At 46.4% G+C, this 72,089-nt stretch overlaps 2 long non-coding RNA genes across 2 annotated transcripts; both read left to right on the top strand.

The window, feature by feature from the left end:
- Nucleotides 1–21,836: 21,836 nt before the first annotated feature.
- On the top strand, nucleotides 21,837–24,726 carry LOC122931028. Its single transcript, XR_006388202.1, has 3 exons — nucleotides 21,837–21,905; nucleotides 22,023–22,208; nucleotides 24,667–24,726. It is a non-coding gene; the product is annotated as an uncharacterized LOC122931028 (long non-coding RNA).
- A 2,093-nt stretch (nucleotides 24,727–26,819) lies between these two features.
- LOC122931029 lies at nucleotides 26,820–66,401 on the top strand. The gene is made up of 3 exons (XR_006388203.1): nucleotides 26,820–26,954; nucleotides 39,721–39,893; nucleotides 65,981–66,401. It is a non-coding gene; the product is annotated as an uncharacterized LOC122931029 (long non-coding RNA).
- The last annotated feature ends 5,688 nt before the right edge of the window (nucleotides 66,402–72,089 follow it).

Genomic DNA, 72,089 nt, shown 5'->3' with positions numbered 1-72,089 from the left:
TGAATGAGATAAAGTACAGAGGTATTCTTAATGAAAACCGGATCCAGAGAGCCCTGGACCTCAGGCTGAAGGTTCACCTTCCAACAACACAATGACCCTAAGCACACAGCCAAGACAGGTTTAAAGGAGCTTTTTTACTTCAGTAAATGGCATTTATCATGCAGAGAAAGTTAATACAAGGCACTAATGTATTGTGATTGTCCATATTGCTTCCTTTGCTGGCTGGATTCATTTTTCCATCACATGATACACTTCTAGTTTCCATGGTTATAACCACACTGCAATCCAACCTTAGTGGTTTTGGTTGCACACTATAGACAAAAACACTGGCCTTTCTGGTGGCTGGGACCATAGGAGCACACATAGGCCACCGATACTGGATTGCAGGGTGGTTGTAGTCACCCAGTGTATAATGTGATGGAAAACGGAGTCTACCCAGCAAAGGAAGCAACATAGAGAATCACAATACATTAGTAAGGGCCTTGTATTAACTTTCTCTACATGATAAATGCCATTTGCTGAAGTGAGACAACAGCTTTAGGCTACATGTACACGACCGTATGTGTTTTGCGGATCCATTGTAACAATGCCTAAAACGGACAAGAATAGGACATGGTATATTTTTTTTGCGGGGCTACGAAATGGACATATGGATGCGGACAGCATACGGTGTGCTGTCCGCATTTTTTGCGGACCCATTGAAATAAATGAGGCTGCATCCTATCCGGAAAAAAAAGGAACGGACACGGAAACCAAATACGTTCGTGTGCATGAGGCCTTAAAGGGATTATCCCATGATTATTGTATAAAATTAAACTCAGACATCATATAGGACATGACAATCTCTTTCTAGCAAAGCTAGAACCAGCCCTGTACCTTACATGGATCCAGAGATCTCCTATTGATCTGGTAGATTTATATCAAGCTGACCGCTCAAGGGGAGTGTCTTTTCTGCTGCAGCTCAGGGGGCGTGTCTCAGCTCTTCCTATCACAGCTCAGGAGGCAGTTAAAGGATGAAACTGAGCATGTGCGGCCTTCTCAGTAAGCCGGACAAAGAAATAAGAAAAAAAAAAAACAGCAGGTGGCGCTCTACAGATACATTTTATTAAATAGCTTGCTGGCTATAATAAATACATTTTTATTACATGTAATTACAAAAGTATTCAGATCCAGATGCTGGTTTGAAAGCTGTAGAATATTTTTTGTGGGACAACCCCTTTAAGGATAATTCTGTAAATGAGTTGGAGCCCTGACTTGAACCCAATCGAACATCTCTGGAGAGACCTGAAAATGACTGTTCACCCATGGTCCCCATCCAACCTGACAGAGATTGCAAGGGTCTGCAGAGAAGAATGGCAGAAATTCCCCAAATCCAGGTGTGCAAACCTTGTGGTATCATACCCAAGAAAACTGGAGGCTGTAATCCCTGCCAAAAGGGCTGTTCATTTTTAGCTAATGTTCAGATTTTTTTTTACTGTAGTAAATTTTTATACTACAGATTTACATGCACACACAATATATCTGCTTGCGTGCGTCCTGCAACTGTTGAGCGCCTATTAGTACTGTACATAACTGATCTTATCTGTGCTTCATTTTTTTTTACTGTAGAAAAAACTACTTTCTAATTTCTCTAACAAAATGTATATCTTATTTTTTTTTTCTCTCTCCTAAATTTTATTCGCAAAACCGCCATATACATTCCCCTGTGAATAAATACAATGAATACACACTTTACACATGTTGACTCACACTTTACTCATCCCAATATAAATAAAAATGTCCCATTCATCCCAAAGATGATGTTCAGCTAAGGAAGCATACGCTATCATTACTGATATGGCCACTGAGAGAAAAGAGGATTCCACATTCCTCTCCTCTTCTTCCTTCTCATCATCATCCAGTGATGAGGGACCCTCAAGAAGACGTCCTAGGACAACAGCTGAGGAAGCCCTCAGAGGGATCCCATATGGATCCCACCCTCTGAGGATTATCAGCCTCGATTCCTCAAGTTCCTGAGTTTGTGGGCAGCTCAGGAATCCAGCTTGACACTGCGGGCTTCGCAGAAATTGTGTTTTTTTTTTCAAAAACTTTTCCCCTGAGGATTTTGTAACTAATTTATATGCCCATCAGTTTATTGCTCTGAATCCTACATCAACATTTGCTCAACCCCTTAAGTGGACCCTAGTAAATGCAGCAGAAATGAAGACATTTTGGAGGCTCGTACTGCATTTGAGTCTTGTAAAAAAGCCAGAAAATTAGACAGTATTGGAGCCTAGATTTTGTGTACCACACTCCAATCTACCGTATGTCTATGATTTGGACACGATTCGAAGCAGTTCTTAAATTGTTGCATTACAATGATAATGTACAATGGCTGCCATGCGCCGCTGTTCCCCTGCTTACCGCCGCAGTCCACAAGCGTCGTGTTCAGCGGTGATCTGCTGCTATTGCTTCCCCATTCACCACTGCAGTCCTGAGCTCTGTCTTTGTGGGTGCTGTTTGTTCTGGGATCCGCTCCACAGTTTCCTTTCAGCCCTGGCCAATGCATGCTTGCTGCTTGTTCCCTGCAGCACTTCCTTAAGGGCCGGCGCTCGTCACTTCCTGTGCTTCATGGGTTAGATCATGTGACCTCGCTGACCAATCCTAGCCCTCCTCCACATATATAAGTGTAACTCCCCAGAGTGGCATTACCACTTCTGCACCCTGCTATTATCTTTAATGGGCTTACAAAGTGTCATCTTATGTATTTTGTTCAGGTTCTATACACTGTGCATTTCTAATCTTTGTAAGTGTTATGTTCAAATGTAATGTGCCTGGTTCACCAGCAGGTGGCAGCAAACACGGCAGAGCTGCAGTTAGGTAGAATGGAGCTTCCCATTCAATTCTAACCCCCCTCTGTGGAGAAGTGGTCGAGTCCTACTTCCTGCAGTAAGGGTGAGGACCTGTGAGAGATAGTCTAGCTTACCCCCTGCTAGGGGAAGAAGTGCAGGGCATGTCTCTGCTGGACGTGTCCAAGCCAGCCAGAGCACCCTCAGCTCTGCTGACCATGGAGGCCAAAGCTTAGAGCCTCAGGAGTCAGGAGGAAAGTTCCCTGGCCTAATCTAGGGACAGACTATACAGAGAGAAGTGCAGCATACAGGAAGAAGCCAAGTTACCTAGTCAGCCTGTCAGTACAGCAGAGCCAGAGAGAAACAGATGTAGCAGAGTCGAGTTTGCCTGCCAGTTTCAATGCTAAAGCCTGCTGGGAGCAACACAAAGCTTGAAGATTGTTTCCGATGAACGTTTACCAAAGTAAAGCTGCTGTTCAACTACATACAAGGTCTGGACTCAATCTTTCTTTCAAACCCCTCAATTATTCCCCCTATTTATTGCTTCGGAGCCAAAGCCTGGGGTCCAGCCGTATTCAGGTAGGACCACTGTGACACACATAAAGGGGCATTTTCGGCCGCACTATACCACTCAGCATTCCTATACCTGGGTCGCATTACATAGAGGGCCCTAGGTGGTGGCTCAGCCCCATTCCCAGATGCCTCAGCGTCAAGGTCTTTGTGTCCTGCAAAGGTTGCTGATTTCTCTGCTTGTGTACCTGACTCGTGCTTGTGTTTCTGGACTCTGCTACCAGCTTGATCCCTGCCTGCTTGCCTTTTGTTGCCGACCCGGATTGCCTTACCTGTGCCGCCTGCCCTGACCTACTGCTTGTTTAACTTTGCCTATGCCTCATCCTTCAGTCCTGAACTGTTGCTCCTGGCTGTAACTCTGCCTGCTGACTACGTCTGTACCTCTGGTATCTTGTTAAGGTACCTCCTGGACCAGCTGCCTCGTGTGCCAATCCTCCTCAAGAGGTAGCGACCTGGTGTTCCCCTCGGGAAAGTCTATTCCCACCATCAGGGGTACTGTGAAGAATGAGGGGTTCACTTAGACAACGCCCTTAGAGGAGGTAGGCCACGTGGCACAGTGGGTTCACCCCCGCTGGTTTGTGACAGCCTGCCTCTAAAATGACTTGAGATTTGGGGGTTTCCACTGTAGGGGTACATCAGGGTCTCTTCAAATGTGACATAGCGCCCAAAAAGCATTTCATCTTCCCTGCAAAAACCATCTTGTGCTTCTCCCCTTCTGGAGCCCTGCCATGTGCCCATACAGCAGTTTATGACTACATATGGGGTGTTTCTGTAAACTGCAGAATAAGAGTAATCAACATTCAGGTTTGTTTTGCTGTTAACTCTTGCTGTGCTACAGGAAAAAATGGATTTAAATTGAAAAATCTCCACAAGAAATTAAGGTTTTAAATTTCACCTCCATTTTGTTTTAATTCCTGTGGAACATCTAAATGGTTAACAAAGTTTCTAAATTCAGTTTTGACTAAATAAGTTGAGGGATGTACTTTCTAAAATAGGGTGATGTATGGTTTATATTATGTAAGCTCCTCAAAGTCACTTCAAAATTGCTTCTAAGCCTTCTAACATCCTAAAGAAATAAAATGACATTTACAAAATGAAGGCAACATAAAGTAGACATATGGTGAATGTTATTAATAAAAAATAATAATAGAAATGTAAATTAAAAAAATTGCAGATTTTTCCAGATTTTCTGTACATTTTGGATTTTTTTTTTTATAAATAAAGTTAAAACATATCAACTCAAATTTACCACTAACATGAAGTACAATGTGTCACAAGAAAAAAAAAATCTCATAATTGCTTGGATAGGTAAAAGCATTCCAAAGTTATTGCCACATAAAGTGACATAATATGACATTTATTAGATCTGCAAAAATAGGCCGGGTCAGGAAGATGAAAAACGACTGTGTCTGGAAGGGGTTAATTTTGCAAACAATAGTATACAGGCACACGAGTAAGCCAAACAGATGGAAACTGAAATAGGCTTATGAATGGATTCTTCCAGAACATCAGCCCTCTTGCAGGACTCTTCGGGTTATAGTATCTTAGGACTCTTGTAAATATCATGAATGTCTGAAAATAATTCACTCCACCCAGGATAATTTTGAAATTTATATCTGGAGTACATGACTAATATGAAAAGAGCTATGATATGCTACAGTTTCTCAGCCTACTCCCTTGTTGATGTATAAGCACTTTAGGGTGACTCTTCTGCTACCGCCACCATCATACCATTTTCTGAGGGTTGCTCTCTTTGACAGCCTTTGATTGCATGAAAAATGGAAGCTCTTCCACCGCCCTGAACATTGTAGGCTTAAAGTGGTATTACCATCACAGTCAATGGTGGCATAGCGCTAGGATATGCCCCCCCCCATTGTCTGATAGGTGCGGGTCCCACCTCTGAGACCCGAACCTACAGCGGGAACGGAGCAGGGAAAGTGGTGGAGGGCGCACTGGGCATGCACAGCCATTCTCCTTTCATTTCTATGGTGCCGCTGAAAAAAACCGAACACTGGCTCAGCTATTTCCGTCGGCCCCATAGAGATGAATGGGAGCTGTGGCCACGCAAGCATGGTCCGCTCCTATTCCCTTGTATGGGGAATAGGAGCCACTCTCCCCGTTCCATTCTCGGCGTAGCTGTGGGTCCCAGAGGTGTCCTAGCAATATGCCCCTATTGTCTGTGATGGGAATACCCCTTTAAGTTAGGACCAGGAGAGGCAGTTTTATTAATGTTAGGTACCCATCTGCAGAAGCCACCTTGACGTTGGTAGATGGGCCCGACACACAATTATCAAAGATCAAAAATGTGTGTGCAAAGAGCTTTCATTTTTCATGTATAGTAGGTATAGTACCACTGTAATCCAGAATAATCTCTAATCCCTAGTTCTACTGTTTGCATATACAACAGTGTGCTGCCATACGTATTTTGTTTGCTGTCTGCCTTTTAGCTTCATGGATGTGCACCTGTGACTTTGGATGTGCTGGTCTAAATTTCTTTGCAGCGACAACTGTTCAAAGCAGATTTTTGGCTAACATTTTAATAGGGTTTTTCAAGATTTTACTACTCATGACCTTTCCTCAGGATATGTCATCTGTATCTGATCAGTGGGGGTCTGACACCCGGGACCCTCGCTGTTTGAGAAGACACCGGCCCTCCTCTGAGTGCTGCAATCTTCTCCATGCTCACCAAGCACAGCGCCGTCCATTGTATAGCGGCTGCGCACTTCACTTCAATGGGGTTGAGCTGCACCTAGGCCACGTGACTGATGAACATGTTGTCACTTGGCCTAGGAAAAGTTGTGAGAAGGCTGCAGCGCTTCTGTGAGCGCCGCTGCCGTCTCAAACAAACAAATCATCGGGGGTCCCGGGTGTCGGACCCCTGCCGATCAGATACTGATGACTTATCCAGAGGATAGATACTGTGTTATATAGAGCAGCACAACAGTACCTTAATGTGGAAATGCAGGAATGCATCAGCCAATCCAAAGCCCCAGATCCATGGGGGTCAATACGATACTAACCAAAAAGAAAGCAATGGCAGCATCTCCAATCCAACAAGGTTTATTCACACATGGTGCATGAGACAGTGCAAACGGTCCAGGTACAGCAACGTTTCGGCAACATAGTACTCTAGTTCAGTGGCGTAGCGTGGGTTGCCAGCACCCGGGGCAAGCCAAAAATTGCGCCCCCCCCCGCCTACCCCAGGCACGCCACTTTTAACAGATACTGTAGTAGATCACTAGCAGTCCTATGTAACACCTCAGATAACACAGAGATAACTCTCTGAGTACAGATAATGTAGTAGATGGGTGTGAGGCCCCAGAATTCAGAACACAGTGTGACCTGAAGTCTGGGGCCAGAATGCGGCAGTATGGGCCAAATTCTCAATCTTCTCCCCCAACCCTACCATGAAACAGATATGTGGATGGACATTATTATTACAGTAGAATACCGCACCATACCTGTTACATCCAGTGACGTCTCCTGTGATGTAGACTCTCCTCGACGTCTTCATTCAGAGATAAGACCACCATGATAACTTCTTTCAGCCGCTTCTCGTCTCTGCAGAGTTTCACCGATTTTTTTTTAGGTTCCTCACTTTACTATCATCCTCTCCTTCCTGGTGTCTCAACACTGTCATCCTGCTGCCCCCCAATACTGTGCTAGAGCCAGACAGATAGCTTTCATTCCCCATAATATTATTCCCCCTGTATATTATAGTGGCCCCCTCTTTATTATTAATGTACTGGCCCCCTCTTTAATAACAAAGAGGGGGCCATTATATTAGCAAAGAGGGGGCCAGTACATTAATAATAAAGAGGGGCCATTACATTAATAATAAAGAGGGGGCCATTATATTAATAATAAAGAGGGGGTCATTACATTAATAATAAAGAGGGGCCATTACATTAATAATAAAGAGGGGGCCATTATATTAGCAAAGAGGGGGCCATTACATTAATAATAAAGAGGGGGTCATTATATTAATAATAAAGAGGGGGTCATTACATTAATAATAAAGAGGGGGCCATTACATTAATAATAAAGAGGGGCCATTACATTAATAACAAAGAGGGGGCCATTATATTAATAACAAAGAGGGGGACATTATATTAATAATAAAGAGGGGGTTATTACATTAATAATGAAGAGGGGGTCATTACATTAATAATAATAATGTACTGGCCCCCTCTTTATTATTAATATAATGACCCCCTTTTTATTAATAATGTACTGGCCCCCTCTTTGCTAATATAATGTCCCCCTCTTTGTTATTAATGTACTGGCCCCCTCTTTGCTAATATAATGTCCCCCTCTTTGTTATTAATGTACTGGCCCCCTCTTTGCTAATATAATCGCCCCCTCTTATTACTGTGCCAATGCCATTGAATAGGATAGCCTTTCTGCTCCAGTCCTCTCCTCTCCCACCCCCCATACTGCCCCCAGAGCCTCTGCAATTAGGTAAGGTAACATAAAAAAAAAATACTTACCTATCTCCATCCCCGCTTGTTCCCGCCGCAGGCGGTCACGAACGCCTCACTGTGCCTTCCTGCGCCGCGTCATCGCGTCATCTCGCGAGACTCGACGCAGGAGGTCACAGTGAGGTTATCGTGACCAAGTCCTGCATCGCTCTACTGCCTTATAGGCTTCAGGCCACTAGGCCTGAAGTCTATGGGGCATAACGGAGGGGACGGGAGCCATAGGCTCCCGTAGCCCTCATTGAAATTTCGGCTGCCTGGCGCCCCCTGCAATTTGGCACCCGGGGCAATGGCCCCTCCGGCCCCCCCCCCCGCTACGCCCCTGCTCTAGTTCGAAAAAGGCTACTATGTAGCCGAAACGTTGCTGTACCTGGACCGTTTGCACTGTCTCATGCACCATGTGTGAATAAACCTTGTTGGATTGGAGATGCTGCCATCGCTTACAGTCTCTCAAAACCCCTTTAAATCTATTTAGCTGCTGACAGGGGCGTAACTAGAAAAGGTTGGGCCCCATAGCAAATTTTTGAACAGGCTCCCCCAAAACTCACAATCAACTTTGCGGCAGACCCCTTCCTCCCGTGGCTAGTAAACAGGGGCTGACTGGCAACTTTTGGCCTAGGGGGCAAGTAACACCCAGAGGCCCACTGAGCCCCCCTCCTGCTTACCCATTTCCCCTGCCTCCTCCTGACCCCCCCCCCCCCCCCTTGACACTTTCGTCAGCCATGTAAATTACAACACAGGAAAACAAAATAAACTAAGGATGCTCCGATATATCAGCAGCCGAAACATATCAGCCGAAAATGGCATTTTTGGTATAATGCCGAAAGTGTCATTTTCTGGCTGATACAGTGTTGCATCCGTGTATTCTCTCCTCCCTGCTGGGCGCTGCTCTGTGTCGTCGTCCCCCAATGACACCTGATGACTTTTGCAGAAGAAACTGTATATTGTGGGGCACGGTATATGCTATGTGTGTATAACATAAACATATTTCATATGAAAACTTACAGTTACTTGGCCTGGCCCTTGGGGATCTCGGACACTTCCACACTTTGGCCGGGGGCTCGGCGGAGCTGATGTGTTTTATCCTAATGAGAAAAATATCATAATAAGGATTTGGAGAAGGGGCAGAGGGATAGCAGAGCAGGGAGAGGCTGGTGCTGCTACTAGGGGGTCATACCATGGGGGAGTAATAAAGCCCACCATAATGCCCCTTCCCAGTAGTAATAATTCTCCTTATAATAGACAGTGCCAAAAATACACCCTTGTAATGTCCCCAGTTGAGCTAATGTCCCCATAGTGCCCCCTATAATGTGCCAGTAGCCATAGGCTCCCCCTATAATGTGCCAGTAGCTATAGGCCCCCCTATAATGTGCCAGTAGCCATAGGCCCCCCTATAATATGCCAGTGGCCATAGGCCCCCCCTATAATGTGCCAGTGGCCATAGGCCCCCCTATAATGTGCCAGTGGCCATAGGCCCCCCCTATAATGTGCCAGTGGCCATAGGCCCCCCCTATAATGTGCCAGTGGCCATAGGCCCCCCCTATAATGTGCCAGTGGCCATAGGCCCCCCTATAATGTGCCAGTGGCCATAGGCCCCCCTATAATGTGCCAGTGGCCATAGGCCCCCCCTATAATGTGCCAGTGGCCATAGGCCCCCCCTATAATGTGCCAGTGGCCATAGGCCCCCCTATAATGTGCCAGTGGCCGTAGGCCCCCCCTATAATGTGCCAGTGGCCATAGGCCCCCCTATAATGTGCCAGTGGCCATAGGCCCCCCTATAATGTGCCAGTAGCCATAGCCCCCCCCCATATAATGTGCCAGTAGCCATAGCCCCCCCATATAATGTGCCAGTAGCCATAGCCACCCATATAATGTGCCAGTAGCCATAGCCCCCCATATAATGTGCCAGTAGCCATAGCCCCCCATATAATGTGCCAGTAGCCATAGCCCCCCATATAATGTGCCAGTAGCCATAGCCCCCCCCATATAATGTGCCAGTAGCCATAGCCCCCCCATATAATGTGCCAGTAGCCATAGCCCCCCATATAATGTGCCAGTACCCATAGCCCCCCTCATATAATGTGCCAGTATCCATAGTCCCCCTATATAATGTGCCAGTAGCCATACCCCCCCCCCATAAAGTGCCAGTAGCCAGATAGGCCCCCCCCTATAATGTGCCAGTAGCCAGATAGGAGCCCCCCCTATAATGTGCCAGTAGCCAGATAGGAGCCCCCCCCCCCTATAATGTGCCAGTAGCCAGATAGGGGCCCCCTATAATGTGCCAGTAGCCAGATAGGGGGCCCCCCTATAATGTGCCAGTAGCCAGATAGGGGCCCCCCATAATGTGCCAGTAGCCAGATAGGGCCCCCCCTATAATGTGCCAGTAGCCAGATAGGGCCCCCCCCCTATAATGTGCCAGTAGCCAGATAGGGGGCCCCCCCCTATAATGTGCCAGTAGCCAGATAGGGGCCCCCCCTATAATGTGCCAGTAGCCAGATAGGGGCCCCCCCTATAATGTGCCAGTAGCCAGATAGGGCCCCCCCTATAATGTGCCAGTAGCCAGATAGGGCCCCACCCCTATAATGTGCCAGTAGCCAGATAGGGCCCCCTATCAGTGACAGAAATGAGAAGAAGAAGAAAAAGCCAGTCAGACTTATACTTACCTCCTACCGGTCCGGTGGCCTCTCTGATAGGCTGCCGGCCGCACGCCTCCCCCGCTCCCCGTCTCCCTCCGCAGGCTGCAGAGACTCAGTCACATATCATTCCGGCCCAGCCGGCCGGGACAATGAGCTAACAGAGAGGCCCGGGGGGCAATTGCCCCCCTGCCCCCCGGCCCAGTCCGCCCCTGCTAGTAAACCACTCACCCTTGCCATAACCTGCACAAGATACCACTGCAAAACAGAATCTTAATCTGAAGGGGTTATCCAAGATTTTGATATTGATGGCCTATCCTCAGGATAGGTCATCAATATCAAGATCGGCGGAGGTCCGACTCCAACACCACTGCTGATCCACTCTATAAAGAGGCTACTGCTACGACAGCCAGAACTTCTTGGATTTAGTATGTGCATGTATTAGGGTACTTTTACACTTGCGGCAGAGGAATCTGGCAGGCAGTTCAGTCGCCGGAACTGCCTGCCGGATCCGTCAAAACGTTTGCCAACTGATGGCATTTGTAAGACTGATCAGGATCCTGATCTGTCCTACAAATGCATTGAAATGCTGGATCTGTCTCTCCGGTGTCATCCAGAAAAACTGATCTGACATTCGCATTCGCAGACCAGAAGGACGGATCCGGCACTGCGGTATTTTAAATGCCGGATCCGGCACTAATACACTCCTATGGAAAAAAATGCCGGAACCGGCATTTCGCCAAGTGTTCCGGATTTTTGTCCGGAGATAAAACCGTAGCATGCTGCGGTATTATCTCCGTCCTGAACCGAAGACATCCTGATGCATCCTGATCGGATTTCTCTCCATTCAGAATGCATTCAGTTCTTTTCCGGTATTGAGGCCCTAGGATGGAACTCTATGCCGGAAAAGAAAAATGCTAGTGTGAAAGTACCCATAGGCCGGCGGTCCATACCCACTGCTGCCTCTCTTCTCCAGGTGAGCAACCTCCCTCCTATGATCTTCCTCTGGTGGTTCAGGACCATCGGTATCCTCTTGCTTCATCCTGGCAAGCTGGGCTGATGGAGCAGTGCAGCTCCGTCCACTCAACGCACTGGAGCCTGCTGTTCATGTGTGTATTGCCGTGGAGAAACTGTACTTTGAATTATGGACGTTTGTGGACATTCGCTCCTATTTTGTCTATGCAAAGCCATCAATTCCCTACATTATTGCACTTGATTTATGTAATTGTTTATACTATTTTATACTGTTAAACTGCATTTTATATGTTTATTGTAATATATCCTGTTAGTTTGCACTATTGCACTGTATTTGAACTGCACTGCGGAAAGGGTTCTGCATCCTGGTATTGCCGGAAACTAAAGCGTCGATGTCTGTCCCTATTAACTATAATGGGGACCTGCGGAGATCTGGCTGCAACTCGGCAAATATGGCGAGAATTGTCCGGATGCAAACTGCAGTGTGCATCGGTTTTTGTCCAGCCCATTCTCAGCATATTTGCTGAGTTGAAACCGTATCTCCACTGATCCCCATTATAGTTAATAGGGCCAGGGGTATCAGGTAGCATCCAGCAATGCTGGATCCAGACATCTGCAGCAGGCTGCTCTCTGCCGGAACAGCCTGCTGGAGATGTCTAATGCTAGTATGAAACTAGCTTAATACTGAGAGACTTTGGGACTTTCCAGCCTGGGCACTGAGAAGCTAGTAATTTTCAACAGCTACCATGAGGGACTATGCAGAGCAACTTTTTGGAAGAAAAAAAACAGAGACAGATAACTTTTGACAATCTGGTTTAGCTCAGATGGTTATTTAAGTCTGTGAATTTAGTCATTCCTATTGACTTGTATTGAAGCACAATACAAGTCTATGGCAGCCAACTTCAACATTGTTTCTGCTACATGAAGCGAAGAGAAAGATCAGCTCACCTCCACCTCAATATGGTGCTCGAACGCAGGGAGGATTCCCCAGAATAGAAGGCAAAGACTTTAATATATAAATTCTTCTCAGGACATCATTTTTTTTTAAAGAAATCTGCTTAAATCTGCTTGCAGATTTCTGGTGAAAAAAAAACACACTATGACTAAGTCAAGGCAAATGGGTCTGCATACGTTCCGCAATATCAGGAACAGGTGCGGACCCATTCATTCTCTGTGGGGCCCGAAGACATGTGGAGAGCACACTATGTTCTCTCCGCATCCGCATTTCCAGAGCTCAGCCCCGAACTTCCGGGCCGTGGCGCCGCAAAAAAATAGAACATGTCCTATTCATGCAATTGCGGACAAGAATAGGCAGTTCTATGGGGAGTGCCGGCCGGGTGTATTGCGGATCCGCAATACAGTACGGACGTGTGAATGGATCATTAGGGTGTTTTATCACCAGAAACGCATAAGCAACTATGTTTTTAATTTTTTTCTATATTTCCTGAGATGACATAAAGACATTTTATATTTTTATATTTCCTGCTGATCATTTCCACGTCATTGTTTCTGTTAGGCAGTGCTTCTCCAGCTTCACGCCTCCCACTAGAAGGTTCTGTATATAGGGAGAACAGTTAGAGCCCCTACGTGTCTGCAGATAAGGACCAGTGTTCAGTAGGAGAAACTCTGCCAGACTGCACAAGTGATCAGAAGAAGACGCTGAGACAGGGATACCCTGTCCAACAACTGAGCTGCACACCTTGGTCCACCAGCCCTTTGGCCAGGGCATCAGCCTTCTGAGAGAGAGAGGGACAGCTGGCTCAGACCTTTCCTCAGTACTGAACTTTCTTCTGCCAGGGAGGAGACTTTAGAAGCCAGCTTAGTGTCTTGCCTGTATTATTTTGCACTTAAAAGTGTATTCCCATCTGAGACAATGGGGGCATATCGCTAGGCTATGTCCCCATTGTCTGATAGGTGCCCCACCTCTGGGACCCGCACCTACACCGAGAACGGAGTTGAGAAGGTGGTCGCCGGACTCCCCATAGTACTGAAGAGGAGTGCACTGCACTTGCGCTGCCATCGCTCCCATTCATTTCTATGGGGCCAACGGAAACAGCCGAACCAGCTGGCTCAGCTATTTTCGGCAACCCTATAGAAATGAATGGAGTGCGTCTGCGCATGCGCAGTCTGCCTTCCGCAACTTTTGGGGCTCCATTCTCGGTGTAGGTGCGGGTCCTAGCAATATGCCCCCATTGTCTGAGATGAGAAAATCCCTTTAAGTTTCCCCAGTAAAGAAGCACACTGGTTTACTGCAGACTGAGTCCCTGGAGTTGTTTCCTATTGCGGTACACCACGCCTTACCGCCCCCTCCAGAGAGCAGCAACATGGTGGTGTGGTGACACCTTGATGGTATTCAGGGGATCCAGTGTAGTGTTGGGGCTACCTCAAACCCGGTCAATGCACATGCTATGCTTCCATCCACCTCTAGGCACGTGTGCCTCCTCTGTCTCTTAAAGGAAAGGCCTGTCCCTGCAACTGGGTCACCCCAGCCAAAATCTGGTTACTTAATTGTATATCAGGCACCTACCCCTAGAGGAAAGTGCCTGAGCAATAGGTTCTAGTAGTATAGTCTCCTGCTAAGGTGTGCCATTACTGTTTTGCAACAGTCTGTGTAACACACTCTGCCTGTCTCTGGATGACCCAACTTCTGCCTGTTTCTCGTACTGACCCTGATCTGCCTACCCTGACCCTAGGGCTGACTTTCCTGATCTCGGCTTGTCCCTGATTACTGTTTTGCCTGACCCCTCGGTGCCTCTCACCGGTGTCTCCAGCAGTCATTCAACAGAAACCACTCCAGGCGGTAGTAGCCTGGTGGTTCCCCTGCAGCGGAGTCCAGATCCCTGTATAGGGGCTAAAGGGTGAAGACCAAGGGGGGAGACTAGAGCGCTACTTAGATAACTCCCTTAAGACTAGCCCCAAGCCAAATCTGTTCAATGGCACAGCGGATCCGCATCTGCCTCATAACAGTATGTATGTGTGTATTGTGTATGTATAATTACGATAGACTAATAAGCTTAGAGGGCTGAGAACAACTATTTGCCCCTTTTTGTGTGACAGTTTTGTTAGCCCTAAAGCAGTGTGCTGGGTGTGCACGAGAGTTGGCTCCGACTCCGGAGAGCCACGGGTTGCAGACGACTGATCTCTGCTGCAACAACTTGGTGTCATTTGCTGAAAACATTGTTTCGTGCTCTTTTTTTTTTTTTTTTTTCCCCAACAAGTTTAGCAATAAACTGCTGAGATCTGAAGTCCACCCAGCAACAGGGTGTCGTCAGCAGCCAGGGAACGGCAGCCAATGACTGCACGCAGACCATCGCATGAGCTGAGGTTGTATCCTAGCAAAACAAGTACGCTGAAGCCTGACAGTTATTTGCATTTCCTTTGCACTTGCCGTAGAGCAGACAATAAGTCTCCACTATTTCAAAGAAAAAGGACATCGACTGCATGTTGCAAAAAAAGAAAAAAAGAAAGCTAAGAACTTCCCCGTCGAGGAGGACGTGAAGCTCTGTTTCCTGTAGGTTGTATTATAAGCACAAAATGTACAAAAAAATAAATCCCTATACTATCTATTGCTAGTAATAGTAACAACACTGTTGCAGATGTAGCAGAGCTAAGTTTGTCATTTGGCAAAACTTTTGTGGTTTCATATAGGACTGTAGCATTGTGCAAAATGACAAACTCAGTTCTGCTACATGTGTAATTTCAAAAAGGAAAAAAAAGCTGAATAACCCCTTTAAGGAAAAGTTTAGGTGAAACCAATACATTGTGGAGATGGTGGAGATGGTGGAATACCAAACTAAATCTACCATAATTCTGCTTTGTATTATTATTATTTATTATTAAAGCGCCATTTATTCCATGGCGCTGTACATATGATAAGCGTTATACATACATAATACAGACAACTGGACTAAGCATGAACAAGACGAGTTACAAACTGGAACAGGAGGAGAGAGAACCCTGTCGAAGAGGGCTTACAATCTTCGAGGTCGCTTTAGTGTGTGTTTAGACACTTTTTGACCCTTGACAGCGGGCAGTAATGGGGGCATGTCTTAAGACGTGCCAACATGATCCAAAATATAAAAATTTTAGTATAAAGTAAGCCAAGCAATATGTTGTAGCCAGGGGCAGATTGGCCGTAGACCCTACTGGGAAGATTCCCGGTGGGCCCCCTGAGTCCTCATCATGGCCGCAGGTGCCCTGCTGGATTCCACTGTATCACTGATCTCAGTTGAATGCTGCAGTGGGGCACAGGAGATGAAATTTAACTTAAGTTTAGGAATGTAATATAAGCGAAGTGACATTGTAAGGCTCAGCTATTTTGTGAGCAGAACTAATATTATAAGTGGCCGAAGCACAACAGGGTCAATAGGGAGAGCCAAATGGGCAAATACCCTTGAGCCTCCGTCATCTAAGAGCTGCTACCGCTTCAAGAGAATTTCCAGCTGAGGGTATCTACAAGTCTCTGATACTTAAAGGGGTTTTTCTATTGATGACCTATATCAATATCAGATCAGCGGGGGTGCGGGGTCTTAGACTCCCGCCGATCAGCTGTATGTGGAGATGGCAAGCGTAGTGCTCATGTGCCGTCTCCCTTCTCTCTTCCTGTCTGCTGCTGTCCCATAGACATACAGCGGGGAGCAGGAAGGGAGGCGGCACGTACGCACTGCGCGCGCCGCCTCCTCAAACAGATGATCGGCAGGGGTACCGGACCTGCCGATCTGAAATTGATAACCTATTATGAGGAAAGGTCATTAATAGAAAAAGCCCGGACAATCCCTTTAACGGTCCATTCACACATCCGCGTTTTGCTGTGCGCAAATTAAGGATTTGCGAAACACGGACACCGGCCATGTGCGTTACGCATTTTGCGGACCACACATGGCTGGCACTATGATAGAAATGCCTAATCTTGTCCGTGGCTGAGGACAAGAATAGGACATGCTCTGTCTTTTTTGCGGGAACGCGGAACGGAAGTGCGGAGGCGGACAGTACACGGTGCGCTGTCCGCATCTGTTGCAGCCTCATTGAAATAAATGGATGCAGACGCATTCATATGGATGTGTGAATGGACCCTAAAGGGGTTGTCCAGTGGCATACTGTACAGTCTTTTAGAAAAGGGGCTGAATGGCTTAAAAAAAAAACAAAAAAAACAAGAAGCCATACTCCCCCTCACCCATCCACCACCGCTGCCGGTCCAATGATTACTGGGTCCCGCCGGTTATGGTTGGGCACACCTCTCAGCAAGTCACTATATCCTTGCGGACTAATCACTGTGCATGGCATCACTATTAATGGAGTTGTCTTATCAGAGACCTCTTTCAGATTGGCGCTGACATCAGTCTCGCTCCCGTGTACCATGGCGCCATTCAGATGCACGGGAGCCGCCCCTCATTCTAGCTCATAAAGGAGGGTGATGAGTGATGATCTCCATTATGACATTCAAACACCCTAATACAGCATATGGATAGGTGTTATTTTCACCAGACATCGCCTATTAGGTACTGTGCAGTTATTTGGGCATAGCGGTGGCATTCTATGGGCACTGTATGGCAGTATTATTTCAACACTGGTAGTTATAGGTCTCTATTCAATGTCTGGAAACATCTATAAAGGTTTAGCTGAAATCCTCACCCACCAGCACTCCTTTGCAGTGCCACATACAACTGATGGCACGATTACTAGCATCGGACTGCCTGGTATGTGCAGACTCCCCCAGGGTGGGCACTGATTTCAGCGGGCTTCTTATATGACTGTGACAGCTGAAGGGCAGCTGGAAATTAATGAAGGTCCAGCCATGTGAATGCCTGTGTGCTGACTGGGTCGGGTTATAGAACATGTACCCTTTATATCCTAGAATGCGGCAATGGCTTGAGTATAACCCCGAGGTCTAGGCTGTTATAGATTAACGCCCCAACAGAAGGGTTTGGCCTGGACTTCAAATAATGCAGTGGGCGGCGGAAATGAGACACAAGTAGCAGCCCTTTTATTAAAGGGTATTCCAGCTTTTTTTTTTTTTTTTTTTTTATTTGTTTATATCATAGGAAATCATAAAATTTTCTAATATATATGTATTTAAAATTCTGCATACGTACCTTTCTTGTATCAGGCGGGTAACCCCTATATGCAGTAGAATGGTATAGCCCATGTATCAGACCTGTGTAATGTATCCATAGCATCAGTCATGTGACACTCTTCACATCATATAATCTCATTCAGCAAGCATCAGTGCTACATGACATACATGTGCTGGGTCAGCACTCAGGACACATTTATTTGATAAGTTAATAGGACTAGTGGTGGAATAATGAGGTTTTTCTTACAGTAACTATACTACCATGTGTATTTGTAATGCCCCAGAGTGGCATTACCATTCTGCACCTGACTACTATCTCCTATGGTTAACCTAGTGTCATCCTGTGTATTTATTTCCAAGTCCTTCACAATGTGCATTTCCTATTTTGCAACTGTTTATGTTCAAGTGTAATATGCCTGGTTCACCAGTAGGTGGCAGCATAAATGGCAGAGCTACAGGTACAGAGAATGGAGCTTTCCTTGCATTCTAACACCCACTCTGTGGTGTGGTGGGCGTGTCCCACTAGCTGCAGGAAGGGTGGGGACCAGTGGGAGTTAGTTCAACTTACCCCCTGCTAGGTGAAGGGTCTGGTTTACACTCTGCCAAGGGAGGGTGTTCAACAGGTGTACGTCCCTGTTGGAAGTGCTTTGCCCAGGCCAGCTGGAGCACCTTCAGCTTAGCTGGATATGGAGGCAGAAGCTTAGAGCCTCAGGAGCCAGGAGAGAGAGACTCCCTGGTATAGCAGAATTCAGACTACAAGAGAGAAGTTGCAGCACCCAGAGAAAACTAAATTATACAGCTAGCCTGTCAGCACAGCAGAGCCAGAGAGCAACAGACGTAGCAGAGAAGAGTTTGCCTGCCACAGTTAATGCCAAAGCCTGCTGGGAACCAAGACAAAATCTGAGACTGTTTGGAGAAACGTTTAAGGAAAGTAAAGCTGTCATCAACTTCATCACAAGGTCTGGACTGGAATATATTTCTTCATCCCCTTCATCAACAACCCCCCTTTTTATTGCTTCAGAGCCAACGCCTAGTGTCCAGCATATCCAGGTAGGAGCACTGTGACACGTGCACCAACATTAAGGGACATTTTGGCCACCCTACACCACTCTGACATTCCTACACCTGGGTGCCATCTACTACATAACGAAAAGGGGCCCTGTGCCCTTGTTGCTTCACCTCAACTGAGGTCACGAAAACAAGTACTTTTTTCCTCTTAAAGGGCCCTAGGGGGAGGCGCCCGTTGCAATTTTGGCATTACGAACAGGATCCAAACAGGATAAATCTGTGTGCCCTTGGATTATAATGTCTACAGAATCCACAAAATACCTTTAAAAACGACTTTATTGAATTTACTGCGGAGTGACAGGTGAAAAACTGTGTGCGCTGGCCTCCGAAAGGTTAATCCGCCATTTTTATCAGTAATGGCGAAACATCTTCCTGTACAGTCAGAGCGGGAAAGTAAAGGAACGCCCCTAGCTACAACAGGAAAATTCAGCCCTGCCCACAGAGAGCGATATTACAGTGCAAGGAGAGGAAGTGGAAGCTTCAACCCTAGAGCTCCTCCATCATCACCAGTTGACATGGCCAGTGAGACGAAGAACTAAATGGTGCTTCCAAAGCCTGACCTGCCCTGTACGATGACATGAAGGAGATCCAGGTGTTGCAGCTCGTAAGTGGATCGGGGAAGGAGTCACCCTCGTTCCCCGTGACGGCTGGCGCGGCGGAGGCGGCAGGAGTTACCACTCAGCCGCCCAGAAAGAGCGAGGCCTACGACCCACCTAACCCGATAGTCCCCCTAAAAGTGACGGCCTACGCTACCATTGAGCATTGGGTGGTCTTATTGTTAGATCGGCCACTGCCCCACGACCCAGTACTGGATAGTCGTCTGGTTCAATGTGGAACGAGGCACAGGATTTATACAAGACGATGAGTCTGGGACAGAGTTGTTTGTTAACCGGCGCTCTGTTAAATGGCCTTACCTGCTCCAGGCCTGACATAGTTTGTACAAAGGGGAGCAAGCCAAATATACTCCGATGCGGTCCTCTAAAGGCCCCTTTGCTGCGGGGGTGAGTCTTCTTGAGAGGCCCCTGGTGCCAGTGTCAGCACTGGACTGCTGGCAGGAGGACCCAGCAGCTGCTGGACACGTCGTTGCCTGCAGGAGACCGCAGGGGGATTGCTGCACTTCAGAGACAAACCCCAACCGGAGCCAGAGCCTCTCATACCGGGACTGCCTGCACCCCCAACAATTAGTCAGCAGTTGGGAAGTATGTCCAGCGCCTCCATTGTGTTTAGCCCCACGGTGGTGACATAGCAGCTGCCGTGGAAGCAGTGGCGTACACACATTCCATGGGGCCCCGATGCAAAACTTATCTATGGGGCTCCCCCGCCGCCACCCCCCCCCCCCCCCACAACCTGCCTCCACCCCCCTCCCCCACTACCTCCCCTACCATTCACCCAACATGCCTCCCAACAGTATAGATTTGTGCGGGACAGGCCAATTTTGGATGGCAATCCTTCTGTACTGCGATCTGTGGATGACGCACTGTTATGGGGGGATCTGTGGATGACGCACTATTATGGGGGATCTGTGGATGACGCACTGTTATGGGGATCTGTGGATGACGCACTGTTATTGGGGGATCTGTGGATGACGCACTGTTATGGGGGGATCTGTGGATGACGCACTGTTATGGGGGATCTGTGGATGACGCACTTATGGGGGATATCTGTGGATGACGCACTTATGGGGGATATCTGTGGATGACACACTTATGGGGGATATCTGTGGATGATGCACTTATGGGGGATATCTGTGGATGACGCACTTATGGGGGATATCTGTGGATGATGCACTTATGGGGGATATCTGTGGAGGGCACTTTTGGGGGATATCTGTGGAGGACACATATATAGCATCTTATGCTATATATGTGCCCTCCACAGATATCCCCCATAAGTGCCCTCCACAGATATCCCCCATAAGTGCCCTCCACAGATATCCCCCATAAGTGCCCTACACAGATATCCCCCATAAGTGCCCTACACAGATATCCCCCATAAGTGCCCTCCACAGATATATCCCCCATAAGTACCTTCTAGTAAAGTAATGTATTAGTGGGGGGAAGGGAGGAGGCAGGGACACTTGCGGCAGGGCCGGTGCAGTGCCCGGCGCTGTGCACACACCGGGGGCAGCTCCTACCTTCTGGAAGTTAATTCTGCTGCAGGACATTTTGCTCCACAAGTCTCCTGAGCGGTGGCTGCTTCACCACTCCACCACTCCTCACATGGCCGGCACTGGGCAGCCGAACTAGAGCGCTGCTGCCCGCCCTTCTGCTGCTGTGCTGCCTGTGCGCAGCGTGACATCTCTCCCTCCGTCATGCGCCTCCTGCCCCGCCTGCCTGCTTCATTCATAAAGTGGAAGGAGCAGAAAGACGGGGCAGGAGGTGCATGACGGACATTTTGCAAGCAGCTTGAGCGGCGCGATATGGCTGCGCGGCCCCTGGCGTGCCGGACCCGGTCGCAACTGCGACCCCTGTATGTACACCACTGCGTGGAAGTCAGAGCCACTGTTGAGGAGAGTCATGCCAGAACTACCCCTAAGACCGCCCAGAGAAGAAAACTGTCTACCAGCTCCTATGCAGCCGGAGATCCTGGACCCCTTCGTGATGGCAGGAGTCACCCCCCTGTGAAGCAGAATGTCACAGCGGCGATGAGAAGCGTAACCACCAGAACCATACCAAGAGTCGACAGCAGGTGTCGTCAGAACGGTTGCTGCAAGGATGGGCTATCAGAGGCAGGACAGACCTCTCATTCAACTCAGCAGCAGTAGTAGCAGCGAGGAGGATTTGAGGTCCTTCCTTTGAAGAGCTACTCTTCTCTATTGTTCATTTAAAAGAACCAATTACTTCTGGGAGCCACGGTGTAGACTACTCCTGAAGGGTGAGGAAATGTTGGCATTGTTTTATGTTTCAGCTTGCCCCCGTTGTGTCCACACCAGGATGGTCATGTTTAGTCAGGACTCCCCCCCAACTGTCAGTTACCCCATTCTTTGGAACTACCTCCAAGTTGTGCTCAACAGCGAACACTCCCTTTTTTCTCCCTTTTCAGGTTAATTGGGAGTCCCCTTTGTCAAAAAGGTTCTCATGACCTGTTCTGCTATTTTACATCCTACCTACGTGGATTACAAATACCATTATTACCTTATGTGGATTACGAATGACTTTCACTACCTCATTTGGATTACAAATAATGACATTATTTCCCGTGGATTACAAAGGAACTGTTTGCACTATTTGATTCCCATTTGGTGCATTTCATCCGCCAACATGGAAGGAGAGACTCTAATGTGATTTTGTTGCACTATTTAATTGCAGTATATATTTGCCTTCTATATTTGCACTAACCCTTTTTACAGGTTCAGCAACGTTTAAGTATTGTACCCATTGTGTGTATTCTTTTGCAGGTGCTGCAATGTGATATTATGCACTCTTAAAGGGACTCTTCACGTAATACCGTTAGCCAGATAGTCAGCACCTTACTTATCTAGCTTTTGTGGACTGCCTCTGAGGACGTCTGGTACGTCACAAGCAAGTTTTACATCACTATTGCTCATTATGGACTGCCTCTGAGGACGTCTGGTACGTCACAAGTAAGTTTTACATCACTATTGCTCATTATGGACTGCCTCTGACTATGTTAAATACTAATGGTTCGTGTGTGACCTTGTGTTAGCTAGATAGCCTAGATATCCATGGTATTGTATTGATACATATTTGTTCTAGGGAGGGGTGCACCGACAGTGAGGCATCCTCAGGGGCATGAAAGTAAGAACCCCATTGTATTGATAAGCTTGATGTATTGTGTTTTATTATTTTTTTGTGTATGGTTGGTTTCTCTGGTCTCTGGGAGAAAGGAGAGGCATAGACTGACAGAACAATAGAAGTCTCCTAAAGTGCCTACATTGAGGGGTAACCCTGGTGTGTAACCCCAAGAAATAGTAGAAGGGAAGGAGACGGCTTGCTGATAACCCAGTGGTGTGTTAATCTCAAGCTCAAGGTGTTTGTTTGTCAGTGTCTGTGCTAATCCAACTATCAGAGACAGAAAGTGTTGAAGGCTCCAGAAAGTGTTGAAGGCTCCAGAACGTGTTGTTTTGAAAAGATGGGTAACCGAAATAGTGTCCCGAAGGGCTATTGTTCACCTGAACAGTACGTGGCGGACCGGAGAGGAAAAGGTTATGTCAAAGGACTAAGCAAGTTAGAAAAGAATTATGGTATTGCAAAAGGAGGTGTGTTGTGTTCTGCTATGTGGCAGACATTGTTGACTGAGAAAAGAGGCAAATTGAATGATGATAAGTTGATAGATACAGTCAGGGTATGGCTGGACTGTAGCAAAGAATTTGAACAGACAAAAGGAGAAGCAATGTTTGATGAAAAATCAGGACTCCATTACTATCGGCCTGGCCCAGTCTTAGTACAGGAACAGCCACCGCCCTATAACAGTGGCGCAGCTGAAAGAAAAAGGGGAAGTTGGACTTGTACACATTGTGGTCAGCAGAACCCTGCCCCCCGTGATACGTGCTTAGCCTGTGGTGCTCCACGCCCACATAATCATGCTCTTTTAGCCCCCCAGCACGTCTCACCAGTCCCAGCAGTGACGCCATCTTGTCCTCAGCCAACGCCCAAGGCTGGACTTGTAATCTCCCCAAACCCTGCTCTTTCTGTCATGCCACAAGTCACTGCTATATACCCACTTGTAAATCCTGACGGCACCTACATGCTACCCAGTCAGCCCATAGCTCCAGCTCATATAATGGTAGGAGGTAGTGGTGCTGTAGATCAGGAAGATGAGGATGGGGAGAAACAAAAGGAAGATGCAGGGGAAGACTCACAGCAGACAGTGGACTATGCACCTGGTACTGCAGTACACTCCCCCCTCCCACGCCTCCAGAGAGTACTGCAAACCTTTCTGGGACTCATTTCATACTGTAGACCATGGATCCCTGATGCATCCGTTCTAATGCAGCCACTATTTGATTGCATACCCCGTATTGCTACTGTTCCTTTCCAAATGACTGCAGAAGCCATAAAAGCATTCCAATCTCTCAAACAAATCATTGTCACTGCCCCAGCTCTTGGCATCCCTAACTATCAGCTTCCCTTTCGCCTTTATGTCATGGAACGTCAGGGTCATGCCACTGGAGTTCTCACCCAGAGCCATGGGGGTCGTAGTAGACCTCTAGGCTACTTCTCAAAACGTCTAGACCCTGTAGCCAGAGCCACCCCTTCCTGTGTCAGGGCCGTTCATGCTGCTAGTTCTCTCCTGAACGCTACAGCTGACATCGTCCTGGGACACCCACTCATCAATCTAAGACGATAATGAAAGAGCTCATCGATAAAATATGGGTAGCCCCAGGAATCACTCCTGTACTAGTGAAATATGTCCAGTCATGTTTAATCTGTGCCCAATGCAATCCAGGTAGGACTGAGCCCACGCCCAAAAAATGTCTCCCAAAAGCCTTATACCCCTTCCAGAGGATCCAGATTGATCATATCCAGATGCCAATGTGCCAAGGGTTTCAATACGTGTTAGTAGTGGTAGACATGTTCTCTGGGTGGCCAGAAGCCTACCCCGTCAGGAATCAGACAGCAACAACTACTGCTAAAAAATTGATACAGGAAACTGTCTGTAGGTACGGGGTACCTGAGGTCATTGAGAGTGATCAGGGCCCAGCATTCACTGCTAACCTAACCCAAGAGGTCTGGAAGATGGTAGGGTCACACCTGGCATTCCACACCCCTTACAGACCCCAAAGTAGCGGCAAAGTCGAGAGACTGAATGGGGTATTAAAGTCAAAAATGCTGAAAATGACTAGGGAAACAGGGCTCAATTGGGTTCAGTGTTTACCAATAGCACTCTTTGCAGTCAGACACACTCCCAAACCTCCCCATAAGCTGACTCCACATGAGATATTGTTTAGATCGGGACCCCGGATGGGGCTGTACTTCCCTCAACAGTTGCAAATGCATTATGAATCTGTTGCAAAGTATTGATAGCTTTGAGCAAACAGTTGTCTAACATCCATGTACAAGTCTTTTCTTCCATTCCAGATCCTGACTCCCTAGAAGGCAGCCACACTCTGAAACCAGGAGAGTGGGTAGTGGTCAAGAAACACGTCAGAAGTACCCTAGAACCACGCTTCGAGGGGCCTTACCAAGTACTACTGACCACTCCAACTTCTGTAAAGCTCGAAGGGAGATCCACCTGGATCCACGCCTCTCACTGCAAAAGGATAAGGAACCCGCCAGATTCAGAAATAACAAAATGATTTTCTTTTATCTGCTAGCACCAGTGCATACATTCCTCCCCCGGCGGAAATGGATGATGACGGGTGGGACAATAAGTTTGTCAAACATCATCAAGTGTTGTATAAAAAGCTTCCCTAATAGTAGTAGCATGGGATGGGTCCCCATGGCTAATGATAAACAGAACAGGACCCTCAGCTCAGAATAGCAATATGCCCTGGAATGACTATATGTGGAGCAATGTATCCTGCTTCCCAAATTGGACCCACTGTTACTGCCTACAGGTACAAACCCATGGTATGGTTTTCAGTTCCCATAACAGATCAGGCTGTAATGATTCCAACCCAGACAGTCCAGTACAGTGCATTGGTATATATGCTGAAGCAAGTGGTGATCTGGCCTGCGCCCGGCGCAGTGTAAAGGACTTGACAATAGGGATGACTAGTGAAACCACAGAGGGTCAAGAAAAGGGTCAAAAACTGGCAGAAGGTATCAAACTAGCCCACTTAATCACTCGTTTGTTCAATAGCACAGTGGTTTCGGTCCCAAAAAATATATACCTAGTATGTGGACACAGGGCATATAAATGGCTCCCTTCGGATTTCAAAGGTTTATGTACAATTGCTAGGCTCACACCAGCCACTTTTACACTGCCTCATGGAAAATTAAATGTCAATGCTATCCCCAAACACACCTTATATAAAAGAGCCGCAGATAACATTCCTAGACCAAATGGAAAACCCCATCTTGTGGAAATGAGTGGTGCCAACAAGTTCTTTAGTACTCTATTAATCTATCCTATGCTTACACAAACATATGACAAGCTAGTAATGGCTACCGACTACTTGGATGATCAGATTTGGGAAATTATGAAACTGATGAATACATCTAATGTTGTCCAGAATCAGCTCATCATAGTCACTAATCAACACACTTTAGTATTAGACTACTTCACTGCAAAGGATGGGATGGAGGTATGTGTCAGGTAGTAGGTACTGCATGCTGCCATTATATCGATCCACAAGGTAATCTACAAGTAAAAGCTGGTTTGGAAAAGATGAGTGAGATACGTGATGAATGGCTAGAGTCTCACAGTGCAGATAAGTCAACATGGTGGTCTGACACTTTCTCATTCCTTAATCCCAGTAACTGGTTCAAGGGAATTAGTGGATGGACGATGGGAATAATTCAGGGAATATTACAGATAGCCCTAATATTGATGGTAATCTACATATTTATCAAATTTGTTGTTTCCTGCATTAACCGTATCACCAACAGAAAGAAGCCTGCTGAAGAAGCCATACTACTTCTCTATGAACAAATGGCTAGCACCGCAATAGATGTGGATGTCGTCCCTGCATTCCCGACACCCCCTACATTCCCGACACCCCCGCCTTCTCCAACTCCCGCGGATGAAGCTCCTCCACCCAAGCCTGAAGATCCAAGAGATGATGAAAATTAGGGACAAATGAATCCCAGGGTATTACCAGAAGTCCGCTCAATCGGGAACTTATTCACAAGGGATAAGTTGTCGCCACTGTGGGTGAAGAGGATACGAATGGTATGCCAGGGGATTCGCTAGGTTTAGGGAAAGTCTACAATCAAGTCTACAATCAAGTCTACAAGGGGGGACTGTTGTGGAATCATATATCTATATATCTAGTATCAAATGTATACTTGCTTGTATTATATCTAACAGTTTGCTTAACAAACAAGATGGCCCCTGAAGTAGCAGCCAGCTCCCTTAATAATCCCTTACTAAACACTTTATGATATTGAAATTGCTGACATAGTGCTGACATTGCTAAAGTATGGAGTGATAATGTGATACCTTGTCATGGGACTTAGTAATGTGACAATTAGATCATCAAATTAGCCGAGTCATAAAGTTCCTCTTTTTTGCTATAAAATATCATGTAATCTCAATAAACGCAGCATCTTGCATTGACTGACTTCTCTGTGACAGTCTGTGTGTGATCTCTTTCAAGGCGTACGTATGCCAATTATTTTATATCATTCGGAGCAATACATCAACAATACATCACTGACTATTGGAGTCAGATCCAGAACCATATCACAAGGGGAACCAAGTGGTAAGTCACAAGCAGATCTAACACCGTCAAGGGTAACCCACTGCTAATATGTGTCTGAAGAGATTGGAGAGCACTGCCTCCTCCTCCTTATGTGTATATGTTTCAAGGCCTTGTGTGTTGCCAAGACAAAGCCTGTTCAGACATCAAGGTGACGAACCGTAAAGCATAATAAGGCCTTGGTGCTAGGAAGGGATTACAGAATGAAGCCACCCTTCTATTTGCAGGCGTATCATAGCATGTGGAGGGATTACAGTACACAACACCCCCACACATCATATGCGACTATGGCCACGTCGTGGAGTATTGAGCGCTTAGTGCAGTATTTTTGGTTGGTCGGTTCACTGCGAGAGGGAAAACCGTGGTTAGACACCCTACTCACACAGGCAGGAACCCATAGGTAGACGTCTTATATGTCAGTCTATGTACGTGTATTTTCATGCAGCACTTCCAAGGTACCCTTAGAGCCCATATACCCTAAGCACAAGCCGAGGGCGGCTTGGTTTTTAAGTAAGGGAGTATGTAACGCCCCAGAGTGGCATTACCACTTCTGCACCAAACTACTATCTCCTATGGTTAACCTAGTGTCATCCTGTGTATTTATTTCCAAGTCCTTCATAATGTGCATTTCTTAATTTGCAACTGTTTATGTTCAAGTGTAATATGCCTGGTTCACCAGTAGGTGACAGCCAAAAATGGCAGAGCTACAGGTACAGAGAATGGAGCTTTCCTTCCATTCTAACACCCCCCTCTGTGGTGTGGTGGGCGTGTCCCACTAGCTGCAGGAAGGGTGGGGACCAGTGAGAGTTAGTTCAACTTACCCCCTGCTAGGTGAAGGGTCTAGTTTACCCTCTGCTAAGGGAGGGTGTTCAGCAGGTACACGTCCCTGTTGGACGTGCCTTGCCCAGGCCAACTGGAGCACCTTCAGCTTAGCTGGATATGGAGGCAGAAGCTTAGAGCCTCAGGAGCCAGGAGAGAGAGAGAGACTCCCTGGTTTAGCAGAATTCATAGTCAGACTACAAGAGAGAAGTTGCAGCACCCAGAGAAAACTAAATTATACAGCTATCCTGTCAGCACAGCAGAGCCAGAGAGCAACAGATGTATCAATGAGTATCAACGATGTATAAAACGTTCAAGGAAAGTAAAGCTGTTGTCAACTTCATCACAAGGTCTGGACTCAATTTATTTATTCATCCCCTTCATCAACAACCCCCCTTTTCATTGCTTTGGAGCCAACGCCTAGGGTCCAGCGTATCCAGGTACGAGTACTGACACATGCACCAACATTAAGGGACATTTAGGCCACCTTACACCACTCTGCCATTCCTACACCTGGGTACCATCTACTACATCACTAAAAGGGACCCTGTGCCCTAGTTGCTTCACTGCAACTGGGGTCACAAAAACAAGTACTTTTTTTCCTCTTAAAGGGCCCTGGAGGAGGTGCCTGTTGCATATTTACATGGCTGCCTGTCTGTAGGTGATGTTGTAAAATGGCTGCCTGTAGGTGGTGTCATGTTGTTAATAAAGTTTAGTGTAAAAAAACAAACACACAGAGATCTGTTTCTAACACACATTGACAGATAGGTTGAGGAACTGCTGCAGGTCGTAATAATCTATATACTGTATTTATACCGTATGTTCTGCTCCTCAATGGAATACTATTCCCGTTAGATACCTGGGCAGTTAACCGAAAGCCACGTCACATGATACTTGTGAGGGTCACATGACTGACGCCATGTGTAATCCTATCCAGCGCTCTTATGGAAGCCTTTTACAGGACTAATATGGGCTGTACAATATTTTTTTTAGGGAGAGGCTACTACGTGGATATAATAAAGGTCTGTGAGAAAAATTTTAAATAGACGTATATTAGAAAATTGTTCAACCTCCTATTCTCTAAATAAATAAATGTAATCTTTAAAGGGTTTCTACCACTTCGTTTTCACATAATTAGGTGTCAGACACTAGCGATCCGCTAGTGTCTGCTCTGCCAAACAATCCTAATGTAATAGCTTTTGGGGCAGCCGTTTCGTTAAAAAAAAGAACTTATATTGATATGCTAATGACCCTCTAGGTGCTATGGGGGCGTCATTAGCACCTAGAGGATCGGTCTACCTTCACAAAATGCCGCCGCCCAGCGCGTCCCTTCAGCCCGCCCATCTCCTCCGGAATGCGATCAAGCGGACGAATTCTCGCGCATGTGCCGTGCGCGTCTGTATTAGGCTCATGCGCAGTGAATGTCCAACCGCTTCCCTGCTCAGAGATCTCCACTGCGCCTGCGCCGATGACGTCATAGTGCTCCGAGGAACAGGCGCAGTGGAGATCTCTGAGCAGGGAAGCGGTTGGACATTCACTGCGCATGAGCCGAATACAGACGCGCACGGCACATGCGCGAGAATTCGTCCGCTTGATCGCATTCCGGAGGAGATGGGCGGGCTGAAGGGACGCGCTGGGCGGCAGCATTTTGTGAAGGTAGACCGATCCTCTAGGTGCTAATGACGCCCCCATAGCACCTAGAGGGTCATTAGCATATCAATATAAGTTCTTTTTTTTAACGAAACGGCTGCCCCAAAAGCTATTACATTAGGATTTTTTGGCAGAGCAGACACTAGCGGATCGCTAGTGTCTGACACCTAATTATGTGAAAACGAAGTGGTAGAAACCCTTTAAAACCAGAATACCTCTTTGTCATTTGGCTTTGGTCAAATTACAAAATATTCCTTCTGTTCCTCTCATCTGATAGAGGGGTCTTGAAAACCTGCCCCTTCTAACAAAAATGTAATTTCTAAACACGTATCTATAAAAAAAAACTCTACATCATTTCCTCGTTAGAACAACAGTTTATGCTCCAGAGCTCTTCTTCCTTCCGTTTGCAGGAGGCTCCAGATATAGGCAGCCATTTTGGAAATTCCAGAATGCTGTATTTAGTCACCCAGCCACAGAAGCTGCATAGACGTATGTCCTTCCCTGTCCAATATTCACCGGGGAAAAAAGCGCGCCATATTAACTGCATGGCAATTTTCCCATTGAAACCACGGGGAGGCGGCTTGGGAGCGTATTCCGCATGGCTTTTAGGTATGAAATCAGTGATTGCCACTGTGACAGACACTTCTCTAATCTGGAAATCGCAGTCCCTTCCCAACTCCTGTCAGCAGCGGTTATAGTACATTACTCAGCAGGGGGCGACAATGAGCACAGGTGATGGCTCCTGAGGCATGATGGGAACGACTTTCAAAATATGAATGACAATAATAATAAATGGGATAGAACAATTTTCGTTTGCCAATGTATAACCAGAGACTGGAAATGTGGTTTCATCCTTCTCATATAGTTGATGTGCCCAGCCTGGTATTGCCATATGTTATACAGAGCCTCGATAAAGACGTCCGCATAATCTCAGGGGCGGCCATCTCCTTTCTTTACTTCGGCTTCAGTGATCTCAGTGTGAAATAGAAGAGACAGCAGTGGTGAATGCCTGGTTTCTTAAAGGGATTATGTCACCTTTTATATTTTTCCTTTTATATTTTTTTTAGCAATTGGAATCTATACTGATACATTTCCTTTTTTTATTTTCTGATTCTATATATTTTGGGGTTCTATATATTTTTTTTACTTGGGGGCAGCCATCTTGCCTGAGATTTGAACTCTAGTAGATACGTGAGCGTAAAAGAACTAAGCCTGCTCTTGGAGATTGTAGTGGGCATGCTCTGCGGCCCGTACAGAGCAGGGCCGTCTTTACCAAGGGGCAAAAGGGGCAGCTGCCCTGGGCCCAGTTGCTCCTGGGGGGCCCAAGGCAGCTGCCTCTTGAGCCCTGCTAGCTACTGCCCCGGGTGTCAGGCTGTCGGCTACACAGGCATCATGATCGTACTGTGTTAATGATCTTAATTCTAGGACCTTAATGAGTTTTGATCTAGGACCTTAATGACATCATTAACATGTGACCAGTAACCTAGCAATTACTGGTCACATGGCTATGAGGTCATCACAGGTCCTGTGGAGTGTTGCAGAAGTTAACTGTGGAGCTTTTTTGTGTAAAGATTACATCAGAGAAAGGTGACAGGGGCTGTTATGTTAATATACTGTAAACTACTGTATAGTGGGGTGCTGTATACTGTGTGGTGGGCTGTATACTGTGTGGTGGGCTGTATATTGTGTGGTGGGCTATATATTGTGTGGTGGGCTATATATTGTGTGGTGGGCTGTATACTGTGGGGGGGGGGGGGTGGCCTGTATACTGTGTGGGGGCCTGTATACTGTGTGGTGGGCTGTATACTGTGTGGTGGGCTGTATATTGTGTGGTGGGCTATATATTGTGTGGTGGGCTATATATTGTGTGGTGGGCTGTATACTGTGGGGGGGGGGGGTGGCCTGTATACTGTGTGGGGGCCTGTATACTGTGTGGTGGGCTGTATACTGTGTGGTGGGCTGTATACTGTGGGGGGCCTGTATAGTGTGGGGGGGGCCTGTATAGTGGGGGGAGTGCTATACTGCTATACGGTATAGTGTGGGGGGCTGTATACTGTGGGTGCGGTATAGTGTGGAGTGCTATACTGCTGTACTGTATAGTGTGTGGGGCTGTATCGTGTATAGTTTGGGGTGCTGTATACAGTGAGGTGTTGTATACCGTGAGGTGCTGTATACTGTGGGCTGCTATACTGCTCTACTATATACTGTGGGGTACTGTATAGTGTGGGGTGCTAAACTGCATACTGTGTGGTGCTGTATACTATAGGGTGCTATACTGCATACTGTGGGGTGCTGGGGTGCACTGTAACACTAGGGTGAGCCGAGCTCTGGTCTTCTTCCTGCAGAGCGGTGCCCACTTCCAGCCTGAGCCCAGCTGCCCAGAGCACTGATCCTGAGCCGCTGGAGTCTGCAGAACTGGAAGTATTTACAGTCATTCACTGGACTCTACCAGATATGTGGATTTTTTGTGTGTGTGTGTTGTGGTGGAGGGCGTGATTGCCTGCTAGGGTGTGGGAAGGCGGGATCCAGGGGGCCAAAGTAAATTTTTGCCCAGGGTCCAATCAATATTAAAGACGGCCCTGGTGCAGAGATTATGCAGAGAGGAGCATCTGATCTGTGTCCTTTGTCCTTTTGATAATGGTGGGATCATGTGTTATCTGCCTCCAGCTTTATGACAGAGGTTTTACCTTTCCTTGTAATCCTGGTATCTGGTGATGATGATAATAATACATTACATAAACATCCTGTCTGATCACAACTTTAGGCTGCTTACTGACATTGATTGCTTCAAGTATACATACGTCAATATTTGTGAGGCTTGAAAAAGACAGCAACAAGCTGTTGAAATGTCGCTGTTGACTCTGGGTGAATAAACCACACGCTTTTTTGATATTTTTGGAGTGCTGCTGGCCTTTTTTCTTCTTTTATACATACGTCAATATTTTGCTCGAACATCCCGTCTGATTCAGTTTACATGTGTATATTTTATGCTGCCCTTGTAAACAGTTTCTCGATTCGGCGAATTTCACAAAGAAATGCATTTATTTATATATAGGAGGCCCCCCGTCATTGAACCCCTCAGATGCCGCGTTCATCGCTGATTGCGGCATCTGAGGCTACTATTTAGGCCTTTCAGGGGTTAATCAGGGTAAAAAAAATATATATACATTTTCCTTATCCACTTGCTCGCATAGAGGGTGTCACGGCCGTCTTGATTGAAGACACCGCTCGTAATGATGTCATCACACTGCTCATGCACGGTGACATCATAACATCATACGTCACCCTGCGCAAAATTTTGCACAGTATCTTCAATCAAGATGGCCGCAATGGCCTCTTTGCGCGCAAATAGATGAAGCGAGTATGTATTTTTTTAGTTTTTACTGCCATTTCAGGGAAAATTGATTTGTTACCACGAAGCGCAAGGAAATTCGGCTTTGCGGTGAATCAAATTTTTCCTGAAACTTTTTTTTTACTTCAATTTGCTAAACACTAGTAATGACTCTCCGCATAGGAAATGTTAGCCTGTGTTCATTTTGTGTAGGAGGCTTCAAAGCAGATTCTGTGATATTTGTCAGTAAAATGACGGTGTGTGAAAGGTGCGAAAGGTGCAGTTAACTGTTATTCCTTCCACAAGCAGCCAAGCCTATATAAGACATAAGCCGCAAATACTTTACTAGCACGTACGGCCTTTTGATCCTGGGCAGTCTATGAATGTCTTCTCCAGCTTTCTCTCAGGTATTGGTCTTTCAACAGGAATGATGTTTCTCCTGGACCTAAACTGGCATCTGCCCTGAACAGCAGGTAGAGCTAAAACTCTGCAGTGGCTGATGCAATACTCACTAGAAAGCTCCTCAATCAGAGGGAAAGCTAATTCCCTCTGCTGAGTCAGGGCATAATTAACCAACCACTGCAACCTAAAGACAGCTTTTGGGAATACATACAAAGCATGAACAGATTAAATAACATCAAATCAAGAACAATTTGCAAGTCCTGTGTTCAGCCATCGATATGAGAAAAGCATTGAAAGTTGAGGCCTTTACAAACCCTTGAGGTGAGTTCTTCTTTAAATGTGCAGTAGCCTAATGAGTGGATTATTACAGGATTTATTTCCCAGGAAACGTCAGTCACCAACTGTCCTGTATCTCAGGAACACTCCAAGGTTTTGAAGATTTCTCCAAGGCAAAGCTTGTGTTCTTAGTATTGACCTGCTGTTCAAAAACTTCCTTCTCTCCCTTAATTTACTTCTAAATTTACTCTTTGCTCCACAAGACCACTCCAGTACTCCACCAATTTCTTACAATTCAGGCACAACATCAGTAGCACCCATCAACTCTACAATTATGCAGGTTCTATTGAGGGTACGGTCCAAATGGTGCAGTTTCAAAATGAAAAGGGTTTTCTCATAACCAACATTTATCACTTATCCACAGTATAGGTGATGAATGTGTGTTTTCTAGGGGTCGGATCCATGGACCCCCCACCCCCCCAAGAAAATGGATCTCCGAGTCTGCTGTATGAATAGAGCGGTAGTTTGTATGGGTGGCCAACACTCTATTCACTTCCATGGGATTGTGGAGTACAGTACCCAGCTATTCCCTGCAGTCTCATAGAGAGAAATGGACCGGTGGTCACACATGTGCACTACCGCTCCACACACATACAGGAGGACTTAGGGATCCCTGTCCTCTTGATCAGGGGAGGGGGTCACACCACCAGTGATCATTTGTCACCTATCCTGACTGTGGGGAAACCTCCTTAAAACCCTTTCTATGCTAGAAAATTATATACATATATCAAGGGCTAAATTGGCCCCCCAGTGCAGAGCAGTGTTCCTCAACTCCAGTCCTCAGGGCCCACCGGCCGGTCATGATTTGAGAATATCCCACAGAATGAAGTCCTGATGCATGGACACTAATTATATCACCTGCTCAATACTAAAGAAATCCTGAAAACATGACTTACAGTTGGGCCCTGAGGTCTGGAGTTGAGAAACACTACCCTAGAGGATCTACTCATCAATTTCAGCAAGGAGATATGTCCTCTGAGGTGACATTTGAAGCTCCTTGGCCCGCCTACAGATGAAAAATACATTGAACTGGCATTTCACACAATTACACCAGCGCCCAGGTGCACCCCCTATAGCTACACCCTCCTGTATTTACTATGCTCTCGCCCTGGACAATAGTTTACCTGCCTTCACCCCAGATCCCTCAACTGAATTGAGGAATATTAATCTCTGAGTCATCTTTCCAAGTTTCACACCCTTTCCTAGCCTTCTTTCCAATGGTGTTTTCTTTCAGTATGCACCACAGCATACATTAAAGTGGCCCCCCATAATGGTGCCGGTTTTGTCTGATGTTTGGGCGCCCATGTCATGATCCTTGGGCCAGTTCCCCATCCTCCTGCTTGCTAATAGTAATGTGTCTCTGTCCTGCACATGTTCTTGCCATCAAATCGAAAGGTTATGGCACCAACCAGAGATGGGCCCCTTGTCCCCAAGGGCCCCATAGTGGTCTCATAGTCTGTTTCTATGGTATGTAAGCCCCTGGGTCAAAAGCATAAATTCTCACTGCACTGAGGGCAGAAATGGGACAGTAAGGGTTGGCAGGACGTAGCTGTGCCATCTCTGTCGCGCCGCACAGATGTGGAGGTGGAAGAACGGTCCAGAGAGACAGAAGCTCCGCGCACAGCGCATCCTGTGCTTCTATACACTTCATCTCCATACCGCAGCATTTCCTGTGCCTGCCGGAGAAAACACATTGGGGTCAGTGGTGTGGACAGGATTTAGGACAGCTGCACTCACCAGTACACACCGAGTATTTACTGCTCCCTGCAGAGCTGAACCACACTATGCCGGCTAAACCATTAAATGTCCTTAACCACATCCTATACACATGACTGCAGGCAAATTCACTAAGGTGACCTATTTTATAGCAGAAAGTAATAAATGTACAGCCTGCTGCACTTATCTCTGCTAAGATACATGATAGATAGATAGATAGATAGATAGATAGATAGATAGATAGATAGATAGATTTAGTATGTTCTCCCCGTGTCTGTGTGGGTTTTCTCTGGGTTCTCCAGTTTCCTCCCACACTCCAAAGACATACTGATAAGGAACTTAGATTGTGAGCCCCATTGGGGACAGCTTGGTGCTAATGTCTGTAAAGCGCTGCGGAATATAGCAGCGCTATATAAGTGCATAAATAGATAGATAGATAGGGTCTTTTCTCCTGGACCTTTGGGACCCATAATTGCATCAGAGAGACATAGAGAGTGAGGAACACTCACATAGCGCTTAGATGTTATCTACTGACATGGCCTTAGGTGAACTTTTTAAATGCCTGATCAAACTTAGCTAAACCCTCGAGATAAAGAGAGATAAAGTAATATGATAGTATATATAATTAAAGGGCCTGTCCCATTTTTATTTATTTACACCTCCTCAGTGGGACCTGTGGAGAAATCTACACTCACCTGGTCCACGCTGTACACTTCCGGACCCCTTGCTTATCTTCCGTACAGGGGAGGCCATGTGTGCTCCTGCTACGGTCCAATCTGCAAGTGACCAAGCCGCGATGGGTTTCTCCATAGGTCCCGCTGGGGAGGAATAAATTAAGAAAAAAAACCTGGACAACCCATTTAAGAGTTGTTGGCGGAGTTTACCTTTAAACGTCCATCTGTGGCCTAATGGTGGATGGTACAGTATGTGTAAATGTCACCACTTTTTTGTTGATGTGGCTGTAGGCACATGAATGAGGGATTAATCCATATTCAATGTTCAGCTGGCATGGGCATAGCTATAGCCATGGGGAAGGGGCCCTATCAGGTGCAAAAACATTGTACCCTTTTGTGGGGAATAACAATATGGTGGCTTTTTGCTATAATTGTGGTTTTCTAATATATGGTGCTACTATGACTACTTTTAACTAGTGTTGAGCAAATCATTTGAAGCAGATTTTGGTCCAAAGTTTAAGAAAACTTAGATTCACAACCAATGTAAATTTTCTTGCGCTTCATGGTAACAAATCAGGTTTTTCTAAAATGCTAGCAGCACGTGTTACAAAGTGAAACTAAGTGTTAAGGAGACAGTCCCCGGAATGCAAGATCACCCATAATGCGGTGCAGCCAGCCAATCCTCAGATAGCCATCCTTTGTGATGTCACAGCCCTATAAAACCCTCATCCCACGTGGTCTTTGCCATTGTTCTGTGAGCTGAGCATAGGGAGAGACATGGCAAGCGCTCATGCGCTAGGGACAGTGTTGCTGAAAACGATTAAAAGAAGAATATTGGAGAGGGAGAGAGCAGGGAGACAGCAGGGAGAGTACAAGGAGATCATAGGGAGACTGCAGGGAGAGTGCTGGGAGAGAGCAGGGAGAGTACATGAAGATCATAGGGAGACTGCAGGGAGAGTGCTGGGAGACAGCAGGGAGAGTGCAGGGAGATTTATTCTGCATCAGTTTTATTTATTTATTCCTACAGTTACTTATTCCTACATCAGACACAAACTAAGATATGTAATTCAATACCAATATGGTAGTCTTTATTATTCCAGTGCCAGCGTGCCAACCAATACCATCCAGTCTGCATCTCTTAGGGGGGGGCAGGTCTTAATGATGATCATCCTCATCTTTTGCTGGCTTCATCATTCTTCAAAGTCTCCATGTCCTAGAAAAGTCAGCAAGATGCAGAGAGAGGAGGAGCTGGATGTTCCTGATGACATATTCTCATCAATATGATGTGGAAAAGGAGGAAAAGCAGACGTCAGAAGAAGGGCTCCCATCTGTAGGGCAGGAGAGCGCTGGGGTTGGAGAAGTGGGTATGCCAGAGCTGATTAATATTCTGTGCTTACTGTCAAATAACCTGCAGGAGATTGATAGCCAGAACAGCAATAATATGCATATTGTGCCCCCACCTAACCAGCCGAACCCCACACCAGCAACAGCCCCTGTATAAAAGTGCATTAAAGGTGCCATGCGGCCAATAACAATGAAGGACTATACAGTGCATAAATGAAATGCAGCTATGGGTTAATTTGCCGCAAGTTTCGTCAACGCATCATGGTTGGATGTCAGACGGGTCTAGGAGGACATCCAAGCACACTGTACCGATTTGGTATGCAGGCTATTAGCAGAGCGCAGTACACACAGGACAGGAGCTCCACAGAACATCGCTCCTATGCCTGCTCTGCTGAAAGCCTGAAATAGCCCATGTACCTGCTTTAGTGGAGCAACTCTGGTACTGGTGGCAGCCTGTACAGCGCTCAGTGCAGCCACAGATGAAATCCGTACTCCCATACAGAGCGCTGTATGGGAGTATGGATTCTAAAGTCCAATAGGCGCCTTAAAGAGGACCTTTCACCTTGAAAAACATTGTGAACGAAGTATGCTGCCATGGAGAGCGGCGCCCAGGGATCTCACTGCACTTACTATTATCCCCGGGCGCCGACTCCGTTCTCCCGTTATGCCCTCCGGTATGTTCACTCTCTAAGTTATAGTAGGCGGTGTCTGCCCTTGTCCTGTGGGCGTCTCCTTCTCCTAGGCTGTAGTGCTGGCCAATCGCAGCGCACAGCTCACAGCCTGGGAGTTTTTTTTCTCCCAGGCTGTGAGCTGTGCGCTGCGACTGGCCAGCGCTGCAGCCTAGGAGAAGGAGACGCCCACAGGACAAGGCAGACACCGCCTACTATAACTTACAGAGCAAATGTACCGGAGGGCATAACGGGAGAACGGAGCGGCGCCCGGGGATAATAGTAAGTGCAGTGAGATCCCCGGGCGCCGCTCTCCATGGCAGCATACTTCGTTCACAATGTTTTTCAAGGTTTTTCCTCTTTAAGTTTAGACACCTTTTTCAAATGGAAAGTAAAATAAATAAATAAACTAAAAAATAAATAAAATACATTACAAAAATATTTTTTAGTATAGCTAGAACAAGTTTAAAAAAAGTTTTATTAAAAGTTTAGGTACAGGCCCCTAAAAGGCCCCCTACTACATCTGTGTTTAGGGATTCTGATCTCTGGTGTGTATTTAGTAAGGGGGGCTGTATTTATTTAGGGGTCTGTATTTATTTTGAGGTCTGCATTTTGGAGGTCTGTATTTTTTGAGGTTTGATCTGGGATTGGCATTTATTCTGGGGTATGTTTTTTTTTTCAGGGGATCTCTGTTCTGGGGTTTAGTCTGATTCATGCATTTATTCTGGTGTGCATTTATTTAGTGGATATGGTCTGGGGTTCGTAATTATTTGGGGATTTGGTCCGGGGCCTGTATTTTGGGTATGGTCACAGTCTGTTAGGAGCTTTGGGTCTGTATTTATTCTGGAGTCTGTTTTTAACGCTGCAGTCTGGTGTGTAGTCTGTATTATTTCAGGGCCTGGAGCCAGAGGAGGTGAGTAAAGCACTGGACTCCAGGTACATGACTAAAAAATGTGCCCATTAACCCATTCACTTCCATAGACCACCAGTGTTGCTCCCATAAGCCACTTCTTCCCCAATTTTGAGTTAAAGGGGTATTCCCATCACAGATAATGGGGGCATATCGCTAGGATATACCACCATTGTCTGATAGGTGTGGGTCCCATCTCTGGAACCCGCACCTACACAGAAAATGGAGCGGGGAAGGTGACGGAGGGTGCACTGCGTATGTGCAACTGCCCTCCATTCATTTCAATGGGGCGGCCGAAAATAGACGAGCCAGCTCGGCTATTTCAGTAGGCCCCATAGAAATGAATGGGAGTTGTGGCTGCGCAAGCGCAGTGCGCTCCCAGTCGCTTGTATGGGAAGAGCGCTTGGCTTTGGCTGGACCCGGGGTCCTCCAGCCACCACTCTACCCGCTCTGTTCTCGTGTAGGTGCGGGTCCCAGAGGCGAGACATGCACCTATCAGACAATGGGGGCATATACTAGCGATATGCCCCCATTGTCTGTGATGGGAATACCCCTTTAATGTTTTGGCTAGAAGGGTGTGGGATGGGGGCAAAGTTTCCCTTATCTGCCTAAAGCACCGTAATGCCTTGTCCTGGCCCTGACGTGCCATATCACTGTGTTACCGCTGTGGCCAATCACTGTCCTCAGTGGTCACGTACCATTGTCACTGGCAGAGTTTGGCTGCACTGGTCATGTACCAGTATGACATATCATCTCTGCTGGCATGAAAGCAAAGACCAGCACAGGACCATAGGAGCACAATAGAAGTGATAACTGTCATTGTAATCCTACCTGTGATGATAATGAGATGGCTGCTGAGAAGTAATCTATACAGAATCGCAATTTCTGACCATATATATATATATTTTTTTAAATATAGATAGTGACGTGGAAACTTTAACAGGTTAATAGAAGTAAGAACTTTAAACTATATGTGCTGGACATCCATCAACCAGTGGAAGGACAGACAGAGAGAAGAGGTGATGCAGGAGCTGACTTGAGGAACACTTGAAGGATTTTGCAGTCTTGAGGTCGACCAGTGTCATTACACAGGTGAGCGGGAGACCAGTGTCAAGGGAACTAAGCAAAATCTGAAAGATTAGTTTTTTTATTTAGAAATTTTTGGGGGTCATCTGAGGTATTAAATTATTGAATTGATTTCCCTACCTGGCAGCAAAAGAGTTAAACTATACCCACCGCCACAAATGTTATCTACAGGCAGAGGGAGTTTTTTCCTTGTTTGACTGGTTTATGACTTTATTGTTTTTTACAATTGCAAGTGAGATATTTTTTTTTCTTTCTTACCTGGAAATCACCCATTCTTCTAGATAAAAATGTAGATAAATTGGTGCCTGACACCTGGGTGCAGTGGAAAAACAGACAGCGTGCAGATAATACCTGGGAACACATCTCTGTTAAATTGTATTTGCTCCTAGAGTGAAAATGAGCGATCAATTTCTCTTCTAAAACCAGGAGATAGTGTTATCACCGGCGGTGATTATATTCACAGAATCCACGCTCCAGGGAGTGCACGCACAGGACGTCTCATAATGGAAGACACAAGCTATTATACCACCCTAATAACGCTCTCATATAGGATCAGACCTGTTCAATCCTGCATTATACAGGCAACCTATTGATTTGAGTGGTCACTGTGTAAGGCTTAATCTCCCCTGTGGTGGCGCTGCCAGGTTACCCTAATGATTACGGGTCCTAACAAGGCTACACCTTGTGATCAAAAAAGGTGGATGGGATGCGGACAAAAGATACGGTCGTGTGAATGAGGCCTAAGTGCGGACTTAAAGAGGACCTTTCACCGATTATGACACTGTGAACTAAGTATACAGACATGGAGAGCGACGCCCGGGGATCTCCCTGCACTTACTATTATCCCTGGGCGCCGCTCCGTTCTCCCGCTATGCCCTCCGGTATCTCCTGTCACTAAGTTATAGTAGGCGGAGTCTGCCCTTGTTCTTCTGTAGCTCTTGCCAATCACATTGCAGAGCTTACAGCCTGGGAGAAAATAACCTCCCAGGCTGTGAGCTCTGCGCTGCGATTGGCCAGCGCTAGAGCAGAACAAGGGCAGACTCCGCCTACCATACCTTAGTGACTGAAATCTCCGCCTACTATAACTTAGTGGCCGGAGATACCGGAGGGCATAGCAGGAGAACGGAGCGGCGCCCAGGGATAATAGTAAGTGCAGTGAGATCCCCGGGTGCCGCTCTCCATGTCTGTATTCTTAGTTCACAGTGTCAGGATCGGTGAAAGGTCCTCTTTAAATCCCCTTGAGATGCTGTGGAAAGTCCTTCATGCTTAAAAACCCTCCAATTTGGTTGAATTTAAACAATTTCACAAAGACGAGCGGGCCTCAGCAAGTTATCTAAGCTGACGTCTGATTGCAGTTGTTACCGCCATAAAAAATCTTTATCTTCAATAAATGGAAGGATAATTTAAAAGCTGCAGTATTTATAGGGATAAAACACAATATATCCGGCACTTCCAAAATAAAGAGACGAAGCTGCACCAGGAATGGTCATGCGAAAGTATGGAATGCAGTCCTCCAGCCCACCGGAGAGTGCCAGCCTCCTTCAGGACTAGGAATTGGACGAGTTGACCAGCCCTGGTGAGATGCACTTCAGTAATTGCACCGAATGTTGTATTTTTGCACAATTTTGGGAGTCGTAGATCTGTACGGTTTTGGGCATCAAAAGCAACGTGGGAAAGCACAAACGAAGCAACCGGATATTAAACCATTATTTCTCCTTCGCACACGGAAAGAAATTCTCCTAAAACAGTAGAGCCTCTGCTGGGGTTTTTGTTCATCCTATTTTCATTCTGTCGAATGTAAGGTCAATGACTCTTTCGAAAATAAGGAAAACATGGACTGCAGCCCAGCGCACATCCTGCTGATAGAGCACTTCTCCGAAGCATCTACGCTGCGGAAACATTGATAGCAGTTTTCACAGAGGTCTGCAATCTTTTATCCCCTTGTAATGGTACATTTACATATCAAACTGGGCCCCAGGGTCAGCAGACCAGAAGAGATGTGGAAATATGCTGCTGTGTCTCATAGTTGCAGATCTTAACAAGCGGCTCGATCGCAACACTATTTATAAAGCATCCAGCGTTGAGAGCGCTGAAACGGTAGCTTTTTTCCATCTCTCAGAACCCACAAATGTCACCGGGCTGGTAATTGACATATCTGGTGATACACAGAATGGTTAAAAAAAATGTATAATAAATTTTTTGGGAAATACAGGGCCCACGCTGACAGCTTAACGGATGACCTATCTGATATCAGATCGTGGGGGTAAACGATGGCAGCTAAGCTCCGGCTCCATTTAAAGTCTTAGTTTCGGCGCCTGAATGGCGGGTGCTGAGTGTTGGACCCCCACTGATTGGGGGATCCTAAGGATAGGACATAATATCTGGAGCCTGGAAACTGTTTTTGGGAATCTATAGAGTAAAAGGAAACTCTCCTGGTTCCGGTTCCAGCCCTCTTGCCCTTAGGCTAATGATATACTTGAATTCCCTCAACTAAGGCTACTTTCACACTTGCGTTGTGAGGATCCGGCAGGCAGTTCCATTGCCAGAACTGCCTGTCTACAAACGGATATCATTTGTAGATAAATGCATTGAAATTCCGGATCAGTCTCTCCGGTGTCATCCTGAAAAACGGATCTGGTATTTATTTTTTTCCGCATCTTTAAAGGTCTGTGCATGCACAGACCGGGAAACCGGATCTGGTTTTCCGGAACACTTGGTACCGGATCCGGCATTAATACATTTCAATGGGAATTAATGCCGGCAAGTGTTCCGGAATTTTGGCCAAATACCTTTTTTTTCCGGCCAAAAACCATAAAGGGACTGAACTGAAGACGTCCTGATGCATCCTGAACGGATTGCTCTCCATTCAGAATGCATTAGAATAAAACTGAAGCGTTTTTTTTCAGTATTGAGCCCCTATGATGGAACTCAGTACCGGAAAAGAATAACGCTAATGGGAAAGTACCCTAATTTCAGATTGTGCCCCCTTGAGCAGTGACTGGTATTGGGGTGGCCCCAACGCTACGTTGGGTCCCCCGGACACCGTCGAGGTGTCACCACGTGTTGTTGCTCTCCGGAAGAGATGGTAAGGCGTGGTGCACCCCAATGGGGAATAAGTCCAGCGAGTCAGGGTCTGCAGTAAACCAGTGCGCTTCTTTACTGGAGGAATTCAGGTGCAAAACAATACAGGTGAGGCATAGGCCCCTTTCACACGGGCGAGTTTTCCGTGCGGGTGCGATGCGTGCGGTGAACGTATTGCACCCGCACTGAATCCTGACCCATTCATTTCTATGGGACTGTGCACACGAGCGGTGATTTTCACGCATCACTTGTGCGTTGAGTGAAAATCGCAGCATGCTCTATATTGTGCGATTTTCACGCGACGCTGGCCCCATAGAAGTGAATGGGGTGCGTGAAAATCGCATAGCATCCGCAAGCAAGTGCGGATGCGGTGCGATTTTCACGCATGGGTTCTAGGTGACAGTCTATTCACTGTATTATTTTCCCTTATAACATGGTTATAAGGGAAAATAATAGCATTCTGAATACAGAATGCATAGTACAATAGCGCTGGAGGGGTTAAAAATAAATAAATAAAAAAAATGTTAACTCACTTTCTCCTCTTGATCGCGTAGTTCCCGGTCTCTTAACTTCTTGAATGAGCTGTGGGCTAAATGACCTGTGGTGACGTCAGATCACATGCTCCCTCACCACGGTGATGGACCATGTGATTGGAGCATGTGATCTGACATCACCACAGGTCATTTAGCCCACAGCTCATTCAAGAAGTTAAGAGACAGGGAACTACGCGATCAAGAGGAGAAAGTGAGTTAACTTTTTTTTATTTATTTTTAACCCCTCTAGCGCTGGTTTACTATGCATTCTGTATTCAGAATGCTATTATTTTCCCTTATAAGCATGTTATAAGGGAAAATAATACAATCTTCAGAACATCAATCCCAAGCCCGAACTTCTGTGAAGAAGTTCGGGTTTGGGTACCAAACATACGCGATTTTTCTCACGCGAGTGCAAAACGCATGACAATGTTTTGCACTTGCGTGGAAAAATCGCGCATTTTCCCGCAACGCACCCGCCTCTTATGCGGGCAAAAAAACTGACTACCGTGTGAAAGAGGCCATAGGGCTGGCTTCTACAGTCTCTTCCCTGGCAGAAGAAGGGTTTGATGCTGAGGAAAGGCCTGAGCTAGCTGTCCCTCTCTCTCTTCAGAAGGCTGGTACCCTGGACCAAGGCTGGTGATCCAGGGTCAGCGTCTTCTTCTGGTCACTCATTAGTCTGGCAGAGTCTCAACGGAGCTGGAGAACGGAAAGGAGAAACTGGTGATGTGAATGAGCCCTAACTGTTTTGCCCGAGGACCAGGCAATGTAAATGTGATCACGCCTGACCCTGTCAATCAAAGTGCAGAGGACACAGCAGTTGCAGAGAGAGCTAAGCATCTAGGAGTAATGGTAACGCCCCTGTTGCTCCTAGAGGCTCCTTTTCATATATTAAAACATCTCAGCAATGCAGTTTCATAGGTACAAATCTGCTGACAGATGCCCTTTAATTACTTCCTGGACCGGCAAGGGGATGGGTGCCAGTGGGTGCAAACAAGCTACTCCGCCCTGGACAGGATATTGAAAGGGGGTTTCCAGGATTTTTCTCAGAATAGACTATAAATATCTGATCTGCTGGGGTCCGATACACTGCACCTTCCTGGTCAGCTGTTCCCAAGGAGCTTGCGGCACCAGAAATAGGCCCTGGAACTTACAAAAATCTGTCCAGTGTGCAGTGGACGGACTTCAGTGGGAGCAGCACATCAGTAGTGTTGTGCATGAATATTTGTAACGCGAATTTTAATCGCCAATATCGCCACTTCGAGAATTCACGAATATTTAGAATATACAGGGAGTGCAGAATTATTAGGCAAATGAGTATTTTGACCACATCATCCTCTTTATGCATGTTGTCTTACTCCAAGCTGTATAGGCTCGAAAGCCTACTACCAATTAAGCATATTAGGTGATGTGCATCTCTGTAATGAGAAGGGGTGTGGTCTAATGACATCAACACCCTATATCAGGTGTGCATAATTATTAGGCAACTTCCTTTCCTTTGGCAAAATGGGTCAAAAGAAGGACTTGACAGGCTCAGAAAAGTCAAAAATAGTAGAGATATCTTGCAGAGGGATGCAGCACTCTTAAAATTGCAAAGCTTCTGAAGCGTGATCATCGAACAATCAAGCGTTTCATTCAAAATAGTCAACAGGGTCGCAAGAAGCGTGTGGAAAAACCAAGGCGCAAAATAACTGCCCATGAACTGAGAAAAGTCAAGCGTGCAGCTGCCAAGATGCCACTTGCCACCAGTTTGGCCATATTTCAGAGCTGCAACATCACTGGAGTGCCCAAAAGCACAAGGTGTGCAATACTCAGAGACATGGCCAAGGTAAGAAAGGCTGAAAGACGACCACCACTGAACAAGACACACAAGCTGAAACGTCAAGACTGGGCCAAGAAATATCTCAAGACTGATTTTTCTAAGGTTTTATGGACTGATGAAATGAGAGTGGGTCTTGATGGGCCAGATGGATGGGCCGTGTCTGGATTGGTAAAGGGCAGAGAGCTCCAGTCCGACTCAGACGCCAGCAAGGTGGAGGTGGAGTACTGGTTTGGGCTGGTATCATCAAAGATGAGCTTGTGGGGCCTTTTCGGGTTGAGGATGGAGTCAAGCTCAACTCCCAGTCCTACTGCCAGTTTCTGGAAGACACCTTCTTCAAGCAGTGGTACAGGAAGAAGTCTGCATCCTTCAAGAAAAACATGATTTTTATGCAGGACAATGCTCCATCACACGCGTCCAAGTACTCCACAGCGTGGCTGGTAGTGATGAGCGGCAGGGGTCATATTCGAATTCGCGATATTTCGCGAATATTTTTTAGAATATTCGTCGAATATTCGAAAATTCGCGATTTTTTTTCTTGAAAAAAATCGGCAAAGTAATGATTGTGTAATATGCGAATTTTCGTAATTCGAATTTTCGGATTCGAATTTTTATTGCGAATTTTTCAACTTACAACTATTAGACAAAGAAGATTATAGCACTATATTAGCTAAATTGCTCTATATTTGATTTTTCGAATATTCGTTATATTGCTATAACAGTTTTTCGAATATATAGCAATATAGCGAATATTCGAAAAAAACGAATATAGAGCAATTTAGCTAATATAGTGCTATAATCTTTTTTTTATAGTTGTAATTTTTTTCCAATCTGAACTTCAGATGAGAAAAAAATTACAACTATTAGACAAAGAAGATTATAGCACTATATTAGCTAAATTGCTCTATATTCGTTTTTTTTTTCGAATATTCACTATATTGCTATAACTTCGTTTTTCGAATATTTGTAATATTCTAAAACAAGAATATATAGCAATATAGCGAATATTCGAAAAAACGAATATAGAGCAATTTAGCTAATATAGTGCTATAATCTTCTTTGTCTAAAAGTTGAAAAATTCGCAATAAAAAAATTCGAATCCGAAAATTCGAATTACGAAAATTCGCATATTACACAATCATTACCTTGCCGATTTTTTCAAGAAAAAAAAATTGTGCATTTTCGAATATGACCCCTGCCGCTCATCACTACTCCTAAAGTCAAGTATATTGCAGCCTTCTTATTGGCCCACAAGCTAGAAGCAGGAAGGGATCATGCAGAGGCGTAACTAGAACTGACTGGGCCCCATAGCAAATTTTTGTACGGGGCCCCCCACACACACTTCTTCACAAAGACTTTTTATTTACTGTATTTACTGTCATTTTTAGCACGATTTTGTTTTTTGACATTTCCAGTTGCTGATGGAGTTTTTATTCTACTCAACCCCTTTAAAACCTGCGCTGCAATTGTAATAGACATGTCTGATTTACCTTTACATATCCACAAGTATTTTAGCCTCTGTACCTTTCATACTACAGCCATGGACGCACTCTCCACATACATGGACGCAGTCATACACGCACTCTCCACATACATGGACGCAGTCATACACGCACTCTCCACATACATGGACGCAGTCATACACGCACTCTCCACATACATGGACGCAGTCATACACGCACTCTCCACATACATGGACGCAGTCATACACGCACTCTCCACATACATGGACGCAGTCATACACGCACTCTCCACATACATGGACGCAGTCATACACGCACTCTCCACATACATGGACACAGTCATACACGCACTCTCCACATACATGGACACAGTCATACACGCACTCTCCACATACATGGACGCAGTCATACACGCACTCTCCACATACATGGACGCAGTCATACACGCACTCTCCACATACATGGACGCAGTCATACACGCACTCTCCACATACAGGTCCTTCTCAAAAAATTAGCATATTGTGATAAAGTTCATTATTTTCTGTAATGTACTGATAAACATTAGACTTTCATATATTTTAGATTCATTACACACCAACTGAAGTAGTTCAAGCCTTTTATTGTTTTAATATTGATGATTTTGGCATACAGCTCATGAAAACCCAAATTTCCTATCTCAAAAAATTTGCATATTTCATCCGACCAATAAAAGAAAAGTGTTTTTAATACAAAAAAAGTCAACCTTCAAATAATTATGTTCAGTTCTGCTCTCAATACTTGGTCGGGAATCCTTTTGCAGAAATGACTGCTTCAATGCGGCGTGGCATGGAGGCAATCAGCCTGTGGCACTGCTGAGGTGTTATGGAGGCCCAGGATGCTTCGATAGCGGCCTTAAGCTCATCCAGAGTGTTGGGTCTTGCGTCTCTCAACTTTCTCTTCCCAATATCCCACAGATTCTCTATGGGGTTCAGGTCAGGAGAGTTGGCAGGCCAATTGAGCACAGTAATACCATGGTCAGTAAACCATTTACCAGTGGTTTTGGCACTGTGAGCAGGTGCCAGGTCGTGCTGAAAAATGAAATCTTCATCTCCATAAAGCTTTTCAGCAGATGGAAGCATGAAATGCTCCAAAATCTCCTGATAGCTAGCTGCATTGACCCTGCCCTTGATAAAACACAGTGGACCAACACCAGCAGCTGACATGGCACCCCAGACCATCACTGACTGTGGGTACTTGACACTGGACTTCAGGCATTTTGGCATTTCCCTCTCCCCAGTCTTCCTGGCACCTTGATTTCCGAATGACATGCAAAATTTGCTTTCATCCGAAAAAAGTACTTTGGACCACTGAGCAACAGTCCAGTGCTGCTTCTCTGTAGCCCAGGTCAGGCGCTTCTGCCGCTGTTTCTGGTTCAAAAGTGGCTTGACCTGGGGAATGCGGCACCTGTAGCCCATTTCCTGCACACGCCTGTACACGGGGGCTCTGGATGTTTCTACTCCAGACTCAGTCCACTGCTTCCGCAGGTCCCCCAAGGTCTGGAATCGGTCCTTCTCCACAATCTTCCTCAGGGTCCGGTCACCTCTTCTCGTTGTGCAGCGTTTTCTGCCACACTTTTTCCTTCCCACAGACTTCCCACTGAGGTGCCTTGATACAGCACTCTGGGAACAGCCTATTCGTTCAGAAATTTCTTTCTGTGTCTTACCCTCTTGCTTGAGGGTGTCAATGATGGCCTTCTGGACAGCAGTCAGGTCGGCAGTCTTACCCATGATTGCGGTTTTGAGTAATGAACCAGGCTGGGAGTTTTTAAAAGCTTTAGGAATCTTTTGCAGGTGTTTAGAGTTAATTAGTTGATTCAGATGATTAGGTTAATAGCTCGTTTAGAGAACCTTTTCATGATATGCTAATTTTTTTAGATAGGAAATTTGGGGTTTTCATGAGCTGTATGCCAAAATCATCAATATTAAAACAATAAAAGGCTTGAACTACTTCAGTTGTGTGTAATGAATCTAAAATATATGAAAGTCTAATGTTTATCAGTACATTACAGAAAATAATGAACTTTATCACAATATGCTAATTTTTTTAGAAGGACCTGTACATGGACGCAGTCATACACACACTCTCCACATACATGGACGCAGTCATACACGCACTCTCCACATACATGGACGCAGTCATACACACACTCTCCACATACATGGACGCAGTCATACACACACTCTCCACATACATAGACGCAGTCATACACGCACTCTCCACACACATGGACGCAGTCATACACACACTCTCCACATACATGGACGCAGTCATACACGCACTCTCCACATACATGGACGCAGTCATACACGCACTCTCCACATACATGGACGCAGTCATACACGCACTCTCCACATACATGGACGCAGTCATACACGCACTCTCCACATACATGGACGCAGTCATACACACACTCTCCACATACATGGACGCAGTCATACACACACTCTCCACATACATAGACGCAGTCATACACGCACTCTCCACACACATGGACGCAGTCATACACACACTCTCCACATACATGGACGCAGTCATACACGCACTCTCCACATACATGGACGCAGTCATACACGCACTCTCCACATACATGAATGCAGTCATACACGCACTCTCCACATACATGGACGCAGTCATACACGCACTCTCCACATACATGGACGCAGTCATATACGCACTCTCCACATACATGGACGCAGTCATACACGCACTCTCCACATACATGGACGCAGTCATACACGCACTCTCCACATACATAAACGCAGTCATACACGCACTCTCCACATACATGGACGTAGTGATAGAAACACTCTCCACATACATGGACGCAGTCATACACGCACTCTCCACATACATGGACGCAGTCATACACGCACTCTCCACATACATGGACGCAGTCATACACGCACTCTCCACATACATGGACGCAGTCATACACGCACTCACCACATACATGGACGCAGTCATACACGCACTCTCCACATACAGGACGCAGTCATTACACGCACTCTCCCACTACATGGACCATGTCATACACGCACTCTCCACATACATGACGCAGTCATCACACGCACTCTCCACATACATGGACGCAGTCATACACGCACTCTCCACATACATGGACGCAGTCATACAGCACTCTCCACATACATGGACGCAGTCATACACGCACTCTCCACATACATGGACGCAGTCATACACGCACTCTCCACATACATGGACGCAGTCATACACGCACTCTCCACATACATGGACGCAGTCATACACGCACTCTCCACATACATGGAACGCAGTCATACACGCACTCTCCACATACATGGACGCAGTCATACACGCACTCTCCACATACATGGACGCAGTCATACACGCACTCTCCACATACATGGACGCAGTCATACACGCACTCTCCACATACATGGACGCAGTCATACACGCACTCTCCACATACATGGACGCAGTCATACACGCACTCTCCACATACATAAACGCAGTCATACACGCACTCTCCACATACATAAACGCAGTCATACACGCACTCTCCACATACATGGACGCAGTGATAGAAACACTCTCCACATACATGGACGCAGTCATACACGCACTCTCCACATACATGGACGCAGTCATACACGCACTCTCCACATACATGGACGCAGTCATACACGCACTCTCCTTATACATGGACGCAGTCATACACGCACTCTCCACATACATGGACGCAGTCATACACGCACTCTCCACATACATGGACGCAGTCATACACGCACTCTCCACATACATGGACGCAGTCATACACGCACTCTCCACATACATGGACGCAGTCATACACGCACTCTCCACATACATGGACGCAGTCATACACGCACTCTCCACATACATGGACGCAGTCATACACGCACTCTCCACATACATGGATGCAATCATACACGCACTCTCCACATACATGGACGCACTCTCCACATACATGGACGCAGTCATACACGCACTCTCCACATACATGGACGCAGTCATACACACACTCTCCACACATACATGGACGCACTCATACACACACTCTTCACATACAGGGGCGCACTTATACACACAGTCACCACATACATGGACGCACACATATACAATACACATATATAGACACCCAGCTTTCCTGCTGTGCCTCTCCCCCATACTCTAATGCCTCTGCACTTGTGCCATGCAGGGTAGCAGGGAAGCTGGATGACATTTCATGATATAATTCACCCAGCTTTCCTACTGTACTGCAGATCACATGTGCACAGTCTGGAAAAGCTGAATATAACCGCAGTTCCCCTGCCACTCACATTACTGGTGCAGTTGTGGCCAGGGCCGGCCTTAGGTGTTCAAGCGCCCTGTGCGAGCTAACCTTGTGGCGCCCCCCCCCCCAAAAAAAAAAAAAAAAAACACTGCTTGTTGCTGGCATCATGGCATGGGCTGGCTGACTATCCAACCAAGTAGTTACCAGCCCGCACACCCCAAAGGCCGGTGTAATGTTATACTTCCCTACTTCGTGAGATTTCCCTACCTTCGTCACTTCCGGTCGCACCGGACATGACGTGAGGAGGTGTGCAGCGCCGTGCAGGCGCACAACGACAGGTTAGGGAAATTTCACAGCAGAGTGCACATGCGCCGGGAGCCTTGCCGGCGGTTAGGGTAGGGAAAAACTATGGGCCAGTGTGCAGGCGCAGTGATCGGATGGATGTTCTCAGCTGGACACCGGCCGACACTGCGCATGCACCGGGAGCCTCGCCAGCGGTTAGGGAAGGGAAAAATTACGTACGGGCCAGTGCTTTTTCCCTACCCTAACCGCTGGGAGGCTCCCAGCGCATGCGCAGTGTCGGCCGGTGTCCAGCTGAGAACATCCATCCGATCACCGCACCTGTGCACTGGCCCATAGTGCGCCCCCCCCAATACCCCAGTATAATAAACATTGGTGGCGCAGTGGGCCCCCCCAATATAACAAACATTGGTGGCGCAGTGCGCCCCCCCAACACCCCAGTATGATAAACATTGGTGGCGCAGTGCGCCCCCCCAACACCCCAGTATGATAAACATTGGTGGCGCAGTGCACCCCCCCAACACCCCAGTATGATAAACATTGGTGGCGCAGTGCGCCCCCCCAACACCCCAGTATGATAAACATTGGTGGCGCAGTGCGCCCCCCCAACACCCCAGTATGATAAACATTGGTGGCGCAGTGGGCAGTTAAAAAATAAAAAAATAATTAACTCACCTCCTCCAATTGATCGTTTCCTGTTCTTTCTTCATGACCTGTCAAAGGACCTGTGGTGACATCACTGTTCTCATCACATGATCCATCACCATGGTAATGGACCATGTGATGAGCTCAGTGACGTCACCACAGGTCCTGAAGAAAGAACAGGAGACCGGCAGCTACGCGATCAACTGGAGGAGGTGAGTTAATTTTTTTAATTATTTTTTAACCCTCATTGGCACTTCCCACTGTGCCACCAACGTTTCTTATACTGGGGTGTTGGGGGGGAGGGGGCCGCACTGTGCCACCAACGTTTCTTATACTGGGGTGTTGGGGGGGGGGCGCACTGTGCCACCAACGTTTCTTATACTGGGGTGTTGGGGGGGGGGGGAGGGGGGCGCACTATGCCACCAACGTTTCTTATAAAGTTATACAAATACAGGAGGCGGGTGCCGGAATCAAATAGCCGGCACCCGACCTCTGTGACAGGGAGCTGCGATCAGCGGCAGTTAACCCCTCAGGTACCGCACCTGAAGGGTTAACTCAACTGCCGCTGATCGCAGCTCCCTGTCACAGAGGTCGGGTGCCGGCTATTTGATTCCGGCACCAGCCTCCTGTATTTGTATAACTTTATAAGAAACGTTGGTGGCACAGTGGCCACAGCCCCTCCCCTCCTCCTCCCGTCTCTCTTCTTATTGGCAGCGGCGGGGGCAGCAGGCAGGTCAGACACAGGGGAGGAGGAATCAGGTCAGACAGAGGAGGGGGAGATGGAGGGGGCGCCCCGAGGTAGAACACAAGTGCAGCCTCGCCTGCTGCATATACATTGCGAGCTGTCGGCCGCCCAGCGCCCCTGTTGCTATGGCGCCCTGTGCGGCCGCACAGCCCGCACACCCCAAAGGCCGGCCCTGGTTGTGGCAATCCAACTGGTGTTCAGCATGCTGGGCAGGGAAGGTTCAACTTCAGGCAGCGGGAATCGCGGGCAGAAAAGGGGGCGGGGCTATTATAGCTCCGCCCAGATCGGGCCGTCCTGTTGCTGGTCACTGTCCATCATAAGAACTAAGGAGGGGAGAGGCGGAGCAATGTCACTGATGTCAGGTCAGTGACAGAGCGACTCAGATAGAGATAGCGCTAATCTGACTGGCGCCAGTGCAGCAGCACTCCCTCTCCCTCCCTAGTCCCTCCACAACAGGTAACCCCCCCCTCCACGACCCGGCCCCCGCCCCCTTCACCGCCTGAGTCCGCCTCCTCCTCCCTCTAGTTACCTACCTCTTCTGCTCGTGCGACAGTGAGCCCCAGGCCCACCTGCTTCAGCCTCCAGTACTGACCTGACTACTCCTCCTTGCCTTCCCCCCAGCCAGGCACGAGCCGCGGACCGCCCACGCCCCGCCCACTACACTGGGCGGGCGGTCGGGCCTGGCTGCCTGTGTGTTTTACTGTGCACTGTGACTGTTAATAAAAAAATAAATAAAAAATGAATGCGGTCCGGACGGGCCCCCAGTGGCGTAGGGCCCCATAGCCACTGCTATGGTTGCTATGGCGATCCCTACGCCACTGGGATCATGTGTACTGATTTAAAAAAAAAAAAAAAAACGGAAAAAAAATCGGAAAAAAATCGAATATTCTAAATTACGAATATATATAACTATATTCGAAATATTCGCGAATTTTCGAAGTACCTATATTCGCGATAAAAATTCAAAATTCGAATATTCGTGATCAACACTAGTGGCTGCCAAGAAAGGGTATAAAAGAAGAAAATCTAATGACATGGCCTCCTTGTTCACTTGATCTGAACCCCATTGAGAACCTGTGGTCCATCATCAAATGTGAGATTTACAAGGAGGGAAAACAGTACACCTCTCTGAACAGTGTCTGGGAGGCTGTGGTTGCTGCTGCACGCAATGTTGATGGTGAACAGATCAAAACACTGACAGAATCCATGGATGGCAGGCTTTTGAGTGTCCTTGCAAAGAAAGGTGGCTATATTGGTCACTGATTTGTTTTTGTTTTGTTTTTGAATGTCAGAAATGTATATTTGTGAATGTTGAGATGTTATATTGGTTTCACTGGTAAAAATAAATAATTGAAATGGGTATATATTAGTTTTTTGTTAAGTTGCCTAATAATTATGCACAGTAATAGTCACCTGCACACACAGATATCCCCCTAAAATAGCTAAAACTAAAAACAAACTAAAAACTACTTCCAAAAATATTCAGCTTTGATATTAATGAGTTTTTTGGGTTCATTGAGAACATGGTTGTTGTTCAATAATAAAATTAATCCTCAAAAATACAACTTGCCTAATAATTCTGCACTCCCTGTAGTGCTATATATTCATATTCGCGGATATTCTCGATTTTTTTCCATCTGAACCCATGATCCCTCCTTGCTTTGTGGGCCAATGAGAAGGCTGCAATGTCTTTGTCTGAGCTTAGCAACATCCCTAGCAACCAATAGGAAAGCTCCCTACCCCTTACTATATAAGAACCTCCCCAGCAGCCATTTTCGGCAGTTTTTTGCAGTTCTGAGAGAGAGAGCAGGGACATTGCTGTGCTCTGTGCTTTCCACTCATTACATTAGATAGATATATAGCTTATATATATAATACAGATAGTTAGGCCTCTTTCACACTTGCGTTGTCCGGATCCGGCGTGTACTCCACTTGCCGGAATTACACGCCGGATCCGGAAAAACGCAAGTGAACTGAAAGCATTTGAAGACGGATCCGTCTTCAAAATGCTTTCAGTGTTACTATGGCAGCCAGGACGCTATTAAAGTCCTGGTTGCCATAGTAGGAGCGGGGAGCGGGGGAGCGGTATACTTACAGTCCGCGCGGCTCCCAGGGCGCTCCAGAATGACGTCAGAGCGCCCCATGCGCATGGATGACGTGCCATGCGATCACGTCATCCATGTGCGTGGGGCGCCCTGACGTCACTCTGGAGCGCCCTGGGAGCCGCACGGACGGTAAGTATGCTGCTCCCCCGCTCCCCGCTACACTTTACCATGGCTGCCAGGACTTTAGCGTCCCGGCAGCCATGGTAACCATTCAGAAAAAGCTAAACGTCGGATCCGGCAATGCGCCGAAACGACGTTTAGCTTAAGGCCGGATCCGGATCAATGCCTTTCAATGGGCATTAATTCCGGATCCGGCCTTGCGGCAAGTCTTCAGGAATTTTGGCCGGAGCAAAAAGCGCAGCATGCTGCGGTATTTTCTCCGGCCCAAAAACGTTCCGGTCCTGAACTGAAGACATCCTGATGCATCCTGAACGGATTTCACTCCATTCAGAATGCATTAGGATAAAACTGATCAGGATTCTTCTGGCATAGAGCCCCGACGACGGAACTCTATGCCGGAAGAAAAGAACGCAGGTGTGAAAGAGCCCTTAGTGGGAGATAGTCAGTGTAGGTTATATCCTGATATAGTGTAGCTGATAGGTTCTGCTGTCCATACATACATGTTACAGACATAGTGACCCACCCCTGTATTGCGCGCACATTATGCGAATATTACATTGCCGATTTTTGCAATCAAGAAAATAATCGCAAATTCGAGAATTTTCAATTATTTTCTTGAATGCGAAATATGACGAATATTCGCCCAAATATTCGTGAAATATTGCGAATCCGAATATTGCCCCTGCTGCTCATCACTACACATCAGTAACCAACTCCATCCACTACACAATGGAGGGAGCTGTGTAGTTCCTCCAGAGCTATTCGAGATCAGATGATCGGCCTGGGTGCTGGGGTGTTAGGGTCTGGTCTGGGGACTGTAATAAATGAGGGGGTATGGGATCTATTTATTTAGGGGGTCTCTGTGGGGTCTGTATGTAGGGAATCGGGTTTAAGTTTGTATTTAAAGGGTCTGGTTTAGGGGTTTGTATTTATTTAGCGGGTCTGGGGTCTTTATTTGGGGAAGAGGGGTTTGGTCTTCAGACTGTAATAATTAATGTAAGGTGACCATATGTCCTCTTTTCCTCGGAAATGTCGTGTTTTTGGGACCTGTTTTTCGTGTTTTTGGGACATGGCTTTGGGGTCTAATCTGAGGTCTGATTGATGGAGGCAGTGTTATAGGGGGCCATTACTTTGGGGTCTCATCTGAGGTCTGATAGATGGAGAGGGGAAGCATTATAGGGGCCATGACTTTGGGGTCTGATCTCAGGTCTAATTAATGGAAGGGGACGCGAGGTATATTATAGGTGCCATGACTATGGTGTGCTGTGTCCTTTTTTTTGAAAAACAAAATATGGTCACCCTAGTTTAGGGGTCTGTATTTATTCTGGGGTTTGGTCTGGAGTCTGAGTTTATTTCTGTTATTATAGAAGCTGGTGATGGCTGCAGAAGTGAAGAGATGTCTCTGCACCAAACAGACACAATATGGCAGGGTGGCGCAGGTCCAAGTTTTGGGAACAGCTCAGAACCAATGGTCTACTTAATGTGACGGAACTGACTGGATACAGATAACCTGTCCAGCAAACCATGCACCCATTGCCAGACTTGACGCTAACGACCCAGTTCCGCAAATGCTGGTGAACTTGCCCTGCAACACGTCTGTCACTACAGGGGCCGTGCCTACAGCGGAATAGCCTCCCCAATACGGTGATCTCACTCAGAAACCTAGCTAGATAACCCTGGCAGGAGGAGTGGACAGGTCAAGCAGTCGTACTAGCCGGTGGTCAGAAACAGAGCTGTCAAATCTCAAAGCCAAAACAGTAATTAATCACAGAGTCAGAAACAAGCAGAGTCAGAACCAAGAGAGACAAAGGGTACAGAGATGCAAAAGCAGAATGATCACTAAACAGTCCGAGGTCAAACACAGGAGCAAGCAAGGAGAAGGCAAAGCAAAGTGAGATAAACAAGCCATGTCAGAAAAACAAGTACTCACCATATGCACAGAGAAATAACAAACACACAGGAACCAGATAGCATGTGCAATCAATGGCAAGCAGCAGTCCTAGAACAGGATTTATATACTCACTGAGTGTCATCTCTGATTGAATCTCTCTGATTGATTGTCAAGACAGGCCTTCTTCTGCTTCTCTGCTCCAGAACAGCTGAACACATCAGGCCACACCCTTTCCAGCTCTTTGCCTGACTTCTGGAGCAGAGACATTACGCCTAACTTAAATCTCTTAGGCCACAATGCAAAATCTGTAACAGAGCCCTGACCTACCGTGTGGTATTTATATCACTGGTGTCTTCTTATGTGGCAGACAGTGGCGTGCCTTCAGTCTACGCAGATCACATAACTGCTACTTGGCTCTGGAAAACGGATGCCGTCACTGAACTGCTTCTTCCCTTCCAGACATGAAAAATCTGCATTTTTATGCAGCTGCCACTAGAGGGAGCTCAATGCAAAGACATTATTGCAGCTTCTAGGGTAATTGTATAAATTACTATGGACTGAGCTCCCCCTAGTGGTGGCTTCAGGCAGCCAGATTTGTAAAGAAGGGAAGCAGGAGATGTATCAATGTATCTATGCCAGTTGTCTGATGTAACTACATTGATAAATATGTGGGTGAGGTCAAAGGCCTTTTTTTTTTATTACAGTTTATTCTTAATTAATTTTTTTTCCAATTAATAATAAATAAATAAAAATCATCAGAAATCTAAGACGTTGTACTTTGTGTTCTGCATTGCCTGGGAGTAATTGATACACGCATACTGGGAAACTGATTGGGGCAGGGGGGCCCATTCTGTTTTGCAATGGGCACCCATGAGATCTGTGTACGCCACTAGTGGCAGAGACTTTGGGCCGCCACAGAGACTAGGGTCTGCACCCTCTATTGCTATGTCCCTTGCCTCAGGCGAAGATATTGTAGCATCGACTGCCACCCACGTACAGTAGTCACTTTATGTAATGTCTTTAGCTGAAAGTGTTATTTGTTTTTGTGGTCGGGAGAAAAGAAATAAAAAATAAAAATCTGTTTAAAATATCAAATTTCCAGATGACTCAGCGTTTGTTAAGCAGAGCAGCGTGTGGGCCCAGAGCAGTGCGTCAGCCGGAGGTATTTATTCTCTCTCGTATGCAGTGTCAGTGAGTGGGTGCAGCAAAAAAGTCCAAATGGATCCAGTGAGTAAAATCAATGATTCTTTATTTCTTCATTTAAAGAAAAAGGAATAATCAAGTAATCCTCCTGCATAAAGTCAAGGCGTTTCAACCATAAGACAGGTCTTCTTCATGGATTCATAGTATAAAGTATTCAGATACAAGCATGTAACTGCTTTTTAAGCAAAAAGGGGGGAATGAAATCAATTGAAAATGTTAATGAACGCCCCCGTAGTGCAGGTGTAGGGTAAAATGTAGATAATATTAACTCTTGATGTACATGCCTGTGGCTGAAGACTGACTTGCACTAAAAAATATATATGAGTAAATAATATAATGACACGATGTACAATACTGCAGGAATGAGAAATCATACAGCCAGGTCCATAAATATTGGGACATCGACACAATTCTAACATTTTTGGCTCTATACACCATCACAATGGATTTGAAATGAAACAAACAAGATGCGCTTTACCTGCAGACTGTCAGCTTTAATTTGAGGGTATTTACATCCAAATCAGGTGAACGGTGCAGGAATTACAGCAGTTTGCATATGTGCCTCCCACTTGTTAAGGGACCAAAAGTAATGGGACAGAATAATAATCATAAATCAAACTTTCACTTTTTAATACTTGGTTGCAAATCCTTTGCCGTCAATTAAAGTCTGAAGTCTGGGAACGCATAGACATCACCAGACGCTGGGTTTCATCCCTGGTGATGCTCTGCCCGGCCTCTACTGCAACTGTCTTCAGTTCCTGCTTGTTCTTGGGGCATTTTCCCTTCAGTTTTCTCTTCAGCAAGTGAAATGCAGCTCAATCGGATTCAGGTCAGGTGATTGACTTGGCCATTGCATAACATTCCACTTCTTTCCCTTAGAAAACTCTTTGGTTGCTTTTGCAGTATGCTTTGGGTCATTGTCCATCTGCACTGTGAAGCGCCGTCCAATGAGTTCTGAAGCTTTTGGCTGAATATGAGCAGATAATATTGCCCGAAACACTTCAGAATTCATCCTGCTGCTTTTGTCAGCATTTACATCATCAATAAATACAAGAGAGCCAGTTCCATTGGCAGCCATACATGCCCACACCATGACACTACCACCACCATGCTTCACTGATGAGGTGGTATGCTTAGGATCATGAGCAGGGCCGTCTTTACCAAGGGGCAAAAGGGGCAGCTGCCCTGGGCCCAGTTGCTCCTGGGGGCCCAAGGCAGCTGCCTCTTGAGCCCTGCTAGCTACTGCCCCGGGTGTCAGGCTGTCGGCTACACAGGCATCATGATCGTACTGTGTTAATGATCTTAATTCTAGGACCTTAATGAATTTTGCTCTAGGACCTTAATGACATCATTACCATGTGACCAGTAACCTAGCAATTACTGGTCACATGGCTATGAGGTCATCACAGGTCCTACTGAGTGTTGCAAAAGTTAACTGTGGAGCTTTTTTGTGTAAAGATTACATCAGAAAAAGGTGACAGGGGCTGTTATGTTAATATACTGTAAACTACTGTATAGTGGGGTGCTGTATACTGTGTGGTGGGCTGTATATTGTGTGGTGGGCTGTATATTGTGTGGTGGGCTATATATTGTGTAATGGGCTGTATATTGTGTGGTGGGCTGTATACTGTGGGAGGCCTGTATAGTGTGGGGGGGCCTGTATAGTGGGGGGGGGGGAGTGCTATACTGCTGTACTGTATAGTGTGGGGGGGGCTGTATACTGTGGGTGCGGTATAGTGTGGAGTGCTATACTGCTGTACTGTATACTGTGGGGGGCCTGTATAGTGGGGGGGGGGAGTGCTATACTGCTGTACTGTATAGTGTGGGGGCCTGTATCGTGTATAGTTTGGGGTGCTGTATACAGTGAGGTGTTGTATACCGTGAGGTGCTGTATACTGTGGGCTGCTATACTGCTCTACTATATACTGTGGGGTACTGTATAGTGTGGGGTGCTAAACTGCATACTGTGTGGTGCTGTATACTATAGGGTGCTATACTGCATACTGTGGGGTGCTGGGGTGCATTGTAACACTAGGGTGAGCCGAGCCCTGGTCTCCTTCCTGCAGTGCGGTGCCCACTTCCAGCCTGAGCCCAGCTGCCCAGAGCACTGATCCTGAGCCGCTGGAGTCTTCAGAACTGGAAGTATTTACAGTCATTCACTGGACTCTACCAGATGTGTGGATTTTTTGTGTGTGTGTTGTGGTGGAGGCGTGATTGCCTGCTAAGGTGTGGGAAGGCGGGATCCAGGGGGCCCAAGTAAATTTTTGCCCAGGGTCCAATCAATATTAAAGACGGCCCTGATCATGAGCAGTTCCTTTCCTTCTCCATACTCTTCTCTTCCCATCGCTCTGGTACAAGTTGATCTTGGTCTCATCTGTCCATAGGATGTTGTTCCAGAACTGTGAAGGCTTTTTTAGATGTCGTTTGGCAAACTCTAATCTGCAAATGTACTGATCCCCAGGGAACAGAGGGGTAAAACTTAGCATTTAATAACGATAATTTCTAAAATAGGTGGACACTAGAGGATGAGCCTCTACAACAGACAACGTGAAAGACAGCCCTAAAGGCATAGACTGTACATATATACACAGTGTGGCAAAGATGGTATGCAGAAACAGGAACGTTCTCACCCAATTGTAGACCAGGGGTTCTCTCAGAGATGGTTGACGATGGAGACGGACCTGTAGTACTTGATAGCCACACTGGAAGGAGATAGGTATGTGTGCCCCTTTCACGTAGGTGGGTGACAGGGTAATTAACCCTAGACAGCCCTAAGAAAAGGGGCAGGGGCTAGTACGCCCTACCTATCTACACGAGGAGCTTGCCCCGCAAGGAGCGTCCCCGTCCGGATACCTGACCCTGTAGGGGCAGAATCCATAATAAACCCTAAAAGAAGTTGCTCCCTACGTGTCACGTTTCAATTCGTGAAAGAAAATCATCAGGGGAGATAAATAGGGTCCAGACCAAAACAATGGCCGTGTGCATGAGGCCTAAGGGTGAGCTATGTTTAAGGTAAAAATCCAGAAAGCTTCTCTCTTTTCCTAAACTGCCCCTCGCTTGTATCATTTTACTTTTTCTATTACTTTTAGAGATGAGCGAATCGAATCCCACGAAGTGGAATTAAATCCGAATTTCAGGATAAGCAAATCGAATTAACCTGAAATAGTATAAAAAACTAAAAAACTCAAACCTCCTCCATTTGCTTGCGACGGGCCAGCGAGAGGATGTAATCTCGCGCCGCACAGGATTTCGGCCGAGATCTTCAAGCAAGATGGCGGTGGCTGGCCCGTGGCGAGCAAGTTAAGTTTTATTTATTTATTGTTAATTATTTTGTCACGAAGCAAATTTTTTTGTGAAATTCGCTCATCTCTATTTTTTTTATTTTTTTTATTTTTCTCATCTCTATTTACTTTTAAAAGTTTAAAAAAATTATTATTGGAGAGAGAAACTTTCTGGATTTTTACCTTAAACACAGCTCACCTTAATGCAATGAATTATCATACAGATATTTTACTACATTATCAATATATGATTGTTTCTCATTCTTGCAGTATTGTACATCGTGTCATTATATTATTTACTCATACATATATTTTCGTGCAAGTCAGTCTTCAGCCACAGGCATGTACATCAAGAGTTAATATTATCTACATTTTACCCTACACCTGCACTGCTGGCGTTCCTTAATATTTTCCATTGGTTTCATTCCCCCCTTTTTGCTTAAAAAGCAGTTACATGCCTGTATCTGAATACTTTATACTATGAATGCATGAAGAGGACCTGTCTTATGGTTGAAACACGTTGATTTTATGCAGGAAGGTTACTTGTTTATACATTTTTTAGAAATGAAGAAATAAAGAATCATTGATTTTACTCGCTGGATCCAGTTGGACTTTTTTGCTGCATCTACGTTGGGTGTGAACACAGCCCGGATCCGTGCAGAGCAGGTCAGAGCACCTTTACCACTTGAGAGCTGGACTTTGTTCTATCTACAAGGTACTCCGTGAGTGAGTGACTGTAAGTGGGAAGGAAAGTCAGACAGACAATCGAATAAATCATTTCTGTGTCTTGATCGCATGAGCTCCTGACAATACGGCATGCAGCCTTCTGAACGGAGGATATCAGATCTGTGGGGGTCCAACTTCTCTTGATTAGCCGTTTGAAGAGGGCACCGCACTTAGGACGAGTTCTGTAGCCTCTTCATAGTATACCAAGCACAGCGCCATACATTGGATAGTGGCTGTGCTTGGTATTGCAGCTCAGGAACATTCACATGAATGGGACTGAGCTACAGAAAGGCCATGTGACCAGATGAAAAAGAATCAGGGGTTGTCCCATCTGGACAGTTATAGCATATCAATAAAACCTTGCCCTTCTCTGTACAGCGACCCTCCATGATTGGAGAACAAGCTGCGGATGCATGGCTTTCTCTATTCACAGGCTATCAGACATTTACCGCATATCCTATTGATATGCTATCAATGTCCAGATGGAAGAACCCCTTTATCTGCCGGCTGATGTACTTTAAGTTATCTAGAAACCACTTGACTTCCAGTTTAGGTGACCACCAGGTCACAGGAAGTTTTATCTGCTTTACATTAGACTGATTTACAGGATATCTTAGGATCCTGTCAGGAAAGAAGATGCATGAAAAAGAAAGATAATAAAAAGAATAAGGGCAGGCAAAGTAAGAAATACAGGTACCTGATGGGGCCCAATGGACTCGTTACCACAAAGGAGGACACAATTATTAAAAATGTTTGTTGAGAGCAGAGGTGAAACTTGAAGCTCCTCAACGTGAAATCAGTAACTGGGATCCCACCTACCATATTCTATTTATAATACTGGGGTCTTCTTATCTGGTAGCAAGCCAAAACCAAAAACATTACTCTATCCTCCTTCTCCTTGACCTGTCCTCTGCCATCAGAGCCCAGTCTGTTGACTTTCATCTCATTGCTCCAAATCACCCGTTTCCAATCTTCTACTGTTCGTACTTTTTTTTTTGCAAACTTGAGCCAGCGCTTCAATATGACGATATTAAAGTCGAGGCTTCTTCACCTTTTTCCGGGCCACCATTCCAGGCATGTGTAATGCAAGTCATAAAAAAATGGAAAATAAATATTTAAAATATTTTTGAGAAATATTCAGCCGGGCTGAATTCATTTGGGCATGCAGATCATTAAGATCTGCTACAGGCAGCTGCCTCTGCAATTGCTGCCCAAAGATGACCCAGATGTGCTCGAAGGGAAACAAGTCCGGAGACCATGCAGGCCATGGAAGCATGTTTACGCCACGCAGATTGCTCACTGTAGTACGAGCAACATGTAGCTGGCATTGTCCTGTTGAAAAAACAGTTCTTGGAACGCTTTGGAGAAATAACTCTACCACTGGTTCCACAACAAAATGAATTTAATGCCGAGCTGTTACTGTACCCCACACGATAATCCCAGAAGTAGGACTGGTGTAACGACTGTTCATGGTGTTGCCTAGATGGTCTCCAGACCAATCTCCAGCTATAACTGAATCAAAGACAAATGCAGGACTCATCACTGAAGAGGATAAACCTCCATTTCAGCCTCCATCGCCATCTTCCTTTGCAACAGTGATAGCATTTGAGAGCAGTGACGTGAGGTCAATGGAAGATCTGTAGCTGTACGTCTGGCTTGTAGCCCAAAGTCATGGAGACGTCTTCTGATGGTTTGAGTAGACACTATTTGCTGCCCTAGGTTTGGGATGTGATGTCCAATGTCACTGGCAGCACAGAATGAATCTAAATGCTCCATTTTTCTAATTAGACAATCTGTCCATGCAGAGCTTCACTCCTGTGCACCAAATTCCAGTTCATCTTTGTTCTTCCAACCACTGGGACATGCAAAAGTGAACAGTGCTAACATCTCAGCCTAGGAGCATAGCAATCTGCTGGAGTGATAAACCAAGGTCTTTCAGTTCAAGGATGCAGTCCCCCCTCTCACTTTGTGACAAGTGGCGATAACTGGCATGTCGATGAACAGGAGGCATCGCACAATCATCTCACACGACTTGATCTGATTTTTGAGGTTTCATGTGGCTAAAAGACTTTGCTTTCAATCTGGCTTTTATGCTCCTCCCACATGCCACAGATGGGAGCTAGGTGCTGGAAAATTTGATCTGCAGATCTTAGTGACACCTGCTAGTTCCACAATTGGCATAACCTCACTGTTGAGGAGGGTATGTACTGTACACTGCATGTTGGAATTATTTAATAATTTTATGACGGTGTTCTTCCAGTTCCGTACATGTTCAAAATCCTGCACCCGTGGATGCTGGTGTCTACAAACCGAAAATAACAAATGCAAGGGTTGACCATAGTTAACCCATAGCTTTTGCTGATTTATAATATAGGAGCCGTCTCCTTACGTGCATCGTTTATCCCTTACTATTAACTCGCTGCACTTTGCATATAATTTGGGAACACGTTTGTATAAATTTTGTTAACCTAATTCACTTGTACCGTCTGCAGTGAGATGTCCAGTTTCCAATGACTGCGCAGAGGAGCCAAACATGAGAAGAAGATTGATTTTCTAATGTAAAGCAGATGGCAGAGCCTCTTAGCACAGCAGAATGTATGCATTAGATTATTATTTGCTAAACCTGGATGGTGTAACCTTATGTGACACTGAATGGGCAGAGGGAAGCTCCATAGGTAGACAGATTGAGGTTTTTATATATATTTCCTAATAATAAAAAAAAAGTGATATTTCGGTTAAGGTCTAGCAAAGTCTGTGTAACCTACTGCCCCAAGGCTTAGCTGCTATTTATTTTCCTCCACTGGGGTACAGCTATAATCAATGACTGTAGCTTAGATGCATTGTCTATTGGAGTCTGAGATAGTCAGACTGCTGCTTTGACACACACATATGCTTTACATTGCAGCTCTGCTTCTTCACATTGGTTGAATATGCATATATTTTTCTACCTGGATGACATGGTCTCTAGCCACCTTCCCTTGCCAACATTCTCTAATAGGTGAGGTCCTAGAGGTAGGATACAGACTTCCAACTTCTATGCCGGAAAAAGTGAAACAGGTGCTTCAAAAATATGGCCCTCAGTCTGAACACCGTATTAACTGTCATGAATACTCTGATAAATCTCCATCATATAGCTCGAGATCACTGCTTCCCTTCCTATATATATATATTTCAAAACTGTTTGCCTGCAGTGACCATTAAGAGGAGCTCAGTGCATAGGAATGTATACAGATACCATTGTCTGCAATGGAAGCTATAATAATTTGTTTGAGCTGAGCTCCCCCTAGTGGTGGATCCATGAAAATTCTGTATTTTCATGTTAGGGGCAGAAGAAGGGGTTCAGCCCCGGGCTTTCTTGCAGTCTTGTGTTCTACCTACATTGACGGTACACCGATGTCAACAGTGTACGTACCATGCTGGCAATGGCAACTATAGGGCCCTTGGGAGAGGGGCCCCTTTCCACATTGATTTTGTCATAATTTTAATGAGTGTTAAAATCCTGCCCAGGGATGTGATTTCCACACGATGTAAGCTGAAAGCTGCCACATCTTGAGATGTAACATGTAACATGTATGTTGTCACATGTTAAGATGTAAGTTGTCACATCTTGAGACAGAAGGGGGGTGCAATTCCCCAGAGCAGGGGGTATCTGCAAATAGTTTATGTAATGTACATTATTGTCACATAATGTGCAGTTATATATTGTCATGTTATTGTGCCCAGTATAAGCTGTGTATGGATGGCGCAGCCAGGGTTAACAATTCAGGCTCAGCCCTTGCAGGAGGTTGAGTGGGGATCCAGATTTGCTCCGAGCTCAGTTAGTGAGTGAGAATTCAGAGAGGGAGGAAGCATTGACCTATGTTCCTTCTTCTTAGGCCTAAACCTACAAAGTTTCACCAATGTCTGCATGATCTTCAGAAGAAGAGAAAGAAAGAAAGACAAAGGAGTGAATTGGAGAACTTAGAATTTACATGGCGGAGCATTTGAGTCAGTAAGGTAACCTGCTACCAAAAGCTACTCAGACTTTACTGCGGTGAGGCACATTTTTAAGACATCCTTCACACCTGGACACAACTTGGCCAGTGGTATTACTAAAAATCCTGTATCCCAAAGTTGACATTACAGCCATTTTTACACGAGTACTATTTACTGCACCGCATAGATTCTGCAGGAAAAGACTCGAGACAAAGAGGAAAGAGGGCCATAGTTCCCTTCCTTGACTAAATCCATGCATTGTTATCTGGGAAGATTTGCACTGTATATTATGGGAACTGTGTTTTGCTATAGTTGAATGTACTACAACTCCTATTTTGCACTTCAGTAAAGAGAGACGTTTAATCTGTTAAATCTGGCCTGATTACTGACTCCTGCACCATACGCTGGCCATTGTGCTGTACACGCCCTGCCTTGCACCCATACAAACACTTGACATTATGGACACCCTGACTACCCTCAGACAGGATCCATCCTCTGCTCCGAGGCCTCAGGGACTTGCTGCAGAGGTACAACCTGTAATGCTCACAATCAGAATGCCAAGTGTCATTTAGATCTTCAATCTTTTCTTACACCAAGTATGTTCTCGTTAGACCTTTATATCTCTTTTTATCTTGTTGGCAAAACTCTTGTCATATTTTCTGTAAATCCCAGGATTTCTTATTAAAGAGTATTCCTAACATCCGATCCTACAACTGGTAAAGCTGTTACTGACTCCGAGCTGCCAACATGATAAATGCTTGCTGCGTATTACAATATTAAAAAAGAAAAGCATAAAATAATGAAAAAAAATATAGCAAAAACCATAAATGCCAAAAAACATAAACCTCATATTACAACAATAACATGATTTAAAAACATTTCCATAAAATGTAAAAAGATCTCCAAGTATAAGTCCTTGAGTCGCCCTCATATTCCAAGTTCTTAAAAAACAAACTGTTTCTTAGTTTCTCCAAAGAACTGGATGGTAATTAATATGTCCGCCATTACTGCTGCAGGTGCTATAAGTTGCTTTCCTAAACCATAAATGTGACTAGTAATATACTTTGCTATCAGTGGTTGACTAGACTACATTTGGGGATTTTTTTTCGCTACTCCTTTGAAAATATTCACTCTCCAAGTGAGCAGGCGTGTGTCACCTGGTGTCGCTATTGCAGCAACCACCTGAGGAGCCGATGTAGAGGATAGGAGTGGCCCTGATGAGGTGTTGTGTCACTGTGTACTCCCTCAGGCGGTTGTTCTCTGGGGATCGGTGCAGTGGAATTACAGTACTGAAGAATGAGGCCAGAGTAAAACGTAACAAAGTCTATTTTACTAAATGCAAAGTAGAACTTGAAATACATACGGTAGCAGCAGGCTTTGTGCAGTTCTTCTCTGGCACCAGCAAGGATATGGAGGCAGGTTGGTTGGTCGCAATTCAGCACTTTGGTGACACTAGGCTAGTGGTTGTTGTTGATAGGTGGCTTGGCTGTAAGCCCTCACCTTACAGCAGTATCTGTAGATGCAGATTTAGCAGATCACTCTGCTGCTTGGAATCTCAAGGCTTGCTGCCCAAGGCAATTTCTAGAGAAATCTGTATCAGGAGCACTGCAGGTTGTATCCTCTCCCTTCTGTCTCTGGAGAGGAACTCCCCCTTCTGCCAGGGAGCAACCCACTCCTACCAAGAGGTGAGGAATAGGGTGGTAAACCCTGCTCCTGCCAACCTTTGCCATTCCTTCCTTCAGGGCCGGCCTTAGGTGTTCAGGCGCCCTGTGCGAGCTAACCTTGTGGCGCCCCCCCCCCCCCCAAAAAAAAAATAAAAAACTGCTTGTTGCTGGCATCATGGCATAGGCTGGCTGACTATCCAACCAAGTAGTTACCAGCCCTTACACCCCAAAGGCCGGTGTAATGTTATACTTCCCTAGTTCGTGAGATTTCCCTACCCTCGTCACTTCCGGTCGCACCGGACATGACGTGAGGAGGTGTGCAGCATCGCGCAGGCGCACAACGACAGGTTAGGGAAATTTCACAGCAGCGCATGCGCCAGGAGCCTCGCCGGCGGTTAGGGTAGGGAAAAACTATGGGCCAATTCGCAGTGATCGGATGGATGTTTTCAGCTGAACACCGGCCGACACTGCGCATGCACCGGGAGCCTCACCAGCGGTTAGGGAAGGGAAAAATGTACGTACGGGCCTGTGCTTTTTCCCTACCCTAACCGCTGGTGAGGCCCCCAGCGCATGTCGGCCGGTGTCCAGCTGAGAAAATTAGTTTCCAATGTAGTATTAATAACTAAACAATTAAATAATAAACATATTGCATTGTCTACTTACCACCAGGACAATAAGATGATCTGGACTCTGGCTGCAGTCTGGCTCTGGGGACTCCATTGTCACTCTCATTATTCCCCCCCCCCCCGCCATCACTCTCATTATTCCCCCCCCAATCACTCTCATTATTTCCCCCCCCCCCCCGCCATCACTCTCATTATTCCCCCCCCCCATCACTCTCATTATTTCTCCCCCCCCCATCACTCTCATTATTTCTCCCCCCCCCCCCATCACTCTCATTAGTTCTCCCCCCCCCCCGCCATCACTCTCATTATTCCCCCCCCATCACTCTCATTATTCCCCCCCCATCACTCTCATTATTTCTCCCCCCCATCACTCTCATTATTTCTCCCCCCCCATCACTCTCATTATTTTCTCCCCCCCCCCCCATCACTCTCATTATTTCTCCCCCCCCCATCACCTCTCATTATTCTCCCCCCCCCCATCACTCTCATTATTTCTCCCCCCCCCATCACTCTCATTATTTCTCCCCCCCCCATCACTCTCATTATTTCTCCCCCCCCCCATCACTCTCATTATTTCTCCCCCCCCCCATCACTCTCATTAATGTCTCCCCCCCCCCCATCACTCTCATTATGTCTCCCCCCCCCCATCACTCTCATTATTTTTCTCCCCCCCCCCCCATCACTCTCATTATTTTTCTCCCCCCCCCCCCCCATCACTCTCATTATTTTTCTCCCCCCCCCATCACTCTCATTATTTCCTCTCCCCCCCCCCCATCACTCTCATTATTTCCTCCCCCCTCCCACTCTCTTTTCCACCTCTAGTGTAGCGTGGCCGAGCTCTGTTTGATCCGCGGTACAGGAGCATTTGTTTCCTGTACCCGGCCGGACTGACAGGAAGTGCACACTAAGTGAGCACTTCCTGTCAGTCCGGCCGGGTACAGGAAACAAAAGCTCCTGTACCGCGGATCGAACAGAGCTCGGCCACGCTACACTAACAGCACACAGCAGGCGCAGGCAGAGCCTCAGCCACTCAGGCGGCGCAGAATGAGGGGCGCCGCCCGCCGCCCGAAGTTTTTTTTTTTTAAAACCGCAACGTGCGCCCCCTGCTGAATACAGGGGAGGGGGAGGGGGCGGGGGCCCGCCCGCCCGCCCCGTGGGAAAACATAAGTGCCGCCTCGCCTGCCCATATTACATTGCGGGCTGTCGGCCGCCCGGCGCCCCTGTTGCTATGGCGCCCTGTGCGGCCGCACAGCCCGCACACCCCAAAGGCCGGCCCTGCCTTCCTTCCTGGTAGTCAATACCAAACAGTAAAATACAGTACATTATACACAACTATATACAATTTGAAGTACCCCCATATTGATTTTTATGTTACAATATATATTGTAATGTCATATTATGTTATGTACTGTACATGTCATGCTTCAGAATGATAAGGTATGGTTGGCATTAGAAATGGAACATACCATTCATTTCCTTCCCTCTTGGTGGGAGTGGGCTGGTCCTACTTCCTGTCAGGAGCGGGAGTTCTAGAGAGAGTTCTGGACAGTTAGCTTAGCAAGCCTGGAGTGAGGGAGCACGTCTATCTGCTCCCGTTCCAAGGGCCTTGGGACTGAAGTTACAGCTCGTCCGTGAGGACCACTACTCCAGGACTGCAGGGTCCAAGGCCACCAGAAGATCTGAAAGCTACAGCCTTTACAGTCAGCAGGGTGATCAGCAATACAGCTATACAGACTCTGCTGCATGTAAGGGGATAACAAGTTAAGACACCCATCATCACAGTTTAGGACAGGCACATGCAAGAGCCTGCATTTCACAAGTGGACACCTATAGCCACAATTACCAGCTTATCACTGTTAAAGAAGGGAAGTCAGGAGAGAGAGAAGGACTACTCTAGAGTGCTACTGTCTGCCATCTTGCCTGCTACCATATTTTATTATCTGGTGACAGAAACTGCACCTTGTACTTACTAATTGCTAGATATACCTGTCATGCCTGTGTCACTGTCTTGTTTGCCGTGACACGTTAGCCATGCATGCTGGTTGCCAGGGGCAATGTGTAGTTGATGCAGCATGGCTGTGCTTCTGTTGGTGCTGGAGCTATGCTCCTGTCCTGGGTATTCCATCTGCCCAGTCCTTGAGGGCCACCTTATGAGACATCAACGTCTCCTCTATGTCTTCTACCCTACCTTCCCTATTCTATCTGTGGTGTGGGTTATGTTCAGGGTTTATGTTGTTATGTCTAGTTCTTGTTCTATGTCTGGTCTGTCTTTGGTGTGTACGGTCCTGCTTGGATGCTAGACGTTTCCTTGTCCGTCTGTGCCTTCAGTGAGAGGGCTCCAGGGTTCCCAGGAGGGGGAACAACAAGTCAGTGTGAAGCTCTGCCTGAGGCCGCCATGCTTCCTATCCGCATGGGGGCCCAGGGAGTTACTGGTGTGCTGGATTTTGTGGTTGTTGTTTGTACTGTGTCCTGGATGGTGTTTGGGTTCAAGTACATAATAATGGGTTCCAGTTGTTGTGGTGTGGACTGCTGGTGTTCCTTTCAGCAGCATGCGGCAGGTAAGTGACCAAGTATTCCTGAGCTCTTGGTCCAGTGGTTGTTCTGGCCACTGGTTTCTTACCTGCCGTTCCAGTTTGCTTATAACTGTCTTCCCCTTTTATTGTATCTAGGCTAGTGGGAGACTCCTGTTCCTCCGTGTCTTGGAAGAACAGGTCGTCTCAGTCCTGTCTCTATTCCAGGGATGTTTAGGGTTAGTAGGGCCCGAGGTTCTTGTGTATAATCCCTTCTACCATCTGGGTCTGCTAATACAGATAGGAGTCAGGGATAGAATTAGGGATGCTTTAGGAGGTGACTTTCTCCCTTTTCCGGGTGTCCAGGCCTAGTTTCTGTTCCCGCTTCCCATCGGTGTTCGGTGGGGAGTCCCCCCCCCCCACTTCCCACCGCGACAATACCACAAGTTATTCTTTGGACTCAGTAAAGAAAGATGTTTGATGTTCTCTTATGTCTGCCTGATTCCCAGGAATGCTCAACCTGCGGCCCTCCAGCTATTTTGCAAAACTACAACTCCCACAATGCCCTGCTGTAGGCTGATAGCTGTAGGCTGTTCAGGCATGCTGGGAGTTCTAGTTTTGCAACAGCTAGAGGGTCGCAGGTTGAGCATGCCTGCTTCACACCAACTATTCACTGTACCAAACCCCAGAGAGATGACCTATGTACACCATGACCAACATCTCACAGGGCCACTACCACTTCCATCCTCTGCACTGGCCCCTCAGAGGCTGGCTACACTAGCATCACCACTTGGCAGCCGTGGAAAGGGAAAATATTTAAAGAAGTGAAGGAAAAAGACCTCAAATCTAATTTAGTATCACTAGTTACAATATACTGGGCATTGGCTATAATAAAATATGCCATGGCCATTACCAGCTTTGCCATCAGGGGAAGAATACACTTAGCACTGCTATCAAGAAACCTTAATGAAATTGTAAAATCAAACGGTGTTCATGGCTTTAATATTTTGCCCCTTTGGTGATTATAGCCAGCCCATTTAGGTGACGTATACATTTTACCAAATGAAGTTACCCATTGGGCCCCAAAGGACACAGAAAGGACCAGAGCAACATCGTAGGCTGGATCAACAGACCGGTGTGCAGGGTGAATGTTCAGTGTCAGCGGCACCCCAAAGATAGATAGACTGTTTTTGGGCAGTGGCATGCCAA

This window comes from Bufo gargarizans, chromosome 3 (assembly GCF_014858855.1).
Source record: "Bufo gargarizans isolate SCDJY-AF-19 chromosome 3, ASM1485885v1, whole genome shotgun sequence".
Taxonomy (NCBI): Eukaryota; Metazoa; Chordata; class Amphibia; order Anura; family Bufonidae; genus Bufo; species Bufo gargarizans.
The sequence above is the reverse complement of the archived record's forward strand: the minus strand, read 5'-3'. Positions and strand labels throughout refer to the sequence as shown.